Genomic DNA, 72,089 nt, shown 5'->3' on the forward strand with positions numbered 1-72,089 from the left:
ACATTCACCTCCAAACAAGAATGAGGTGACTCTGGTACTTTATTTCAGTGGCTACCCATCACACTCGGGATGACATTTAACCTACTTGTAAGGTCTGATGTGTGCCTCTTGGTTACTTTTAGTTGATGGCAAAAATTATTAGTCATTGTGTTCTTAATTTACAAACCTTATACATGAGTACAAGATCTGTAGAAAAATTTATCAATGTGAAATATGTAAAATAAGGGGCTGGAGTGATAGCACAGCGGGTAGGGTGTTTGCCTTGCACTAGGCCAATTCGGGTTTGATTCGCAGCATCCCATATGATCCCCTGAGCACCCTAGGAGTAATTCCTGAGTGCAGAACCAGGAGAAACACCTGTGCATTGCCCAGTGTGACCCAAAAAGCAAAATATATATATATATATGTAAAATAAAATAGAAAACCTTTTTCTCTCTCTCTCCCAGTCTTTTTGCTTTGTTTTGTGTGTGTGTGTGTGTGTGTGTGTTGGGGTTACACCAGCAGTGCTCAGATTTCATTCCTGTCTCTGTACTCAAGAATTAGTGCTGGAGGGGCTCAAGGGACCATAAGGGATGCTAGGAATCAAACCCAGATTGGCAGTATGCAAATTACCTATCCTCTATACTATTGCTCAGTCTTACACCCTTCTTAAAAAGGATGTAAAAATTTTTTAATTTCATTATACATATTATATATGTATAATAAATATAATTTATTATACACATGGCTGAGAGTCTCTTGCCCGCGTGATGTCTTTAGCCTACTTCTCCCTCTGGGAGAAACTGGCAATCCTCTGAGAGTTTCCTGCCCAAATGGGACAGCCTTGCAAGCTTCCCATGGTGTATTCATATGCAAAATCCAGTAACAAGCTGGATCTCATTCCCCTGACCCTGAAGAGCCCCCAGTGCAACATCATTAGGAGGGCCGAGTCGAGATAGACTTCTAAGATCTCAGGGAAAGAACGAAATGAGTTGTTACTGAGCCCACCTGAGAAACTGGTGATTAACGAGATATCGTGATCGTGATCATGATTATACACATCTGGGGCTGGAGAGATAATACAGTGGGTAGGGTACTTGCCTTGTACGCAGTCAACCCAGGTTTGATCCCTGGCACCCCATTATGTCCCCCATGCATCATAAGGAGTAATTTCTGAGTGCAGAATCAAAAGTAACTCTGAGCACTGCTGGGTGTGGCACTCTTCCCCATCCCACCCCTGCAAAAAAAAAAAAGGGAAAGATTCATACTATAGCTAGAGATAATAATTTTTTAAACAGATTCATACTATAGCTAAGGATAATAAATGTTTAGAACAATAAACTTAAAAAGAATAGTCTATTATCTTGAACAAGTGAGACTTTCAGCTAAGTCTATAGCACAAAGAAAAAAATAAGGTCATCATATTGGCATTTAGCTTCTCAGTGTTTGTCACTGTCACTATCATCCCATTGCTCATTGATTTGCTCGAGCGGGAACCAGTAACATCTCCATTGTGAGACTTGTTGTTACTGTTTTTGGCATATCGAATACGCCATGGACAGCTTGCCAGGCTCTGTCAAGTGGGCGAGATACTCTCGGTAGCTTTTGGGGTTGTCTAAGAGGGGCGGAGGAATCAAACCCAGGTTGCCAAGTGCAAAGCGAATGCCCTACCCACTGTGCACTCAGAAATTACTTCTTATGTTGCATGGGGGACATAATGAGGTGCCAGTGATCAAACCTGATGCAAAAGAAAATTATAACCATGATTTCAAGAAAAATGCATCTTATCTTAGAATTCTGTATATCATCAGCCAAACAATCAAACAAGTAGTAATATAAAGGTACTGCTCAGGGAAATGCAAATCAAAATAGCAGTGAATGTGATGATGTGATGATGTGAAATGTGATGATGACAAATGGAAAAGACCAACAGGAACTGTAAAGGAGGGGAAAGAAACCTTCACAGCTTGCTGGTGAGAATGCAAACTGGTCCAGCCTTTATGAGAAAAAAAATTGGAGATACCTCAAAATGTTAAAAGCAGCATACAGGGGCCGGAGAGACAGTACAGTGGGTTGGGCATTTGCCTTGCATGAGGCCGACCGGGTTTGATCCCCAGCGTCCCATATGGTGCCCCGAGCACCGCTAGTAGTAATTCCTGAGTGCAGAAGCAGGAGTAAACCCCTGAGAATAGCCAGGTGTGACCCAAAAAGCAAAAAATAAACATAAAATAAAATGATTAAAGTAGTATATAACCACCAGATAGCCTAAATATGGCTCAGTGACAAAAGTCCCTGCCTTGCAAACCTGAGGCTAGGGAGTTGGGCCAGTTCTCAGCACTGTCTCACATGCCCAAATGGAATCCCAACAGCATAGCTCTTTGGTTTCCCCTGAGATCACAGCAGAATGTGTGCAAATGCTGCAACTAAATTATCATCCCCAGAATGCTCCAAAACTAAAGTATGAATCAAAAATGCCAGCAACAAAGAAAGGGAAGAAAAGTTATTTAAAAATTAGAAACATATGTGTAATAATAAATTTAAATAAAGATCTATCTTATGATCCAGCAATTTTTCCTCCTATCTTCCAAAGACCACAAAAAAAATACTAATTTCACAAGATACACATAAGCTTCTGTTCATTTAAAACATAGTTTGCAGGGTCAGAGTGATGGCACAGCGGGAAGGTGCTTGTCTTACAAGTGGGGGACCTGGGTTCAATCCTCGAAATCCCATCCTGTCCTGGAAGTACCACAAGGAGAAATTCCTGAGTGCAGAGCCAAGAAAATCCCTGAGCATAGCCAGGTGTGACCCAAAAACAAACAATTAAAAAAAAACCATAATCTGCAATAGTCAAGATTTAGAAATAATTCATGTAATGAAGAGTTGATGAGAAGATAAAGAAGTGTTTCAGGAATGCTGGGTGTGGTCTTTGAAGAATAAATGTTTTTAAATAAGATAAATACAATAGAATGCTACTACTTTTATTAAAAAAGAAAATCTTGCTCTTTATGACAACATGGGTAGGATCATGCTAAGTAAAATAAGCTAGAAAAAGACGAATACTAGGTGATCTTCACATGAGGGATAAAAAAGAAACAAAGAAAGAGAAGAGAAAAAGTCTAATGAAAACAAACCTTTAGACTCCCAGCTCAGGTTACTGAAGCAGCAGAATGGGTGGTTGAGGGAGGAGGGAGTGGGTTGAAAGGGTCCAAAAGAGTCTAGTTGAGGGGCTGGAGAGATAGCACAGCGGGTAGGGCATTTGCCTTGCACGCGGCCTACCTGGGTTCAAATCCCAGCAACCTATATGGTCCCCTGAGCACTGCCAGGGGTGATTCCTGAGTGCAGAGCCAGGAATAACCCCCATGCATCGCCAGGTGTGATCCAAAAAAAGCAAAAAATAAAAAAAAAGAGTCTAGTTGAGGATATTGATTCCATGATTTTGTGATAAATAAAATATAGAAATATTTAAAGCACTTCATCTTAAAACATAAACATTAGTCTTATAAACCATTGTGTCAATAAAATATTAAATAAATTGTATAGAAGGAATGCACAAGTGGGTCCAAATAAAGCTAGTGTAATCTTTAAAAAAATCAGTGGATTATATCAATACCAATATATTGGTTGTGATATATTCTAATATTGCAAAATGTAACCATTAGGATAAAGTGAGTAAAGTATAAATGTAACATCTCGGTACTATATATTACAGCACATATGAACCTACAATAATTTCAATTAAAAGATTGAATTAGTGGGGCCAGAGAGATAATGCAGTGGTTGGGCACTTGCCTTTCATACAGGAGACCTGGGTTCAATCCCTAGCACCCCACCCGAGAGCCCTTCCAGGGGTAATCCCTAAGCACAGAGCCAGGACTAAGTTCTGTGCATCATGGTGTGGCCCCCTAAAAATTATATATTAAAACAAGATGGAGGTGGGAGAGAGGGTCGGTCTTGAAGTTTCTACATTAACTGGTATAATTCACAGATTAGAAATGTGGTGTGGGGTATTTAGAGTTTCTAACAATTGCTCTCTATTTGAAATGTTTCAAAATGTTTCTCAGATATCCTAAACTATCTAATTGCACTGCACACACAAACACACCCAAGGAGAGCTTTGTCCTTACCCTCTATGCCCTCTACTCTAGTCCAAACTGAACACTACTTACTGGTGCCCAGCTCTCAGCTGGTGCCACATTTCCTGCTTCCTTAATCTAATGCTTTTTTCTGCCTTGATATTACTCTTTCCTGTTGTGAGATACACTTCCAGGACGTTGTCAGATACAGTGCATAGAAGGTAAATTTTTCATAACTTTAAAAGTTTAATAGTGTTATTTTATCCTCCAAATTATCTGACACTTTGGCTCGTTATATATTTCTTTTTTTTTTTAATTTATTTATTTTTAATTAGAGAATCACCGTGAGGGTACAGTTACAGATTTATACACTTTTGTGCTTATACTTCCCTCATACAAAGTTTGGAACCCATCCCTTCACCAGTGCCCATTCTCCACCACCCGTAAACCCAGTGTCCCTCCCACCCTCCCCAATCCCATCTCCCCCCCACCCCACCCTGCCACTGTGGCAAGGCATTCCCTTCTGTTTTCTCTCTCTAATTAGCTGTTGTGGTTTGCAATAAAGGTGTTGAGTGGCCGCTGTGCTCAGTCTCTAGCCCTCATTCAGCCCGCAACTCCCTTCCCCCACATGGCCTTCGACTACAATGTAGTTGGTGATCGCTTCTCTGAGTTGACCTTTCCCCGGAACGTGAGGCCAGCCTCGAAGCCATGGAGTCAACCTCCTGGTACTTATTTCTACAGTTCTTGGGTGTTAGTCTCCCACTCTGTTATTCTATATACCATAGATGAGTGCAATCTTTCTATGTCTGTCTCTCTCTTTCTGACTCATTTCACTCAGCATGAAACTTTTCATGCCCATCCACTTGACTACAAAATTCTTGACCTCCTTTTTTCTAACAGCTGCATAGTATTCCATTGTATAGATGTACCAAAGTTTCCTCAACCAGTCATCCGTTCTGGGGCATTCGGGTTTTTTCCAGATTCTGGCTATTGTAAACAGTGCTGCGATGAACATACATGTGCAGATGTTGTTTCGATTGTACTTTTTTGCCTCTCTGGGATATATTCCCAGCAGTGGTATTGCTGGGTCAAATGGGAATTCAATATCTAATTTTTTGAGAGTCGTCCATATTGTTTTCCAGAAGGGCTGAACCAGTCGGCATTCCCACCAGCAGTGAAGAAGGGTCCCTTTCTCCCCACATCCTCTCCAACAGCGGTTGCTTTTGTTCTTTTGGATGTGTGCTAGTCTCTGTGGTGTGAGGTGGTATCTCAAAGTTGTTTTGATCTGCATCTCTCTGATGATTAGTGATGCAGAGCACTTTTTCATGTGCCTTTTGGCCATTCGTATTTCTTCCTTGGTAAAGTTTCTGTTCATTTCTTCGCCCCATTTTTTGATGGGGTTGGATGTTTTCTTCTTGTAGAGTTCAACCAGTGCTTTATATACCATTGATATCAACCCCTTATCTGATGGGTATTGTGTAAATATCCTTTCCCATTCTGTGGATAGTCTTTGGATTCTGGTCACTGTATCTCTTGCGGTGCAGAAGCTTTTTAGTCTAATGTAGTCCCATTTGTTGATCTCTGTTTTTACTAGATTGCTTAGTTCCGTGTCACGTTTGAAGATACCTTTATCTTCAATATCGTGGAGGGTTTCGCCGACCTTGTCTTCAATGTACCTTATGGTTTGTGGTCTAATGTTGAGGTCTTTAATCCATTTTGATCTGACTTTTGTGCATGGTGTCAGGTCAAGGTCTAAACCCATTTTTTTGCATGTGGTTGTCCAGTTGTGCCAGCACCATTTGTTAAAGAGGCTTTCCTTGCTCCACTTCACATCTCTTGCTCCCTTATCAAAGATTAGATGGTCATACATTTGGGGTTGTGTGTAGGGATATTCCACCCTGTTCCATTGGTCTACGGCTCTGCCTTTGTTCCAGTACCATGCTGTTTTAATTGTTACTGCTTTGTAGTAAAGTTTGAGGTTGGGGATGGTGATGCCTCCCATCATCTTTTTCCCAAGGATTGTTTTAGCTATCCTTGGACGTTTGTTATTCCATATGAATTTTAGGATTGCTTGATCCATTTCTTTGAAGAATGTCATGGGTATACTTATAGGGATCGCATTGAATCTGTATAATGCTTTAGGGAGTATTGCCATTTTGACAACATTGATTCTCCCTATCCACGTTGGCTCGTTATATATTTCTAAACCAAAAATATTCTTCCTTCTGCAGTAGTACCTACTGCCACTACCCAAATGCTCAAACCTAAAACCTAAGAATCAAATTATATCAATCTGATTCTCTTTATACTTCACCAATGGTCAATTTTTTAATTTTTCCATGAAGTCTCTAAAAATATCTCTTTGATGCATTTTCCTGGCCTGTATGTTCACAATCAGAGTTTTAATTTAGACATCTAAATTTTATCTGGAATATACATATTCCTAGGCAATTACCCTATTCCTAAATAGGATTTCTATTATGATTCCTATTCATAAATCAACTTCTCACCATCAATCCATCATCAATATATAACCTGAGCAATAGTCACAAAAATTTAACCAGGAAACAGACAGTATACAGCAAGAAGGCACCTGACTCCCACAGACAATCTGAGTTTGATCCCGAGCACCGAATACAGTTCCTCAAGTAACACAAGGACTAATCCCTGAGCACAGACCCAAGAGCAAGCCCTGAGTACAATCAGTTATAGCCCCGTCTCCTCCCCTCCCCGCCAAATTTCAATCAGATGATTTTACTTCCCAGTTGAAGATTCATGAATCTTCTGTTTACTGATGAAAATATAAAGTATAAGTTTCTTTATAGGACTTTAAAAAATAAAGTTTTATCACGAGTTTTGTCACTGCCAATACCCTCTCACTTGAATTTTATATGCCAACATTTCCCAGAAACTCCAGATCTTTCCATAATTGTATATCTTCAAACTCCTTTCTTCCTTAGAAGCAAATCCTTCCCCCTCTACTTCCCAGGCATTCTCTAACACTGCACCCCAACACATGACTTGCCATCCCCTTTTAGAGTTAATAGAATGTGCTTTAATTATTTGTTTTCATGCATGTCTTTCTTATTAAATTATGAAAGGCTTGGGGGTAGTGATTATGAATTTTCTTCTTTGTGATATCTGCATTCCTGGAATAACACATAGAAATTTTACTGCCAAGATTGGTTAAATAAATGAATCCAGCATCAGCCTTTCACACTGAATAGCACAACAAAATATTAAGTACAACTATAAAATTAATAGATGGTAGAATTAAAATGAAAGTATCTATAGTCTTCAAGGCTAATGAATTAGTGTTTTAAAATAGTGTAATAATAAGCAATTCATTACTGGGGAATCAGTCATGTGCCAAGTTATTGTCATCTACAGAGAAGAAAACTGAAACATAGATAAAACAAAAACAAGTAAATTTACCTGTTAGAGGTTGGCAATGTTCAATAAACAAAGGTGTTTGGATTTTTACCAATATATTACTTTTATTTCAATGTTGACATAAAGTTCAGGATTTTTTCTACCATGTTTGTGACACAATGCACTTGATTCTTAAACATGTAATAATTGTTATCATAAATTGAGTTAACTTCCACATTATTATCCACATCTTTAGAATTATTCCCCAGAATACTGGTAAAACAATCTAAAGTCAGGTAAGCTAGATTAACAAAAACATAGCACAGAAGTCTCAACTAGCAACAACAGTAAATTCTCAGACAAGGATTAAGTGTCCCCCCCCCGTAGTGATATATAACAATTTTCATAAATTTTCTTTTACTAACGTATTTTTTAATAATTCCATTGACCATTTAGTGGTGACAAGCAATATAAAATACATTATTTGGGGCCTGCTACCAGGACGGGCTTGAGGAGTGATTGGGAAAATGGGACAATGGTGGAGGGAAAAATTAGTGTTTATGGGATTTGTGTTGGAATATTGAATGATTATAACAAATCATCATGAACAACTTTGTACTGTAAACCATGGTTTTTAAATAAATTGAAAAAAATATATTCTAAAGTTAAGATCAGAGCAATAGTACAGTGGATAGGGTATTTCCCTTGCATGCATCTGATCCAGGTTCAATCCCAGACATCCCATAGAGTCCCCTAAGAACCTCCAGGGGTAATTCCTGAGTGCAGAGCCAGGAATAACCCCTGAGCACAACTGGGTGCAGCCCCAAAACAAAACAAAACAATTTTTTTAAGATTCTAAAGCTACCATTGCATTGGTGCCTGCTCCTTCCCTTTGTTTTTCTGAAATACACAGCTTGAAATGATGCAACTAACTTAATTCTTCAAGAGCCCTGACATCAGCACTAAATAGATCAATGCTTCTCTAACAAACTTCAAAAAGAAAATAACAAGGGAAGCAACTGTTTATATGAACTCTGGTATAGATCTATAGAAAATAAAAAAATTGTACAACAATTGTACAAAATCGATGTGTCCCATTCACTCTATGGAACATGTCAATACATGTTTAGTCTATTTCTACATGCCTCCAGAACCTAAATTCTCAATATGAATTTAACATACTCAGAATGATGCAAAACTGGGCACTGGGAATTGGTTCTATTTGTTTTTGTTTTATCTGTATGGCCTAGCCTGTTTTAAACACACTTTGAACCTGCAAAGTTTTATTTTAATTACTAAACAAATGTTTTTCTTTCTTTTGATTAGGTATGCAATTACTTATGCCCTAATTAATGTCAGAAAAATTTAGTATTGTATATGCAATAATATATGTCTACTGCCTCAAGCACTTCCTCTACATTGTTCACATCTTTAGAACATAAGTCATTATTTATAAATCTACAAAGAAAGTGCTAAGCAACAAAGCTCACCATTGTCAAAAACTCATATTCATACCAATGCAAAGATATTCGTTGGGGAAAAAATCAATGGAAGTAATTCACATATGTTAAAGAATCTCTCATAAAATTACTTTTTCTATAAATAAGTACATTTTGTATAAGTAAGCCAAATGTACATAATGTAATTTAGATACACTTGGCATCCTGAAAACACTTGGGAGAATATTCACTAAATCATTCACTAAATGCTATAATATTCTGTCACTGTATCATAATATTTTATATGCAAAATATGCCCTCCCTAAAGTGGGCCTAAAAACAGTCATTTCTGAGATGTTTATCCAGAATATAAATATGTTAATCTACTAGGGTAAAACACTTGAGTGCATAAAAATTTTCATTAGGATCCAGAAATTTATCAAGGGATAAATCTTTCAATCCTTTTAATGACATATTCAAAAAAGTTAGCATCTAAATATTAAGTGCCTAATCTTTCACAAGTCTCCGTTCTATGATATGTCATCCTTTGTGCAGTTGGTGATAAACTAGGGCACTGTCTTTCACATCAAGAGAAGCAAAATGAGCCAAGAGAAAAAAAGATGGTTTTAGTAAACTTTGTGAAGTTTTGTAAAATATTAAGCTTTATTATTTTACAACACAATAAACATACAAGTGCTTATCTTTCTAAATTAGCTGTCCCAAAAAAATCAATCTAATTCTCAAGGCCAAATAGATTGTACAGCTGGTAGGACACTCGCCCTGCATGTGGCCAATCCAGGTTCAATACCAAGCATCCCATATTGTCCCCCAAGCTCTAGCAGGAGTAATTCCTTAGTGCAGAGCCAAGAGTAACCCCTGAGCATCACCAGATGTGGCCCAACACTACCCTGCAACACACACACACATATGTATACACACATATGTATGTGCCTGTATACATATGTATGTATATACCAATATGAATAAGTGATGAGGGTGGGTTTTCAGTTTTGTGATTCTTTTATGTCAAACATTCCTAATTCTTAATATATATGCAATTCTTTTTTTTTCTTTGTTGCTTTTTGGGTCACACCCAGCAACGATGCACAGGGGTTACTCCTGGTTCTGCACTCAAGAATTACCCCTGGCAGTGCTCAGGGGACCATATGGGATGCTGGGAATTGAACCTGGGTCGGTCGCATGCAAGGCAAATGCCCTACCCACTGTGCTATCACTCCAGCCCTATATATGCAATTCTTAAAGAAGTAGACATTATGAAAACTGCACCAGTTATATGATAGTTAAAAACAGTGTTATTCTACCCCAAGGACATTTACAAGTTGTGCAGCAACAAGAAGCTCTTAGTTTCCCCATAATGAGCCTTCCACTCTAGTTGGAATTGTGAAAGGAGCCACAGAAAGGAATCACAAAAAGTCACAGAAAGAAAAAAGGCTCAAGGGTATGGTGCTGCCAACAGATCAACCTGTACCTGTGGGATAAGTGCATCAGTATCCTGATGGTGCCTTCAGGCCTTCTGATACCCAAAATTGCTGCTGTGCCTTTGGCCAGACTGCAACAACTTGAGACCAAGTTTATCAAGAAATTAAACAGTCAAAAGCTAGGTATGTGGGAGCCAAACCCACAAACCACCTCTGGCTCAGCTATACTAGCTCATTTATTTCAGAAACCCATAGATAAATTTCAAAAGAGACCAAAAGCCACAGTTAAGCTCAGACCCGTGCATAACTGAATAGACTAGGGTAAATTGGAGGGATGCAGGTTGGCCTGTGCCTACCCTAGCAGAGCCCCCGGCAGCCACTTGTTTCCACAATCTAAAATCACTGCCATATCCCCAGTCTGACTCCACCATCTCAGGATGGACCTCACCAATATATAATTTGCTGAAATTTTTGTAATGTGGATCTTAGCGCACCAACAGCCCTGACCCAGAGACATGGCAGCAAGTCTGGGAAGACACCATAGCACTGGAGATCTCTCCAGACCCTATGCCAAGCCAATTTCACTGGGGCACCCCTGATGGAGCAGGTGCAGTGTCCCTGCCAACTCCAGATGAAATCCCGGTGACCAAAAGCTTCCATAAGCAAGGTCTCCTCCCGCCCCTGCCCCAGCATGCAGGTTCCAGGACTAAATCTCCAGGGCACATGGCAGCAGAGGACCCAGGCTGTCCCTCCCCAGGTCCCCACCCACCCGGCAGACTGTCCATAATCTACCTCCAGGTGCCATCTTAGCGCACCAATAGCCCTGGCTCAGAGACTCCCACATGAATACCAAAATGGATTAGTACCATACAGAGATGTCTCTGGAACCCAACCATTTATAATCTAAAAATTTGCTTTTATAATTGTGGCTGTGCAAGCTCTCATAATATTCAAAATGAGCAATGGAAAATAAATTATCTAGCATCTGCCCCTGGCAAGTAGGCTTTAATGGTGGTGGGAAAATTTGAGCAAACATAATGCCCAAAATGAGAGACAGAGTAGTGGGGAAATTGTCTGCCATAGAGTCAGGGTGAGGACTGGGATTTGAGGTGGTGGGAGGGAGGATACTGGGGGCACTGGTGGTGGAAAATGTGCACTGGTGGAGGGATGGGTGTTCCATCATTATATGGCTGAATCTCAAACACAAAAGCTTTGTAACTCTATCTTGCAGTGATACAATAAAAGAAAAAAAAGAAATGTGGAATTCATGCCCAATTCAATCAGCTTAATCAATGACTGAACAAATAGAAGTACTCTTACATTATTAAGAAAAAGAAAAGAAAAAAGGCTGCATAATCATATCAGAAAATGTGGTCAAAAACCTAGTTCAAAATAATGCAAGTATTAAGGTGAGTAAGACACTTAACACACAAATTAAAAGTTAAGATTCCACAGTGATGCCACAATAAGACTTAAGAGAAATTGTTATTTTTGACCGAAAGTACTGAATATTATATTCAAAAAGAACTGAATATAATTTATAGCAAATTCCTTTTTGAAAAAATATTGGGATAACAAAAAGACTTTGCCATTAAATGTTAGAACTTGGGTATAAGTACTGAATAAAATCACCAAAACTCAGCTTTTATTTAATTTATTAAATCAATTAAGAATGTTTGACATAAAAGAACCACAAAAACTGAAAACCCACCCACTTCCCTTATCCACATTGGTATTTTTAAATGCCCAAATAGTTACAGCAGAAATGCTTCTTGTTAGAAAATTTTATCATTAGTTTTACAAGAAAAAGTCAATGATTGCAGTTTTGTTTACTTTAATTAATTTCTTGTTCAAAAATAAGATCATTTTTCCACTAAATAATTAGCACAGTAACAAAAGTAAAGCAGTTTAGCAATTATAAATGTTTGCTTACAGCAAAGTCTACCTGAGTAATCACTTCTGTATCATCTTTTAAGGCCAAAATGATTAAATTGAATCTCTGGGCTGAAGAATTTGCTAAAATAAAAAGAGAAATTATAGCCATTTACAAAATGGAAAGATCCAGGGGCTGGAGAGATAGCACAGCAGGTAGGGCGTTTGCCTTGCACGTGGCCGACCCGGGTTCAAATCCCAGCATCCCATATGGTCCCCTGAGCACGGCCAGGGGTAATTCCTGAGTGCAGAGCCAGGAGTAACCCCTGTGCATCGCCAGGTGTGACCCAAAAAGCAAAAAAAAAAAAAAGAAAAAAAGGAAAGGTCCACTGAAGGCCTGAAGAGATAGTATTAGCAGGTAGGGCTTGATCCCTGGCATCCCAGATGGTCCCCCAGCACTGCCAGGAGGGAATCTTGATTGCAGGAACCAGGAGTGACCCCTGAGCATAGTGAGGTATGGCAGTCCCCCCCAACAAAAAAAGAAAAGAAAAGAAAAATCTACTGAAATCTTACATCATCTTTATTTAATAAAACTGTCCGGTAAACATAGTTCAATTACTTTTATTACAACCATGTTCTATTTTAAATGTAACATTATTTTGAACAAATAGAAATAGTAAGAGAGAAAAATACTTCAGATTTCCTGCAGTAGACTAAGAGGGTATGATATACTTTATATGAAAAATAAAACCAAAATTGTGTGAGAAGTTTTTATATTAAAACTCCTATTAGAAAGTTAAAAATATTCCAAAGAGAACCAATTGGCTATAAATGACAAAAGCTCCTATGGACTGCCTATAAACAGCATTCCCCACCCCCCAAACAAGTGAAAGTAAATGCTGTTTATGCTTTTTTTTCCCTTTCTTCTAATCAGCATAGTAAATTTGTCAGTCAGATATCAACACTTAAGAAAAATACTGTTTTCCCCCAAATAATATCTTACTACTAAATGCTTAAATTATACATATAGAAAACATTCATTCAAATAAAGATAGACCGTCGGTATTATTGTGAAATCTTATATAGGATCCTATCCAGAAATAATTACACGCAGCCTTCTGCAGCATGCACGCCATGGAAGCCTGCATATGTTGGCTTCTCAGCGGCCTGACAGCAGGCAGTTTCAAAGTGCATGGGGAGTGGAGTGCTCATGTTAATGAGATTCTCCTTCTGCATCTCTCAACCTCACATGCTGCATCTTCGAGTTCAGGAAAATCATTTTCTACTAGAACTGAGAAAGCAGGAGATCTCCTGAGCCTTCCAATCACTTAATTTCTCTTCTGTCGTTAATGTTTTTAGATATATTTATATTTCTCATTAACACTGGAAAGAAGTTTTTCTCCTGCTTGGCATAAAGCTTTATAATAGCTCTTTCCTCTTTTCTAGGCTTATAATGATTTAAAGGCTTACTTTATTCTATTTGTACTTTCCCTTACAATTTGAGCCAAGTTTCACAGGAACGTGCCTGAAAAAATCATTAATAAAAGACAAATTAAAACACTCCTTCCTACCTTTATCAATTCGATACCAGATTGAGTTCCATCTATATCACTTCCATTATGAAGAGAACAAATCCATGAGAGGAATATTGTATTGAAAGAAAGCACTACTGGGAGAGGGCAGTTGGGAAAGAGAAGGGACCATTATGACAATGATGGTTGGAGAGATCGCTCTGGATGTGAGATGCATGCTGAAAATAGGTAAAGGACCAAACATGATGGCCTCTCCGTATCTGTATTGCAAACCATAATGCCCAAAAGTAGAGAGAGAGTAAGAAGGTGCCTGCCATAGAGACAGGCAAGGGGATGGAGTAAAGTGGGGTAGTGGGAGGGGTACTGGATACATTGGTGGTGGGAAATGTACTCTGGTGGAGGGATGGGTGATGGAATATTGTATGACTGAAACCCATCATGAAAGGTTTGTAACTGTAACTGTGTATCTCATGGTGATAGGTAGGAAGGAAGGAAGGAAGGAAGGAAGGAAGGAAGGAAGGAAGGAAGGAAGGAAGGAAGGAAGGAAGGAAGGAAGGAAGGAAGGAAGGAAGGAAGGAAGGAAGGAAGGAAGGGAGGGAGGGAGGAAGGGAGGAAAGGAAGGAAGGAAGGAAGGAAGGAAGGAAGGAAGGAAGGAAGGAAGGAAGGAAGGAAGGAAGGAAGGAAGGGAGGGAGGGAGGGAGGGAGGGAGGGAGGGAGGGAGGGAGGGAGGGAGGGAGGGAGGGAGGGAGGAGGGAGGGAGGAGGGAGGGAGGAGGGAGGGAGGAGGAAATACTGCATGGGCCAAGGAAATGGCTCAAATGGACTGGGGTGCATGCTTTGCATGCTGGAATTCCAGATTGGAACCCCTATACTACATGTTCCCCTGAGCTCCACCAGGATTGACCCTGGCACCAAACCCTGAACAACACTGGATATAGTTCCAAAAACAAAAACAAGACAAAAAAAAGTTAATTGTGTCTTCTTATGTCATTGATTAAAGTAATATTACCTTACAATAACAGTCAAGAGAGTATGCAACTCAAGACAATGTAAGTATAATTGTTCCTATCTTCTAAGAAAGATTCATTTAAGGTTCACTCTGATCTTTATGTAAATGTTTCATATTTTTTAATTACTTACAAAAGCTATTCACACTTGGAATTGAAGTAAGCTATTGATTTTTCTCATCTTAAAGTTACCCTGGTAACAAAGTCTATCTGTATTTAAAAAAAATAAAGCAATAGTTTACAACTTCTTCAGAATTTCTTCCATTATTTTACATGATATTATTAATAACCTCACTGCAAATTATTTTTCTAATAGTTTACCAAATCCCCCTTATTTTTCTTCCTCTTACTTCTAAGTGAATGCCAACTTGAACCAATCTAAACAATTCATCTCTTGTGTTGGTATTTACACTCTTCAAATAATCATACATGGTTTTCTTGTCTCTCCTCCCCACTCTACTGCTTGTCTTGTTTCGGTAAGCAATACATAATTGGTTCTTTTAATCTTTTCTCATAAGTCAATTGCTTCAGCCCCTTAATCATTTTTGTTGTGGTTCTCTGAAATCTGTCCAATTTGTCAACATCTCTCTGCTGCTAAGAACTTCAGGACTGCACACAGGAATCTGGAACTGTTTCATCCATGTTTTCTATGGCAAGGGATTGTCATCACCTCTCTTGTTTTGGTAGTGAGAAGTCCCTGAGCATGCAGCATTTAAAAGTCATATAAGTGGTTTTTACTACTATTTTCTACAGAATGTTTCTAATTTCTCCACTTTTATTGAGAAAAAAACTTTACAACTTTACACATATCACTATATAAGGCATATGATATGATGGTTTGGTATTTTGTGAGATGATTACCACAGTAGGTTTAACTAACATCTATCTTCACATATGGATACAATAGAAAGTAAAGGACAATAAGCAAAATGTTATCTGTTAAGAATTGCTCTTTTAACAATGTTACTCTATTTTATGCAGCAATTTTTTCTATATACAACCTGGTACTTACTTATCGGACTGGAGCACAGCGGGTAGGGTGTTTGCCTTGCATGTGGCCGACCCGGGTTCCATTCCTCCATCCCTCTCAGGGAGCCCAGCAAGCTACCGAGAGTATCCCAGCTGCATGGCAGAACCTGGCAAGCTACCCATGGCATATTTGATATGCCAAAAACAGTAACAATAAGTCTCACAATGGAGACGTTGCTGGTGTCTGCTCGAGCAAATCAATGAACAATGGGATGACAGTAACAGTGATAGTAACTTAGTTATCATCTGTATAACAGGCCAGACATATTTATCATCCTGTGGAGCTGGAGAGAGAGTGCATCAGGTAAGGGTACTTGCCTTACATGCAGCCAACCTAGGTTTGATCCTTGGCACTGCATGTAGTTATCTGAGCAACTCAGGGTTTATTCCTAAGCACAGAACCAGGAATAAGCCCTAAGATCTACTTGGTGTGGCCCAAAACACAAAAACAGACAAACAAAAATACATGCAAGTGAGATCATATTGCATTTCTTTAACTCTCCTGTATCTCTTTAGCTAATTCCTACAAGATCAGTACTTACTGTTGCAAATGATAGGATACTTCTTTGACTGACTAGTATTCCAGTTCAAGTGTTATATACATATATGTGTGAATACAGATACATATCACAACTTTATTGCCCATTTATCCATCAATGGACATTTAGGTTGCTTTTATGTTTCTGTTTTGGCTATTATAACAATCCTTCTATTAACATGAGAATGAAGATATATTTTTGAGGTAGTATTTTTGTTTTTTTTTTTACCATGTTCCCAGGAAGAGGAATTGTTAGATTCCTCTTGGAATCTAACATGGAATGAAATATAGAAATTTAATTTTTATTTGTTTTTTTTATTTTACTTTGTTTTGTTTGAGGGTCACACTTGGCAGTGCCCAGGGTTTATTCTTGGCTTTGCATTCAGGAATCATTCCTGGAGGTGCTCAGGAAACTATACGGGGTGCCAAGGGTTGAACCCGGGTCAGTTACAAATAACACAAAATGCAGCATTCTCTGTACTATCTCTCTAGCCCCTATTTTGTTTTTTAGATCCTCCATACTATTACCAACGCAACTGTACCATCTACCTAATTTTTTTAAATCTATACCTTACTACAAATATTAGAATTTTACAAATATTTCCTTCTACACATATCTATTTCAAATTTGCTATGGTTAAACATGTGTTTGGCTTTTTTTTCATCATTTTCAGGTGAGAAGTACTTTGTTTTCTCTGTGTCTACATGACCTCTCTTTGTGTCACTACTATTTTTTCAATTTCACCAAATTCTCAATTCACTACCATTTATGAGGATAACTGATAGGAGTTTTGCCCATTGCAAGTACTATTAATAATAAAGTCTAAAAAACATTAATAGCACACCCCACACACACACTGAATGACTTCACATATATCATCTAATAGCCAGATAACAGTTCATTTTATTTAAGGTATTTCCACTAATTTTTCAGCATATGTGATACTGCTCAAGTCAAATTGAATAAGATTTCAAATAAGATTTGGTGAAACTTTATCACCAATTCCATTTTGTAATTTAACCAAAGAGTTGTTAAGTTTGCTGTGTTTCAGTCTTCTATTTTGGAAGTGACTATTATTAGCTGGGAAAAAATACATTAGGCTACTCATGGTACAGGGGCTGATTTTTTGCTAAATAAAACCTATAGTAACATAGAATTTTTAAAATATTAAGCATTCTTTGTAAAATCACATACATTTATAATATGACCAGTTTCTATATTTATGTTACTGTTCCACTAAAATATCATCAAAATTTATGAATATGTCTATAGAATGCAAGTATTTCTATTCTAGTTACAGAAAAGAATAAAGTGCTTACTTACAGATTTTTGTTTATAGTATCTTGCCTTTCTATGTCATATATAGCTTGTTGCAATCTAATGAATGATGCATTTTTCACCCACACAAACTTTCCTACAATCATCGAGTTTCATAACTATTTTATATTATGTTACCTAGGAATGCTTATTTTGAATACATGTTAAGGGAAATTAACTCAAAGAAAGACAAGCACTTGATTTTCTTTTTCCTGCTTTTCAGTTAAGTACATACAAGAAATGTAATGAATGAATCAACAGTACATATTTTGATGAAAGCAATGTTAAGCATACAAAATACTGCACATTCAAGAAAACCCTTGTCTTTTTTCCTAACTCATAACACTGAAAATGAGATTCGAGTCTTGTTAGTGTCAGACTATAATCATTCACATTGCACTACAAATCAAAGCAGCCTTTTCGAAACAATAGCACTGCCCCTCCAAAGTTAAATCTTTTTCTGTTGTTCTGTGCTTTATGAATGAAATTTTGCTCGAGTATCTCAAAAGGATATGAATACCTAAGTAAGACTCTATCAGTCAAAAGAGAAACTGAAGAGGATACTTATAGATGGTGCCTGCAAGTTGGTCTCTTGATATCATTTAAATTGCAAAAGGCAATGTTAAACTGAAAGCAACTGAAAACTTTCCACTAACTGAAAGTAAACTTAGGTTATTCTCATCAAACCTAGGGCCCAATTTCTGTATGTGTCATGGAGGTGATGTATTAGTCTCCAGGGAGAAAACGCAAAGGAAAGTTCACGTAAAACGTCCAGTCCAGAGGAAAAGCAGCCCTGACACCCTAGACAGAGAAAGTTGCCCCTTTGTCCTCCCACCTGAAGGAAGGGACAGTGCTGTCTTAGCATGTGACAACAAGTGGAGATTAAAAACAGGAGAAAGATCTAGGACGGAAAAAATGCCAAAGCCTTGGAGTCAGAGACAGTTTAAAGAGTATAATATTTAAAGGAAAAGTCACAGTATTAGTAATATGGGCTTGAAAGAGGGAAAGGTAATTAGCAACTTATTAGTTCTGAATTACAAACCTGTCAGCCAGATCTAGAGCCAGACAAGTCTTAATAGACACTAGAATTGACTTTGCATAGCCCTTGTATTTATCTCCCAGGATAAAAACAATAGCATAAGCTTTTCAGTTAAAGTTGTTGTCTTTTCCAAGACTCAAAAGGCAAATGTTTATTTTATCAAATAAGTGTTCATAAATTTCAAAAATTCCTCACCAAAGATGAGCTAAATCTTTTATGCTCATTTACTAAGCTCTATCTGGAGAACTAATGTAAAAACAGAACGTAGAAAAAATGACCACAATATTAAGGCTGTATTTTATTGAGAGAATGCTAATGAATGCTCCATGTCTATCCATCCATAGGTAGACATAGGTATCTGTCTACCTATGGATGGATAGATAGATAGATAGATAGATAGATAGATAGATAGATAGATAGATAGATAGACATGCTTACTTCAAGGTCACCTAAATTTCTCAATCCAGTTGACAATTCTCTTCACCCCTTCCAAAAATAAATAAGTCAAAGACAATTTTAAATGTTACTCAGACTTATTTTAAAATCTCTTTTCATACAGATTCTGGCAACATAAATTCCTCAACTTCTGAGAGCACAGTCATTCATATAACTAATTTCCTCATCTGCTACTCAAGGACAGTAGCAAATTGAAGATATTTGACATGTACAAATATTTTGTCACATATTTTTGTCTTTAAAAATTTCAAAACCAGACTCTCATCTTTATATGGACCTCACTTTATGGCCATAGCATGAAAAGCAGTCCTAGTATAGTCTATTAAAACAGTACTTGCATAAATAACCGCAAAACATTTATCTTATATGCAGACATATAGGCCCCAAATATAAACACCAAAAGCTGCATTTCATAAGAAAACATGTACTATTGGGGGAAGGGGTGGAAATGCAAGACAGACAGAGCAGTACACCATACATAAAATGTCAAACATGTCAAAATACTCATGAATACCAACATCTCCCACCACACCACGACCAATTTTAAAGGTTATTTAAGGCTAACACATCTGCAAGTGAAGATTTTACAGGCACAGACTTTAGTTTTCACAGATATATTAAAAATAAGTCACTGCATGTCAAATGTTTTTGATGTTTCTACACATGAGGCTCAAGCACATTCTTCCCAGCATTCCTGGAAGCAGGACAATTGCACAGAACCCAGATTTTTAGTATCAGATGGACCCACTATGGATTTTCAGAAGTTTGTTTCTGGAAGCTTGGATTCAGCCACTGTGCAGGGAGGATAATTAAGCAAAAGACCAAGAAAGCAAATGCAGCCGTGTTCATTCCTCAAAAATGAAAACCCCTGTAGGGTCTCCATAATTCAACTTTTCAGAACTTCATTTCAGAAAGGCACTTTCAGAATATGTCACAAGGCTTCCTTGTCCCTAAGCCACTGACTGTGAATTATGTCCAGAGAGCTACAGACTAGTCCATTTTATAAAATAGGAAGCATAACACATGCAGAACATCCTTATCCTATTCCTGGCCCACAGATAAGTGAAGCTTAAATTAAATGTCAGAGACGAACAAAATCTATTGTATAAGCAAACAACTGACCTAAATCCACCATATTTTGTTTGTCAAGTGTGTATATTCTAATAAATTTTGTAATATAAGAGTATTTTTGCAACCCTTTGACCATGCCAAGTTAGATGCAGATAGTCTTCTAAAGAAATATTACTCTGCTTGACATGCCAAGCAAAATCTATTCATATCATTTAGTACGCTGTGAGGGTGGCTTTTAAGAAAATGTTAATAACAGTTAAACATTATAGACCAAAAAACAAGAAAAGCAGAAGAAAGAGTAAATGACTTGTGCGTGCACAGCTCGTTTTTACAAAGTGTTCTGCTCCGGGCTGTGACTAAAGTGAACTTATTAATGCGAAATTTGGTTTTCCTGATAGGAAACTAGAAGCCGGCTAAAAATCAAATGATTAATATATGGAAATTCAAACAGCTTGAGGAGGAAAAACATTTTTCCTCTTTACTACCTTTAATATGACTTTTTCAGTGACATAAACACATTAAGCAATCGTTCCCACTCTTTTCTGGGGCAGGAATGCAAGCAACTCAAAACTCCACCACACATTAACTACAGAAAGCAATTAAAAGAATCCCTTCTCAAAGAATCATCTTCTCAAATAAGAGAGGAGAGTAACACACTATTATCTCCATGCCACTATGATGTCATGCCAGTGCTCTCCTCTTGAAGTCTGAAGACACCTGGAGTATCTGAGACTCTTAGCAGAAATTTTAAGAGTCAGTTTCTGCAGAGATTGTGAGTAAGTATGCTCCTTTTGGGTTAAAAGCACAAAAGCTAAACTGTTGGAATTGCATGCCCTGGTTCTGAGCTCAAAGTCCAAATCTCTGGAGTAACTAGTCACTAGTCAGGATATGTAACAATACAGTGAGTGTGTGTGTAGGGGGTGGACCTGGGGGGATAGGGGATCTCATTTATAAAATGGAATCAATAATCCTCTATTCATACTCCATAATCCATAATCCAAGTTCCACCATTTACAGATAAAAGTTTAGGTTACATGAGATAAAACCTAGCCTCAAAACATAGTAATTACTGTAATGAAGGAATCTCAGAAACAATGGAAGATGCTTTTACTTTTCACACTGGCTAGAATCGTCCTAGCAGTCCAAAAACCCTGGCCTGGAGAGTAGCACCCTTAGAAAATGAAGGTGAAATGCTTTCTGCTAGAATGGAATGACAAGGAATGCATCTTTTCATACCAATCACTTTATTCCTTTGCATTCCTTTATGACTTCATCTGAAACTTCTATATGTTCCCATCATACCAAGACTTCCTGCAGTTAAAAGCACCTTCTCCTTACACAACCCTTCTAACAGGACCTCCACACCCAATATTCATCTTATACCTCCCCTGTATCATCCACTGTGCCCTGATCATTTGTCCTATTCTTCCTGTAATCCCATTTATTTAATCCCATTACCTGGTGCTCTGGAATCCTTTATTTGTGGGCATTTTAGTCTTCTTCCTGTTTCTATTTGTCTTCTACTCTAGCACCAATTCAGTAAATCCTAGAGTCTCCTTCTCCTCCTCCTCTTCATTCCCTCTCAACATGATTCATTATGGTATCCCATCCCTGTTTCTTTTACCTTTTTCTTTGTATTGGGCACAGCATATAAATTATAAAGTCTTAGAGATGAGTGAAAAACGCTAAATGAATCCTTTGCCTAATTCCTAGCCATTTTTTACCAGCATATGTGCTGACGTTTCAGGTGCTAGATTGCTAAAAAGAAAGTGGATTGGCTTCATTTGGGTATTTTTATTCCTTAAAACCCAAATCCCAAGATGTCCAGCAGAGCACCAAACACACAACAAACCAGAAAAAAAAATCTGGAACCCAGTGGGAGTCTTGGATGAGGAGGGAGGAAATTAAGGACCCCCTCCACAGGTAGCCAAAAACCTCAGGGGACTAAGCATCTCTAACCCTCATCAGAGTCTCTCAGTGCAAGCATGCACTCACCTTCATTTCTGGCACTTTGCTATATCCACCAGTAATAGTTCTCAAACTATGTAACTCTGATCTCCACTTCTGTCTCTGTCTTTGTCTCTCTTTCCATCTCTCTGTGTGTCTGTATATATCTCTCAAGGTATGAAGAGCTACACATATTACACATACATCTATACATATTATTATATTTGGAATAAGAAATGCAATAACAATCCTTAGATCCTTTTTCATACGTTCACTACTCTTGCAAAATATGCATGGCTTCTCTTCAGTTATTTTTAAAAAGAATTCCCGTTGCAATCCATCCTAGAGCTTTTTATAAACGTTCTTGGGTCAGGACCCTCACTTTGAAAAACATTGATGTTTTGGCCTCTTGTTAACAGTGTCCTCTTCCTCACTATCCCCTACCTTTTTCAAAAGCCCGGCTTATATTAAGAAATTCACGCTATCCCAGCCTGCAGAATTCCGGAAACCGAAACTCTTTGGCAGTTCACTTTCTCTGGAAGACCCTCTAGGACGCTTAGACCAGCGGGCTGTCCCGAGACGTCTCTAACAGAAACTCGGGCGCTGTATCTGTTAGGAACAGGTGGCACGCGTCCTGAAAACTCTAGTTTCTCCAAACATAAGTTTATATAGGAACATAAACAAATAGAAGAAAGGGAGATGGGGAGGGAGGAAGGGGAAGGAGAACACAGCGGAAAGCAGAGAAACTGGGCTCTCCGAGGACAAATGGCACAGCTCAGTCCAGTCCAACCGGCACGACCAGCCCAGCCCTGCTAAAGCGAGAAAGGGGCATCGGACAAGAGAATGACAGCACGTGGGGGAAAAGGCCAAACGCCACGGGAGCATCAAGGCATCTGGCTACCCAGTGAGCTGCTACCTTTGCGCAACCGGCCGAGGTCTAGGGTTCCTAATTCGCGCCGCAAGGAGACCTGAAAGCTTGAGATGCGAGCGATCTCAACTCAAATCTGCACAGTCGAGAGCTCTGGGTACAGTGCTCTGAGTGTAGACCCTCTCCCGGTCTTTCCGGGAGTGCGGATGCAACTCCCACGCAAGCCCTTGAGCCTCTGCCGAGCCCTTCCGTGCGCCCCGCTAGAAAAGGAAAAAAAAAAAAAGTTCGCCCTGGTGTGATGCCGAAGAGCGAGGCAGCCCAGCAGATAAGTGGATGAAACTCAAGACTGACCCCGAGCTGGGCGCGGCTAGTGAAGCCGAGGGCGCGCTCGGCCGCATGGGCTCGAACCCCGCAGCACCGATCGCGGCCGCCGGGCGACAAAACCTGTTGCGGGTTCTGGCCCTCGGGGGACTTGGAACAGCTGGGAAAGAGGCTGGGAGCAGCTGGGGAAGGGCAAGGACAGAACGCCAGGAACCGGAGTTAAACCCGGGCACGTTCGTCCTAATTGCTCCAGGGGTCCCTCGGCTAAGTCTCTCGGCGCAACCTGCAAAGTCAAACTAACTCCAAATCTCCCAAACGCAGTGCACGAGAGTCTCCCTATCCACTCCCCATCCGCGCCCCAGCAGATTCACGCCCTCTCCAGGCCAGTGGGCTCTCCAAACGCGGTCACCCTGGGGCGGAGGAAGAGAGGGACCTCGAGAGAAGGGGTGGGGCGCGGATCCGCCGGGCACTCTAGTTCTCCCGCCGGGCGGATCCCGAGCTCACGCCTCTTGCCAGAGCCGGGAGGGGTGAGGGGGCGCGCAGAGGGGCCTGGGCGGAGAGGGAGTAAGGAGGGAACTGTAAGGATCCCCTCTTTGCTCCCCCCACCCTCCGGCGTAGGGTGGGGCCGTGGCTCGGGTGCTCCCCTGACCAAACCGGAGGTGCGCTCCGACGAAAGCTGCACTTCCTTAAGGAAAGGCGAAGTCCAAGTCGGTGGAAAGACTTCGCGGCCCCAGCGGGCGTTTCCAGGGGCGCTCGAGGAACGCTCGGACGGAGGAATGGCTTTAAGTGACAGCCTCGCCATTCCCGATGTGTACTATTCAGTGTGCCGGTCTTGGTGAAATTAAAAAAAAAAAAAAAAAAAAAAAAGGAAGAACGAGAAGCGAGCTCTCGTGTTTAGGACTGACAACGAATTACTTTAAAATGATGACCCGCAGTAGAACGTCTCTTTTTTTGCTTGACTAGTAAAGTCAGCCAATATCGACCGAACTCAAAAAGAAAAAGGGAAAATTAAAAAGCAACTCTGCGAAACGTGATCACTCCAGTTTGAGTTCAGATGTACGAATGTCAGAAGAACCTTTTCCGAAACCTGCTGCTAGCGGAAGCCTTCGGAGAGGTGGCTGAGACCTAGTGGTGGGGAGCAGGGTTGCCAAGAGCCAGCTGAGAACCCCCACGCCCACCCAAGCCCCCCTGCACAGGACTCTACAATTGAGTCACGTCAGGGTTCGCGGAGTGCCTGGGAAATTCCCGATCACGCCCCCAGAGCCGCTTATCCCCACCGAGCAGGTGAGGAGGGGAGCCTGCAAGCCCCTTTGGATGGAAGCTGTCTCCGAGACACTCCCAAACCTCTCTGTGCAGCCGTCAAAATAAAACAGGCGAAGTTTTGAAATGCAAAGGACTGGGTGTCCTCGTTTCCCCTCCCGCCTTGCTGGAAGCTAGCGCCGGGTTTGAGGTGGCTGTGGACCAGCCCCGTCCGCAAACCGACGCCTTTCTTACCGGGAGAGGCGACCCCGGGCCCTGACTCTCCGCAGCCGCCTCGGCCCCGCCGCGCGGCGGACAGAAATTAAACGGACCGAGCGCCGGACTGGGCCGAGGGCGCCGGGTGTCCAGGGCGCGCCGCGCGACGCCCAGCAGGGCTCGGGGGTCGCTGCCGGGTCTAGGGCCTGGCGGCAGGGAAGCGCACCCTGTCCCGGAGACGCGGTGGTCCAAATACGAAAAATAGATAAAAGTTTTCCCTCGCAAACCTCTTTGCTTTCTTGAAAGGTCTCTCTCCCCTGCCGACGCCTAGGCTTAAAGGATAATTGAGATAATTGGACAGTCGCCTTGAACTCAATGACACGAACAAAGCCAAGAGATTCCAAAGGCAAAGTGCAATTGAACCTTCAAGTGACGTTCTTCACTTGGCGAGAATATCTTTTCTTCCTATCTGTCTTGCTCCCTGCACGCTGAAAACCAGTGTCCCGTACACTGGCGCAGTATTTTTTTTTTTTTTAGGGAGCGCACACACTCTCTAGGGATGGAATCCAACTCCAAGAAGAAATACACAAGATAACGTCGTCGGGTGCGGCAGTTCCTGGAGGAGACTATCAACTGCCAGGGTCACGAGTGTCTCTCTCATTAGAGTGGGGACCCGAGACGCTCCCTGCTCTCATACTTCTCTGCTCCGGCCCCACCTCCACACCCCCCAAACCGAAAATGCAGTAGAAAATAATCTAAGCACCTTGAGAGACATCAGCCGGTCACCCTGAGAAACTAGACCCAGCTTGTGTCAGGCGGTAGCGATGCCCACCCGTTCTGAATTAAGAGAATGTCTGGGTAAATCAGGGCGTTCTAACAAGCAAAGGGAATCTAGGCGCTGTGAAGATTTAAAATCAGACTTCGTCTTTGACCTGAGACGTGTAGGGACGAGTCTGGGAAACAATCATTATGTTTCGTTCCACTGCTAAAATGATACATAATAAATGAAATTCTTGAGGGGTCAAGGAGAGAGGAGAGCAATGTGAATTCATTACAAAGTTTTCATGTCTGTAAAAAGTTCTTTGCAGTATCTGGTTCTTGCCATGCATCATGTTTGTGGCTTTTCTTGGATTTTACTCAAAGACAAACTTCATAGGAAAAGTCCTCAACTGCGCGTATCTCGGAAAACTCTAGAGCTACATGCATGCCTTTGAGTTTCTTTCAGCGAACACACCTCTGGGCACAGTTGGGAGTTGGAAAGATACTTGTTCTAAAAGTCACTTTGCAACTTAGAAATTACAAATGAATGCAGGCAGAGTCGGTTCAGTTAGCGAGAGGGTAAGGGAGCTTCCAGTCTTCCTTTGCACCAAAGTCTCTGGAGGCACAGCGCTGGCACCCCATTGGCCTCGAAAGCAATGGTCCTTGAGAGGACTGAAAGAACCCACAGCAGAGTTTATTTCTGGGTTCATCTTTTGGGGATTCTGAGTGGGAATGTAATTGTCTCCGGGCTGCTGACTCCTGAGGAACGGGAAGTGAGGCTTTGCAGACTCCCCGTATCTCTAAAGGGCATTCTCTTTCCGCTTATTACCATGCAGGTTTGGTTGGGTGCAAATCATGAAAAACAAGCTAAGAAACTGAACATTTTGCTTATTATTTAATCTCTTACCTGCCCACCCATTTTTACTCCTGCAGAGAAATGCATATTTTTTAAATAATCATAAATTATTAGGGAACCCTACCTTCTCCTTAAAAAAGAAATACAAAACTCCTCTACCTTTATATTTGAAAGGGGGTACTCACTAAGTAAAGACAACTTGAGAATTCTCTGGACAATTTACTATTTTCACTCTGCATTTTAAAGACAGTAACACTCCAGTGACCCGGAAGCCCTCTGTAATTCATCAAGTTCAGGGAACTTAGCTATCCCCGAACTAGTACTTTACAGCAGTTCACAGCTGGCCTGAGGCAAAATCAGGGAGACTTTCACAACCCAAAATCCAGGTGATTGAGAGGACCCTAAACTACTTTGCTTTTCTTTGCTAAAAGTTGGTGCTCGTTGCAATGCTAGAGGTCGAAGTACTAAGAATTTACTTTTTTCCAAACCAGACCCAGGAGCCTGCAAATGGCTATATTATTACTTATTATTATTTATCTGAAACATTTAAGACAAAAAATTGCACTAGAAGAGCACTTTAAATCTCAGCACTTTCCACTAAAGGAGAAAAAGCAAAGACTTGCCAAAGACCAGAAATGAATGGCCCTTGCACCAAAACACTTCACAACACATAAGTAGAGGAATTGGAAATTGCAGAGATTTCATACAACATGATCAAAACCCATGCTGGTTTCCTAAACATTGTGCAAGAAAAAAAGAACTGATAAGTTTTCAGACCCTATGAAAGTTCAAAAATTCTGTGGTCTTCTAAACTTCTCTTCTGAAAGCTGCTCTTAGAAAAGTTACTAGGAGCGATGAAAGTTTCCCAACAGAATCTTCAAAATGTAGGTTGCTGCATTTTAAAAGTCTGGTTAAGGAAACATAGTGTACTGAATTCCCTTCACTAAGTTCCCTAACTTCTAGGCATTAGAGGATTCATTTGAAACTCAGATGTTGAAGGAAAGACCAAATCAGTCTCCATCTCAATTACATATTGATTGTTCTTTAGTCATCATTTTTCCTGATCCAGAAAGAAGACAAAGTTCTGTTCATTTACATAGTTTATTGTTGTAAACATTAAAATTGTCTTTCTCAAAGAAAGAATTTATCAGGAAAAAAATCAGCGTCTCTAACTGTCATACACCATAGAAAAAAAGGCAGTGACTCATCATGTGCCATACTGGAAATATACAAAGAAAAATACTACAGAATATGGCAATATTAAAATTCTTACTCAAACATAAAATAATATATTAACTGACAATTTTAGACATAAAAAAACAAAAAAATTCAAAGTGCTCAGTAATTTCCAGGGAGTTATGTATATTATAAGCACTCTGGAAACAGTCAAAAGCTGCTGCATGCAAGTTCAGTTTAGCTTTAGACAACAAAATAATCAAGATATAAACTTTCTTTTATCAACATCAACGGTACATACAACACTTACAAACAAGGAATGTTGAACGGTGTTACAAACACTATGTGTCCCTTTTGTCAGGATTTTCTGATGTGTAATACTTGTGCCCACCTATTTTACAATTGAGAAAATGTTTAAGCTCAGATAACTACCAATCTTTATAAAATCTAACAGACTACATAGTGTCTGAAATACTATTTATAGAATATAGACATTACTGAAGTAGCAAGTGCCTATAACATTTTCAACCTAGAATCAACATGCTTGTCCCTTTTTTGTGTAGTTATTTATAGTTTTTTTTTGCAAACACACTTATCTTTTAGAATTTGTAATATTTATTCATAAATAGGCACAAAATAATTTAAAAAGCCAAACTGCATTGGGTAAATTTACAAGCCTTTGCCTTCTTCAACTCATGCCACCCACGCAACATTTAGTTTTACTATATAATACAGCTTTCTTTACAGCAGAAAACTTTGAGATCTTTTAAAGGGTAGTACTTGGATGACCCCTTAAGATACGTATGTTTGTGTGTGTATGTGTATGTGTGTGTTTATTATATTTGTCTTAACTGCAAAACCAAACCAAATATGGCCAAACATTTCCCATCACACATTAAGAACTTTTCTTCAGAACAATAAACTGATTTGAAAACCATAAGAAAAAGTTTATACCAGTGTATTGTATGTAGTCCATGTTCTAAATCCAGGATGCCCCGGAGCCAAATGCCCTTTCAGGTTCTGCCTGCAGGTTAGGAAATAGCAACAGTTTTTGTTGTTGGGTGTTTTTCGTGTTTGTTTGTTTGTTTGTTTAGGGTCAAGGGGCTGGGGGGGTCAATGGAAAGGGTGGGGGCCAGATAGAGCTGAAACAGCTCAGGGATGGATATCTGCCCTTGTGATTTGCCCCCCTCTGGATAGTTTTAGGTTTCTTTCCAGTTCCTGTCAAGCGCATTGGGAGGAAGTCTTAGAAAGGTAAAGTGTCCAGGAAAAGTTTGTCAATTATTGCTGGTGGTGGTACCAAATCTTCGAGTTTCAGGTAGAAAATGCGCTGCAGCCCCTGTGTGCAAAGGGTACGGAGTTCTGGGAGCTTTCCCAAGAGTTTGGACAAATAGTTGGGGCGGTTCAATCCCCCATTATTGAAAGTCACGTGGTCTTTGAGACAATTTACAATCTTGTTCTGCAGCTCTTCCACTCTTTTGGGTTCCTTGAGCCCATGTCTCTCTGCAGAAAACAATCAGAAACAAAAGAGGATAGCACAAAACAAGTTAGCTAGCTCACAGGACTAGGGAGGAGAAAGGGAAACGGGATGCTCCCCATTGGAGAAGTGTTCTGCGCCTGAGGTACTAACCTGTGATCATAGCCAGGGCAGCAATGCAGGAGAAGGCAGAAATGTCGATGTTCATATTCTGCAAGTTGGAGGAGAATTCAACAATGGAATCAATCCATTCCCCAAAGCCACGAACGCATTGCAACCTGTGCAAGACCACCCCATTGCAAAAGATGAGTTTACCCTCCACTGGGTTGGACCTGCAATTAATACCAAAGAGAGAGAGGGGAGAAAAAGAGAGAGAGAAAAGCTAAACAACTAATTACTTGAAGAGCAATAAATGAGGGATTTAAGAGGTACCTAATTACCGAAGAGTTAATAAAATGTAGACCAGTGGACCCTGAAAGGGTTTAATTTCATAACAATCAAGAATTCCCCACCCCACCCCAAATCCCACTTCCACTCCACTTATCAGAGATTCCTGGGCTCATTCCTTCCCTCTTCTTCCTTTTGTCTACTATTCTTTCTCCCTTCTTTTTCCCCTCTTTCACTTTTTTTCCTGTCATTTTTTTCTTTCTCACTTTATTTCTCATCTTTCTCTTTCTTGTGTCCTCTCTTCCTCCTTTATCAGCCTCCCTGGAGTGCCCCCTCCCTCCCTCCCTTATTACCTGTAAGCTAATCGCAGCACAAAAAGTTCTAAGAATGCAGATTCAAAAAGCAGGTCTTGATCAGCTTTAGGCAAGTCAGCAAACCCCGGAATCTTCTCAGCCCAGCCCCTGATGATCTCCATGGAACCAGTCAGGAGATCATAGAATTGCTGGATATGCTGGGTGTCATCTCCACTCATCTGATAGTCAGGGTTCGCCTGGAACTGGAATTTCATTTTAAAAAGCACTTAATGAGGTTCTTTAAAATATATAACCCGTGAAATTGCTAACCCCATTTCTAGTAGGGGAGCCAGGTTTTTATAACAATTAAACCTCTCTCTGACCAGTAAGGAAATTAGATGTTCCGGGGCAATTAATTCAATTAGGGATGGTGCTATGAGGTCGCTGCTTTAAATATGTAAATTACCATTTCCATACAGACTAAATACAGTGCCATCCAGCCCAGGGAAACATTCACTCTTATCTCCACAAAACAATTGACACGTTAGTATTCATGCCCGTCCCGGAGTGGGTCTGGAGCAGAGACACCCTTTGCAAATCTTAATAAAATTGCAGAGACCTCTCGGTTTGCCTGACATACTTCCTCCAATTAAAGCCCATACATCTCTTGCAGCTTGGGTGAAAAAGGGAATCTGATCACTTGATCCCCAACCCACTACCATTCCTCATCCCGATATTTCCTTCCCCAGTCCCCCAGCAGTCATCCCTCTGGAGGACATCTCCCCTCCGAAAGGAAGAGAATTAAAGTATCTCTCTGGAGGATTGAGGGTAGAATACTAGTGGGGACATTTTCCTACAGACTCTGGTTCCAGTGTTGTTACAGGCATTAATATGTGAGTATGTGTGTGAATGGTGACAGTGGGATGGGGGCTCACAGAGAATGACCTGTGTGGCCTATTCTCTCCTCCTCTCCCGCCTTGTCCTCATGAACAACCCCCAAACCCCATATTTGTCTGCCCATCTGTCTGTCTTCTGGGACCCTGCCCAGAGCTGTGAAGATACAGCCTGGCTGGAATCCTTTATCCTATTGGGTTAGGGGGTTGCTGATGGCTGTGGGGAGGGGGGCCCCATCTGTCAGTTTGTCCACATGATAAACCCCGCCACGTCCTTACCCTGGAATAGTCCAGGCTGGTCATAGCCGGGTTGGAGTCGACATGGGCCCTGACCAGGGCGCTGATCAGACTCACCGGGGGCGAGGGGGGGGAGGGCTCCTGTGGGCTCTTCGGTTTGGAGGGCAAACGACCTCGCCGACCTTTTAAACTGTCCGTGCGAACGACTGTAGAGGAATAGCTGGGTTAGCACTATTCCCCAAGGCGGGCCCCAGCTGCTGGCTCCATCCCTCCTCTGGGGAGACCACTGTAGTCCACACCCGCCTGGGTGCTGAGCAAGGCCCCATGCCTTGGAAAGCCTTTACACAGAGAAATCATCCAAAACCCAGTGCTTGGGGTGCCTCATTTCCAAATGGGGTCACATCAATAAAGGCAAAAACACCCGAGGAGGAGTTTGGACGAAGGAGCTCCCATGGTGGTAGGATTCCAGACAGGGGTGAGGAATCTGGAGTGCACCAAGTTTGGGGATGGAGAAAGTGGGCATGGGGGTGGCAGCAGTGATCTACCAAGAATGCAGCTTGCTTGCGGAGTCCTCTCTTTGCCCCGACCTACCTTCTTTGACCATCCCCACAGCCAGGCACTTCTGAAATCGGCAGTACTGACAGCGATTCCGGCGCCGCTTGTCCACTGGGCAGTTTTTGTTTGCTAAACACACATATTTCGCATTTTTTTGCACAGTGCGCTGCAAGAGGAAACAATATAGGCCAAAATTTACATTATTTTTCTCTTAACTGTCCAGCTACCCAAGGAATCTCGAGATAAATTCTAAAGGTCTGGGATCTACACTGTCTCCCCACAAACAAACAGGGACACGGAACCCCTTTTAATTTTGTTCCTTTCCTTTGCTTTTCTCTTTTTTTTCTCTCCCCGGGGGGCATTGGGACAGAAGAAAATGGATAGCGTTAACATTTGAGCTAACCTTGCCGCTCCTTGCTGTGTTTTATATGCCAAGAGAAGGAGAAGGAGACGCTCAGTAAATACAAATCCGTGGGCATTCATATTATTTACATTCCTTGGAGACCTTCTCTATTTAAAATGATAAGATTATTCAATCAGGATGGCGAAATAAAGAGATCACTTAATTTGACCATAGGGAATTCTGTTCCACTTGGTTAGCTCAGACACGGTTCTCTGTCCTAACCAATTTCAATCTGAACAGAGAAGACAGCTCCTAGCACATGCAAATGACCTCTTCCAACGCGGCTCCGGCAAGGCAACTTCGGGCGGGGGGCCGCCAAGCGGACAGTCTGTTGGAGGCTTGGGGAGGAAACTGGACACTGGCTCTCCAAGTCCTCCTACTTTTCCTAACTCAGGAACCCAGAGAGCCCTGATGCCGCCTTGGTGGCCCCTGGGAGCTGGACAGTCCGGGATTGGGGCGCTGGCTTCCCTGGTCGGGCAAGCTCCCCTCTGGGAGGCGAGACGCGGGGCACTAGGTGTTCCTACCTGCCTCCCCGAACCCCGCCCCTGCTCACCTTAAAGAAGCCTTTGCAGCCCTCACAGGTGCGCACGCCATAGTGCTGGCAGGCCGCGTTGTCGCCGCATACGGCGCACAGCCCCTCGTTCGAGGGGGAGCCCCGCGACGGCGGCGAAGGCACCTGCGTGTCCAGCAGCTGCGACGCGTGGCCTATCTGCAGGCCCGGGAAGCCCATGGACGCGGGCTTTCTGATGGGGTTGGGCACCGCGAAGGTCTGCCCGTCCACCACGTGGTGGCTGCCCGCCGGCTCCGGGTTCATGGGGACGTGCAGGGGCCCGTCGAAGCGCATCTGGCAGCTAGACACGGGAGTGCCCGGGGGCGACTGCTTAAAGGAGAAGAGGGAGAGGCGGGAGACGGGCGTTTTCCTCTGCTCGATCATATGCGTGGTGGCCACGTAGTTCTGGTGGAAGTTGTGGAGGGAGCCTGGGTCGTCCCACATGGGGCTGTGCTGCACCTGGAAGCCCGGGGTGGTGGGCGTCGGGGGCGAGGAGGGCTTGTAGTAAACCGACCCGGAGTGCGGCATCATCTCCTCGGACTGAGGGGGCAGGTGGCTGTGCTGCTGGTAGTTGTGCATCTGAATGTCTTCTACCTTAATGGAGGACTGCTGTCCGGACAGGGGCATTTGGTACAAGCAAGGTGGCTTGACGTCGTAGCCTGTGCTGTAGTTGTCCATAAAGGTACTGAAGCTGGGGAGAGAAGTGGTGGCAGTGATTTCAGTGTTGGTGAGGTCCATGCTAAACTTGACAAACTCTGGAGTTAAGAAATCGGAGCTGTATTCTCCCGAAGAGTGGTAACTGTAGCTCTGAGAAGCGGGGCTGGCTCCTTGAGGCGAGGACCCATACTGCGCCTGAACACAAGGCATGGCTGCTGGAAATGAAACAGGGTAATATACACTCAGCCTGGTCAACTGAACACTTTCACCCGGGGCTCGGCTACACCTAGAGCTACACCGGCAGCCCGCGGCGGTCAGAGAGCATGGAGGGGCGCGAGAGGAAGGATGGGGGAGCGCTAATGCTGTGAAGCAAAATCAGTGCTGGGCTTGCAGAGGACAGATACCAGGGAAGAACTAGTTCTTGGCGGGTTCCATTCCCAGACAGTGCCAAACACTTCCCCATTAAACATCCCCCCCTCCACGGACAATCTCACTCAAGCGAGTCTTTTCTGGAGCTCAGTGAGCTCAGTCTAGAAAACGAAGTTAAATTGCACAATGAGAAAGTTTTCCTGAAGGTGACGGGCTGGGAAACCTTAGGGGGATGCTGAAGAAGCTGGAATGTTTCTTGATGCTTAGGGAACTCCAGGGAGAAAAGAAAGAAAGAAATGAAGTTGCACTAACCTTCAGCCTTACAGGAGTTTTCGAGGAAATTAAAAGTGGACAGTGTCGTAATTCAATGGTGGACAAAGTTCCCAAGATTTTTAGAAAAGCAATGGGGAGTCCAGCCTGTCAGATCTCCTCCCTGAAATACAGATACAGAAGCTTCAGCATGGCTTTCTGGACAGATTTTGTTGGGCATCTGCAGACTCACCAGGCAGGCCCTTCTATGCCCTCCTTGATGGTTTCATTGGAAATTAGTGTGTTGCCTTCCAAACTAAACAGCTCAAATGAATGTCAAAAGAATGACTGGAAATAAGAGAAAATGCCACCCATTGCACTGTGCACATCGTTGCAGAGAAGGTTCTGAGGAGAAAAAGTACCTCAAATACTTATGAAAGATTTAAATTGTCCCCATTGCTCAGCTCTGTGTGTGTGATTTGCATTTTAGTTTAATTCAGATCCAAACAAGAAGACTTGAGCTTGATAAAATATAACATTGGAACCTTTTCTTAAAATTTTTCCTATGATAAACTGGCCTTGGGGGGGAGGGTCGTGGACTAGAGTCAAGAACATAAAATGAGAAAATCTCTATTCCCAGGGCTGACCAAAAAAACTGTTTGCAAGACCTGGACCGACTCCAAGGCCATCTGAATGGAAGCATCTGGATCTCTTAAGTGCTCCTGCGGAGTTGAATTCGAGGTACAGGTGAACCTTGATTCACTTTTCCTGGAAACTTGTCTTTCAATATCTTTAATGGCTATGGCATAAGAATAGGGGACCCCTCTTTTCCAGGAGCATTTTAGAGAGAGGAAAATACTGCTTTTATGGTATTGACAACAGTGGGAGAAGCAATGGCCAACATAGCAAGCTGAACACCTTTCTATACAGTCTCCACAATCTGCCTACTTGCTGAAAGAAGGCGTTCTTGAGTCTTACTAATTTTCAGATGTTCCCACTTGGAAGGCATTCCTAGAGCACAGACAAGCTTATTACTAATGAAAAAGAAAGGCAAACAGCCACTCCTGCTCTCATCCCACTCCATAATCTTTCTTCAGAAGAAGAGAAAATTGCCCAGAAAAAAAAAGGAAGAGAGGAGACTTTTGAACATTCCCCGCCTAGACCCCCCAGCCGTCCACCACCCCCCCTCCAATCTTTGATACACATGCCTGACGTCGAAATGCACCCTCTGGTAATGTTGCAGCTTCATAACTGTAGTCAACATAGTCTCTTTGACACACTGTCTCACACACACAAGCGCGGCATATGTCAAAAACAGAAATTTCAGGCAACTTAGCTAACAGGACACTCAACCAACACCCTTACTCAACAATACCCGGGAAACACAGACGCACTGGCCAGTAGCGCTGACAGAGTTCCCAAGCAACACGTAAACTGAAGAACTTTCTCTCTGCTTGTCACTTTGAGGACAGCGTTTACGCCACTCCGATACACAGGGCTCGGAGTCTCCGTGTCCAAAAATCACAATCAATTCCACACTAAGAGCAAACTTTGCGCACATTTCCCGGGACAAGACCGCAGCTCCCCCAAACTACGCGAGTCTCCCTTCCAGCTCTACCGGTGGGGAGCCTGGAAGCCTTTGCTGGCAGTCAAGCGTCATCCCCTCCTCACCCCCCTCCCCGAGTGCCCCGCGGGGCTTCGGACCCAAGCCCTCCGGGACAGCGCGCAACCGCTCCCCATCCTCCGGCTCCCACTCGAGCTCCACGCTCGCGGCGCCCACTTGCAGAGAACCTGGACCGCACACGTGGAAAGAAGGGACGCACATAAGGAGAAAGAAGCAGCAAAGAAGGCGACCTGCACGGCTGCACCTACTCACTTAGGAGTTGCCGGCGTCTCTCTTCATTCATTCAACTCGATCGAAGAGTAGTTCCCCCCAGGAGTCCGGGCGCAGGGTCGGGGAGGGGTGGGAGAGAGGGGCGCAGAGAGCCCGGACGCCGGGAGCCGGCGGGGATCTGGGCCAGGCGGCCGGCAGAGCAGGCGAGCGGGACCGCGGAGCCAAGCGCGAGCCTCCGGGCGGACTGGCCTGGCCGCCAATGTGCCTTTGTTTATGTGGCTCGCGCTGCCGCTGCCAACCTGCACCTAAAGTCTCCGCGCGTCAGCGCGCGTCAGCGGCCCGCCGCCCAATCGCCGCGCCGCCGCGCTCCTTGGACTCCTGGCCGCCGCTCGCTTTGGTATATTTCCGACCTGACGTCACGAGCCAGGCCGATTTTAAGGTGGGAACCATTCTGGGTTCACCTTGGTAGCCAGCTGGGGTTTGGGGTGGGTTGTTTTGGGGTTGATTTTTTTTCCGAAAGAGGTGTGACCTCTCCACTCCGGGTCTGCGCCGCCCGCAGCGCCGCGACCTCTCACCTCGCCTCCCCCGTTCCAAGTCCCCGCGCCCCCGCCGCTGCTCTCGAGTGGGGAGAGTGCAACAAAAGCACAGGCGGAAGGCGACGCTAGCGGGGGCCAGGTAGCCGGCACCTGGAATCTCTCGGTTGGCGTGCGCCCTAACCTCAACCCAACACTATTGTCACCCCCACTAGCGGAAGCGCAGACGAATGTCCCATGACAAGATGTTCAGAGAGCTTTGGGGTGGGGTTTCCCTAGCCTGGTGCACGGTGCATCACTCACTCATTCTCTCTCTCTCTCTCTCTCTCTCTCTCTCTCTCTCTCTCTCTCTCTCTCTCTCTCTCTCTCTCTCTCTCTGAGGTAGTGGCTCTTCTCTGCGTTCCCTTCTTTCCTAGTGAGCCCACGTGCGAGGGCGAGGAAGAACTGGGGAGGGGAGTGCAGGAGAGTGATAGTAACCCGCCCCTGGGGAGCCCCAAAAGTCAGAATGAGGCATCGCCCACTTTCCTCTCTCGCAGACTGTGCAGTTGAGCAGCAGGCAACAGGTGAGCCTTTTGCAAAAGGTGCCCTGATTTCGCCTGCCAACTCCAATACTTTGAACACAAGGGGAGCACTTGTCGGTGCTCACCAAATCGTGCCCTTCCATGAGTTTTAGGAAAGTCCACCGACTCTCCTCGGAAACAAGGACTGTTTAACAGCCTCTGTCCGAAAGTCACGAAGGAAAGAGAAGACTTGGCAATAGGGAAAAAGCGGGGTGGGGGTGTCTCCTCGAAGCGCGGGGTGGTGGGTCCAGCCTCCCCAGGAGATGGGGCCCGGAGCGTAGCGCTCCCGTGCCACTGTCCGCTCGCCGCCAACTAAGCTTCCCCTGTCTGGGTTCCCGCCTAGCTGAAGGCTCTAGGCACTTCGGAGCAAAGGAAACGCTGCTTCTCACCGGAGCGAGCCTCCTCCCCACTTCCCAGGCCCATTTGGGGCGGACCTCTCGGGGCTTAGCAAGTTTGGGAGGCGGCTCCCCAGCCGCCCGAGAATTGTTGCAGCCACCCCTCCTCCTCCCGCAGCCTGGCTGGCTTCCAGGCTGCAGGGGGGCCCCCTTGGCACCCCCTCCCCCCATGCTGGTGCTCCTGATTGGGGCTGAAAGCGCTCTGTGGAACTCTCCGCTTGCGCACGGAAGCCACCGGCGTGTAATCTGCACCCCGCCTTCTCCCGATCGCCCGCGCCCCCAGATCCCCGACCGCAGGACTGGCGTGGCCGCCAGGTGCCCTGCGGCTGTCCGGGGAAGCCGCGGGCTCTTCCGTGCCGCAGCCTCGGGGAAGACCTTCGTGACCACCTTAAGTTTCCCAGATGTTGCGACTACCGCTGCGGTTGCAGCTCCGCGGTGCCCTAGCGGGCACGAAGGGGAAAAAAAAAAAGAAAGAAAGAAAAAAAAAAAACACTGGAAAAGACGCGGGGGGGGGGGTCGGGGGTCTGGATGTGTAATGGGGGTGGGGCTGGGGGCGGATGAGGGGGTGTGTGTAGGAGGGTAAGGGCAGGAAGGCGCAAAACAGTTTATTAGCGTGAGCTCGGTAGCGTCAGTGAGCTGTGGGCAGAAGCGATTCCACGCGAACGAAAGGGAAAAAGTGAGAGTTTAGAGCGCCGGGGAGAAGGAAAGGGGTGGGGGTGGCGGTGACGCAGGGGCGCAGGCATTGACGCACCCGCCCGGCTGGTCCCAAAAATAGCAGCTCTTGCTCGGTGGCGCCCTCCCGGGTTCCCTTCCCCTTCCGCGAGGGAGCAGGGCGCGGCCAAGGGGAACTTTCCTTGATCCCAGCGGTGAGCCCGGCTCCCAGTAGCTATTTTCAGGCAGTCGGAAACTCGAGCGCGGCCACGCTGGGTGGCAGCTATTATTTTTTAATATATTCCTAAGAAAGCGGGGGCTGGGAGAGCGTTAAGGTTGGAACCAGAGCTCTCCCTCCGCACGCTTCTCTGCCCTTGCTGCCGCTCAGAAACAGCAGGCGCATTTGGTTGAGCCCGGGAACAACTGAGAGTTCTCGCAGAACGGGGGGAAAGTGTCCTGGAGTTCTTAAAGTCAGCGCCACTTTCTAAGGTGCTGCGTTGTTCTACAACAGCAACCTGTCGAGCCTGACTTCTCGAAGAGAACTGAGCCTTTTGCCCGAGTCTTGATGGAACCGAGTGGCAATTCTTACGGTAGCCAATGATAATTACTAACAATTAGGGTCGGGGCGATTAAATAGTGCATATAAAACGAAAGAAAAAGTGGTCTTCTCCCCCCTCCTCCCCGCAGTCTTTGCGTTCTCTTCCCTCTTCAAACTCCTAGGAATCTTGCATCACACCATATGCAAGACTCATACGCACTTACACTAATTATCGAATAAACTACTCCTTGATCTTGTGTTTTTGTCAGAATTCAGATGTGCACAACATGGAAAGGATCCAGCGGAGACGTCAGAAAGTGTCAAGAAGGACAATGGTCAAAACCCCAACAGGTTCTGAAGGAAGTCTCAGAATTGCCAAGGTCTGTAATTGACTAGTCCTGTCAGTAGGGGGCCTGACTCCACAAGGTTCAATAGGCAAACACCACACAACATGCACACACACCACAGCACACATAACACACACCTCTAGCTATTTATCCAAACCTCAGGAGAGCGGGATACAGACCCAAATATTCATATTGTACATGTACTGATAATCACAAATCTTTGGTTCTTTTTCACGTCTCCAGAAAAGGGAAACAGTATGTTTCCCTTTTGAAAGCACATATATATGGTGAACTAAATTCCATGTGTTTCCAAAAGGGAAACATATATATACACACATATATATTTTATTTTCCCTCCCACCCATTCTTATTTATTAGGTCACAAGGGGACAAATCAAAATGGCATTAAAATCTTTCATTTTATCACCAAGCAGTTCAATTGGCATATAGTTTGGAAAAATGGAAGCATGTTTTAAAATCCTATGATTACATGTTTAAATAAATTATAGTTTAGAAGAGGATTCCTGTGGGTGTATTTGCTAGTACATAAAAGAATGCTTGTGTGCACAGAGGTTTAATTACACATATAATGGAATCAAAATGTAGAACTGTACAACCTTTTAGAAAATGTTAAAATGATGCTTTAGGCTAAAAGAAACTGAAATTTTGCATTTATATGACTGAAACCCTTCCTTTAAGATTCTTGAACATAAATAGATCAAATAAACTATTTTATAACTCAATTAAAATGATAATAATGGTTTTTTGTGGGCCCAGAATCTAATATCTTTAAATTATGTATAAATGTATTAAAGTTGTTCCAAAATGAAGGTCCATTTTCTTAACAACTTAAAATAGATGGGAATAAATATTGGTCCTATCCACGAGTAGCTCCTTTTGAAATCAACAACAAAATTACTATCACTATATACTACTAGAAAAACATTTTGGAAATAATGTTACTAGATCATCTTTAATATTAACTAACATTACATAGAATATATTGGCACATAGAGAAAAAATATTATAAAATCAATATAAATAATACACTCACATCTAAAATATTTTATTTTATGCATGGCTAAGCAGATTATACTTAATAAAATTGAGCTTTTGGTATAATTTAGAAGGCAAACATGGATGTAATCCCATAGGATTTTCTACCTTAATGCATGGGAAAAGGGCCTTTAGGGATTTATTTCACTGTTCTACCAAAATGAACTCAGAGAAGACCTTACAATACAGATAGTGAAGAGACATCTGATATTCTGTAAGGGCCAAGGTAACTAAGGTATTTAAAAATAAAATTATGTATTGGAAAACTACTTTAAGCATAAGATTATATACATTTAAGTTATATTCAGACAAATTTATGTTTGTGGCATTTATTCCATTCAGCAAGAAGTTTTACAAAAGTGATAGAAGAAAAATACTTATTTTGGGAAAAATGTTTCTGAAAATACAAATTGTTTTTAATATTGAGGAATTTGTTGTTTCAATTTTCCAATTCACTTACATTACTAGTGTATTAATCACACAATCATTTTTATAGGATATTAAGAGAGCAAATTGCTTAGCTGACAATACACATTGTGGGAAGATGTGGTTTTTACTCAGTCATTTTTCACTAAAACTACCTCACACAAAGACTAAAAATTAGTTCAATTCAAAACTCAGTTCTAGAAATGTGTAAGATGTGCAGAAGAAACCAGCACTCTATCTTTCTAGATGAATCTACTTGTAAATTAAAATTATAAAACTGAACATATGGTAAAACCTCATGCCACTCAAAAAGTATTTTGCATAATAAAAATCCCTCATCTTTTCTTTAATCCTGGACGCTTAGTAACTAGACTCCAAAATATTTGCTTTCAAATCAACCAATAATTTTGTGTGTGTGGTAAAATAGGCATAACATCAATTTCCCATCTAAAACATTTGTAAGTATACAGTTCAATAGTGTTTAAAGGTTGACAGCAAGTTGTGCTCATCACTACTACCCACCCTCTGAACTCTCTAACTAGAAAACTGAGAGTTCTCTGGCCATCAAACAATCACTCTCCATAAGCCCCACCTCCCAGGCCCTATGACAGCCACTAATATATTCCTATGTATGAATTCCTTTCGATTAAGCAATGAAGGGTAAGTTTGGTTTTAGATTTCATGGCTAATATCAGTTGAGGACAATCATATAAAATGTACAAAGTCCTAAAAAGCATTTTAAAGATTCTGAAAGTAAGTTGTATTTAGAAAATACCAGACACGTAAAAATCTAAAAGTAATTTTTAAAGTAGAAAATGCTTTATCTGGTGTGTGTAACAGTACATAAGCTGGATAGATAGATAGATAGTTATACAGCTAACTAGTTTTTTCAGTGATCAAAAAATACAACCACTTTTGTTTTAATCCTCAGAAAAGCTAATATAGAAACCACACAATTTCATTTTTAAAGTGAAGATGTGGTATTAATTCATTAAAACAAAGACACATATGTCCTTTTCCTCATAATTCTGCAATTATCAAACCTATAATTTTAATGTGACAAAAGTAACTTATAGCAAGGACCCTTATCGTGATAAGTAATAAATCTAATTACCATATCCTTTGAATAGATGTAATATAAATTTCATTGCTCACTTAAAAGTTCTAAAGTTAACAGCATAAACTTGAAGTTGAGTAATTAAGTAATCCTTATATAGACACTTATTAAAGTATTTATACATATTATCTTAAATCTACATCTATCATTTTGCCAATTAAAATTAGGACTTTAATTGCAATTAAGTAATTTAATTGCCAATTGAACAGCAAAATTGCTAAGTGACTAATTTTAATGCCTATTTTAATTACCAATCATGACTGGGGAGGGAGCTAATCAAGTTACATCAAGCAGTACCAGAGTAATGATGTGAGAAAAAAAGTAGAACAAACATTCAAGGCTACAAGCTTTAAAAAAAGAAACATAAATTAAATAAATGCAAACACAATCTTATAAATGTATAAAAATACTGTGTTTCAATATCTGAATACAGAACATGAAAGAGAACAAGATTAATTAAAGAAACCCCTGTCAATCTTCAGTCAAAGTAAGGAAAAACCAAGTCAAATTTTTATTTTTTATGTGGTATTTACATGGCACTCATACTAACCCAGATAAAAACAAAGCTGCATATAGCTGAGAATAAAAGACTGTTTCCTACTTGGCTGGTTAAATATTTACAGATTGACAGTTTTTAAAAAATTCTTTAAAAAAGGAAATGCTATAAAAGAGAAAACTGAGTTTCCAATGCAGCAATGTAGATTTGTGAGTTTGAAAAGCAAACAGGGCAATGCAGTGGGAACTTCTTTTTTCTGTTGGCTCCCTTCCCTACCCCCACTAACTAGAATGAAAAGTTCTATTGGAGGCCTGGTGTCCACTCAAATCTCGCCCCACATTACCTTGAGAAACACAGAAATCTGCCCCTATCTCAAATACTTCAGAATACGTCCATGAGTTAAAAAAAAGAAAGCAAATAGGATTACATCAGAATTAAAATAACATGGGAAATGGGGAAAAACTTTTTCCTAGCAGTATTTCTTCATGTTCACTTAAAATAATACATGTCAGCTCAAAATAAAGCCTATAATCCAGCAGGAAATCTGAAACACTGTTTAAAATCATCTTGGCCAATACAAATACACTTTCAAAAGTTTTCATAAGCAAACTAAATTCTCAGAGTAGCAATATGGAAGGGCATTATTAAAAGAGGGAAGTGAAATTGAGAACTAGAAAAATAGAAAGTGATTCCCTGGTAGACAATAACAATGCTAGTATTTTTCAACCCTAGGGATCTCCTTGGCAGCCAGCCACCTCATTTAGAGTAACAATGGACATCCATCAAATCTTCACTTAAAATAAGTCATGATACAGAATACATATCTTGTTTCTGTTATTATGTATATATACATATATATACTCAAAACATAGTATCTAACAAAAGCGCTGTAAATTAGTCATGAAATATATTATACTATAATTTGAGGGGGGGAAAAGCAGAGTATGCTGCTTAGGATTTTATTTACTAATGGGCTTGAATTCTGAATTGAAGCACAGCAGGCCTTTAGGCCTAGCTTTTGAAGGAGGCACACGTTAATAATCATGGGGCGTAACAAAAGGCTGCAATATCTGTCTGTGACAATAACAGCTTTATAAGGCGAGTTCTGTGTGACTGATTAAAGAACACACTCACTGCCTATTCACAAGTCAAGGAGATGCAGCGATTATTGACAAGTTCACTAGTGATCAAGGTTAAAACTCATTGAGTGCTTTTTCTAAAGAGAGAAATAAAATCTAAGCCATTAAGAGATGACCAAATACAGCCCTCCCCAAAAGGATGCCATATCAAGTAACTTCAATTTTTTGCTCTGCAAAAGATTTTTTGCTGTATACAAGACAAAGGATCTTACATAATTTAATTCTCAAATTATCACACCCGCCAACCTATGCACTAGATAACAAAATCTTGGCCATTATAAAAGGCAAAAGAGGAACGTCTTGTAATTTCAAAATGATTTTGAAAGGACATGATATATGGGCAATCAAATGTTAACTTTTGGAAACTTGACAATAAATACTTTTTAAAACTGTTTTCTCTGTTCTGCTGGACTGTAAGTTCACATGTATTAATGCAATTTACATATTGTTGGAAGCTATTTCCTTAGTATACAGCTTTAAATTATCACTGAATAGATAAAAATATATATTGTATAATGCTGTTTCATCCTTTACCCCTTTTTTTTTGTTTGTTTGTTTCACAGTATTGCCTCTCTAAATTAGTGAAGGAAAAAGGAGGGTAACAGTAAAAGACAACCATGTTTATAAACTCAAATTAGAGGTAATTAAACATTTTATTACTCACCAGGATATTTAAAAATAGGACTTGAGAAATATTACAAAATCATTCCACTAGGGCCTAAACAGTGACTTCAGTATGCGGTCACTGACACTTGGGGGTGAAAACCAACCACCAATACTACCACATACATGATTCAAGTTAAAGAGTGTACAGAAGTTGATTCGCTTAGATAGTCCTTTGATTATTATATTATTATATGATTTTCTATAAACTACTAAAGTTTAAGAATGACAAGTTTGTCCAAACAAAACTGACTTTCATGATAATGAATTTAGGAGTTTTACTGAAACTGCTTGTAGAAAACATTTTTTCCTTGAATCCTTTAGATTTCCGGGTTTCAAAAGTATGGTGCTCTTGAAGACTGCTCTTAAGTAAATCTGCAAATCATTTTTTCCATTTCTCCAAACCTTCAAAGATTTGCATTTGGTCTGATGATGTCAATACCCAAGAGAACAGTTCTGCCAAACTTTTCGAAGTTTATATCATCCAACAGGGAAGGGGCTGGGGGGGGGAGGGCGGGAGTAAAGCAGAAATGTCTTATACTCAGAATGATCTGACAGAGTCCCTCAATCTAAAAATTGCTACTATGGAATCTAAAATGTAATTCCATTTATACCGCAGAAACTGGGAGATATTATCTTCCTGTTGTTATAACGTATCAGGTCAAGGGATATAAATTGTACCAGGTAATTCATTTTGCCGTTCAGAGAGTCATTAAGTTCCTCCCAGAATATATGTGATTGATATCCCTGGAGGTGAAAGGCTAAAGGAACCATATGGCAACATGTTGCATTCCGTATGCTATCTGCCCATCCGTGCTTAAGCTGCCATTAGCAACATCTGTACCTTACGGAAATCCAGCTGCGCCGACGACGGCGGACGGAATTGTACTTGGGGGGGAAATCTAGCTTAGCGCCATTAACTTGAGACTTAGAGCCTATCTACCAGGACGGATGGAAGCTTTCACAATTAGACGAGACGACACAAATGCTTTATTAAAGTTTAATTTTGAACTCCCAATTAGCGAAACTGCATTACAAATCGATCGCAATTTCCTAGAAGGCGCAGCAAGTTCTGGGCTTGCCTGCCACGTGCGAGCGGCCCCGGAGCCAGCTGCCCCGGCTCGGGGGGCCGCTGAAGGGGGCTGGCTCAGAGCTCGTCTCGGCATCCCAGGAAGGGTCCCCCAACCCCGCCAGCCCCTCCTTCCCGTGAGCGCGGGGCGCACGAGGACAAAAACGGGGGTGGGGATGGCGGGGAGGGAGGTGAGCGGAGAAATTTAAAGTCCTAGACCCCAGGCGGGGAGACCCGGGGATGGAGTGTTGGGGTTGGGGGGAGGGACGGCCGGGGAAATGGGGGGGGCGTATTATCTCGGCCTAAGGGAGGAGCCTCGGCTAGTCAGTCACGCAGAAGTTTCTCTTTCGCTCTTGGCGCTCCACACTCAGATTGGCTTCCAGCGCTCAGCAACCGGGGACAAGGGGTAAGGGGCGGGGGGGATGGAGTTCCGGATGGGCTGTCCGGCCTGCACGCCCACCCCTGCCCCCCACCCCGTCCCAGACAAAGCCCCCCCAAACACCCCCCACCCCCAGGTCTGGATCCTGGGTACATTACCTGCCCGGCGCTCCCGGCCCCTCCGTCACCTGGTCCCCGCTGGGCGCGCCTGGTGCGGGTCCCGCTCCCCCGGGCGCGTCAAAAAGTGGCCTGCTACATCCCCCCCTCTTCTCAAGTTGGGGCGAGGGTGGTGGGGTGGGAGGCCGGGGGGGGGGGAGTGGGGCCAGAGGAACTTACTGATAACATCTTTTTAAAAATAATAAAAATAAGGCAAAGCTGGAGGGCGGCGGGGGCGCGGGGAGGGCCGGATCCCAGGCGGGGTCAGAAAGCCAGGCCGACGACGTTTCGGGGGGTCGCGGGCGGGAGGGAGGGGGGCGGTGGGCGAGCCGCCCGGCCCCCTCCCCCGGCCCCCAGCGGCGGCGGCAGCTGCACACACAGAAGCCCATTGTCGCCGGCGCGCAGCCCCGCGGACTCGGCCCCGCGGCCAAGCGCGTCAGCGGCCCCCGTCAGCCGGGCCGGGCTCCGTGACGCGCGCGCAGCCCGCTCTATAAATAACCCGCCGCCCGGCCGCGCGGGCCGCGCTCCAGCCACGCCAGGGCCAGGCGCCCGGGGAGGAGGGCGGAAGGGAACAATGAGCGCGCCCGGGCCTCGCGGCGCCCCGCCGAGGATGCCCCTGAGCCGAGCCCCCCGGGTCGCGCCCGAACGCGGGGCCCCCGGGCGGAAGAGGGCGGGGCCTGGCGGGAAGTTCCGCGGTGGGGTCGCCCCGCTCGTCCCTGCCCCTTCCGCGGGGCGCAGGGCGGGGAGGGGGGGTTCCCCCCTACCCTACCCCCCCAGCTCGCTACTGCCCTTGTCAGTTCGATGCCTGCAGTCTGGCTCGGCGCGCTGGACTTGGGGTGATCGTGCGTCCTCAAGTTTGAACAAAGCCCCAAACAGCCACCTGCGGGGTTTCCCTCCCGCATCTGGCTGCTGTTCCAGTGCCAGCGTGGTTTTGCAGCTCAGGAAAACTGAGCTTTCTTCTCTCCCTGGACCCTGGCCTTTCTTTATTCAGTTCCACGTGGCACGGTTCTTTAGATTTTGGTGGGATCGCCGAAACTTAAAACTTATTTAGGGATGTCCAATAGAAATAGCGTGGGCTGGGGCAGGGCACCCCTGTTCTGAGCGCCAGAGTATTGTGCATCTCTGGTGTTGACCAAGGTAGCATTTTAATTTTCTGGAAGTCTATCATTCAATGTTCTGGACTTTACTTCGGGACGGTCGCTTAAAAAGACACCTTTTCTCGAGGTATAAATGTGTGTTGGGGGGACTTTCTGCTCTGACTTCCGTACTTGGCAACTCTCCCCCACACCCAGACGGTCTGTTTCATACTGTTCGTGGACAGCTAAGAGGATTTGAACAGTCTCCAATACATGAGCTCCCAAGTTTTCTGGGAGCTGATATGTAATTTTTGCAAATTGTAAGGAAAGCATTGAATTGACAAAATGTGTAAGAAAAAAAAAGACTGAGGAGATGTTTCTTGGATCATAATCAAGACACAATGGTGTAACGAAGCGTCCACTGGACTGGGAAATCTGGGTTCTAAGGACGTTCACTATATCTGCCACCGCGCTGGAATGACAGTTTGTGTCAAAGACAGAGTGTCTCTCTTTGTCTTCAAACATAAGGTTTGTAGGTTTGATATTTTGATGGTTTCTGAGGTTCTATTGGCATTAACATTCTAGAATGCTAGTGGACATACAGTGTTCTGGTAGAAAGTCACAGAATATCTGGGGTGAAATGTAGAATAGCTGTCTTCTGATAATGTGTTATTTTTAATATCTTTCAAAAAGGAAATATATTACAACCACTTTAGAAAAAGAATGAAAAACAATTTTAAGAGCAAAAAAGTATTGTCACCGTTTGCTTAATTTACCCAATAGGCCACATAATTAGTGTGAAGATTTAGGTCCTTTCCAACACCATCTTTCATATGACTGAATTGATTATGGGTGGCAAAATGTACTAGAATCATTTTCCAGTCACCCCCACTCCCACTCCTGTACCACGGCCAATTTTCCCCCAACTTTGGTTTGTGTGGTGGTCTTAGTAGGATGTTTTCTGTTGAAAGACAGTAAATTGTTTCTGGGTGAGTAAGGTTTGTGAGACTGGCAAAAGTCTAAATGACCTCCACCTTAAAGTTGAATCTCTGTATTCTCTTCTCTCCAGGTTGATGAAGGCAGAAAACATAAAAGAAGCAGAAACAAATTTAGAGCCAAAGCATTTGCTTCACATAGACACCACCGAAGTGTGATCACAACTAAAAGTTAACCAGTGTTTTCCTGGTTCCCAAAGCACATCTGTCTCCCTTTCCATTAAAATGTTTGATATCTCTGATTTAATATCCTCTTCAACTTCTTTCTTCTGCAGCTTACAAAGAGGCATTTTGCTTTTATTTCAAATTTCTTGAAATTTCCAGTTTCTTATATAGTTTAAAATAAAAACTGTTTTGCCTGTATCATATTCCATTTAAAGGTGATCAATTCCATCCTTCATTATCCCTACCCTAGTACATATAACAAAATAAGCCTGTATAATTATTCTACAGCTAATTTCATAATAGGATTATGCTTAACTCTAAGACCTATGACATATAAACTGTTACCTCAAATAACAGAAATTGTTTTAAAGTGAAACAACCGATTCCCTAGGGAAAAAGCAAAGCAATTTACTGAAAGTTCTGAAAATCTGAAAAATCTCTTATTTATATCTCCCTAATAGCATAAAGCTTATTACAATTTTTCAAACATAGTTTTGTTTTAGAATGTGGATATTTCTCAATATTTCCAAAGTTTCTGTCTACCTGAGGTTAAATCCTGTGAAGACTCTTCTACAGTCAGAGTATTGAAGAATTTATTAAAGGAACTACTGTGCACTCTTGCCTTATTACTCATTTAATCCTGATCTGTATTTAAAGAGTGGTGCCAGCCAGGTTGAGGCTTCTAAGGAATGAGCACAAATATTTGCTTTGTCCTGCGTCGTATAGTTTTGGTGATAAAAATTCATTTTGGAAAATATTATTGAAGTTATATATAAGCAAATTTCACTCACTTTCAGGTGGATAAATAGAAGGTTAACAAGAATAAAAACGATAAGGAATTCTCGGTATTATACCAAATTTAAGTAAAAGAATAACCCAAGTTATAGAGCTAGGAGCCTTCTGCACTTGAAAGAATAAGAAATAAAGGTAAGCAATGTTCTTAAAAGCAAAGTTGACTAAACTCAGGAAAATGAACAAGATTTCCAAATTAAATTCAAAATATTAATAACCCATGGCTGATGAGATAGTATAACAGGTAGGGCATTGCCTTGCAGGAGGCCTATGCATCCAGAGGGTCCCCCAAGCCATACCAGGGATGATCCACCAGCACAGAGCCAGGTGTGCCCCTCCCCCACCATAAAACAAGACAAGCTATATGTGTAAAATATGTGTAACTATATATCCATAAAGATGTAAACATACGTACATATATGTTTACGTACATATAAACTTAACCAGTTCTTCTTTACTCCTGATTCTGAATTCAGGAATCACTTCTAGCAGGGTTTAGGGAAGAATCTGTGGTGTCAGGGATCAGACTTGAGTAAGAATGAATTTATTTTTATTCTTTGAGAGATTCTACACCTACTTGCTCTTTAATTCAATATTTTTTTTATCCTTTTTAGGACTGTGGATAACCTTCAGATCTTGTTTCCTTCGTATGGCCCCCTTGTCCTACTGATTGTCCACCTCCCTAGTCTCATGCTATGACCTCTCATTTACAGAATCTTTTATCTATAACCCCTTTGGAATATTTGGGGGCTCATCGGGGGTCATACGGCTCCTGGCTGAAAAATATTGCTTTAATCCATTCCTAGCTCTTCTTTCAATTTCTCTAGTCTGGACCAGTGGGGAGCTGATTCTGTAAACTTCCCTGCCTTCCTTAGGGATTGGTTGGTCAAAACTGTGGGAAGTAAGAGCAGGAAAGTGAAAGCCTGGTATATGAGAAAAGCCAAGATTTCCTCCAGAGTGTCTTGTTTTCCTCCTTCCTTACAAATGACCCCCTGTCCCCTGACCTTGACCCCCAGGCCCCAGTAGCATCATCATTTCCCTTTATGCCTCCAACTTAAAGGGAAACGATTGTGGTGGTTCTTCCTGGTTTCTCAGACCTTCTTGTAATCATTATAAGGAACTATTCCTTATGTGAATATAATTCATTATGTATATAATTCCTCCCGGAGAGCCCTGCAAGCTACGGAGAGTATCCCGCCCACCCGGCAGAGCCTGGCAAGCTACCCGTGGCGTATTCGATATGCCAAAAACAGTAACAACAAGTCTCACAGTGGAGATGTTACTGGTGCTTGCTCGAGCAAATTGATGAACAATGGGATGACAGTGATACATTATAGAATTATATAATAATATATTTTACAAAAATATGTTATATAAAATATATAGGAGTTATATTTGCATAATGAATGTCATTATGTGAATTCTTGGAATAATATTTTTAAAGTCTAAATTATATCTTCACTCTTTTTCTCCCTATATTTTCTGTTATTGCTTCTCTTCTCCCTTTCCATGTCTGCACGAAGATTTCCTGCTGAGTGTTTATTGTTTCAGGGAGAGGGGAAAAAATGGGAAGCAAAAATAGTCTATGAAGTATTTCTGGCTTTGTTTTATGAAATTCTGTTTCCAGGAAGGAAAAAATCTTTGGACACAGCCTGAAAGAATCTTAAAGGGAAGTTTCTCTGAAACTAGAAAGAGGATCTTCATAAGTTCATATAGGGGGAAAGAGAAACAAAATGCGTGGTGCCTCTGAGGAACAAGGAGTTGGAACCAACCTTGGAGGAGTTGCACAACAGAGACCCAGAGGAGTAGATTTGGCAATGAAGTCTCATGAGATCATGGTTTGAGCTTTTAGATATAGGTGTGTCACGAGAAATGAGTCATCACACAGATACTACCTAGAGTCACTTATCTGGTCTAGAGATGACAAGGGCTCTTCCTTTTATTGACAAATCAGAACCCCAGAAAACTATTGTAACTGCTCCAGACTTCTGTAGGAATCATTAAGAAGGAAAATAGCTTTGTTATTTTGTTCTTTATACTTGAACATGGAAATATGTAAACTGGAACTACAGGGCAAGAATCTGTTAGAGAACAAAACCAATACGAAGGGTATAGGTATTCTGGGACCATCAATTATGGAAACATCATATGCATGTAACCCTATAGTAAGCAAATTTGTGATTAAGAGTACATATTTAAAAAATGTAGTCTGGGTTAAACCTAGGTGCCCAACAATAGATGAGTGGAAAATGAAAGTATGTTATATATACCAAATGGAATACTATGCAGCTGCAAGGAGGTATGAAACGATGCAGTTCACAGCAACTTGGATGGAACTGGAGGATATCATGTTAAGTCAAGTAAGTCAGAAAAAGGATAAACACAGGATGGTCTCACATATCTGTGGCATATAGAAGAATAACAGGAAGAGGGAATGCATGGTATTAAAGGGGAATTGATACCCTTTACCTCGGATCTCAGAAATGAAAAGAGTAGGAAAGGAAAAAAAATGAGAAGGTTGCTAAAGAAGATGGATAGGAAATAACAGAAGCAGATATCTATGAGAATTCATTGCTGAAGACACTCTGAATCAAACTATTCTAGGAGTTTGATTATCACTGGACTCCCAAATGATAAAAGTGAACCATTTCGATAATGTTCATTCCTAATACTTAAGGTCTTTGGGCCAGGGCTTGGTAAATTCAGCATTTAATTAATGACAGCATGTAATATAAATTTATTATGCTACTGCCACTGGACAGGAGAAGATTCAATATTATCATATAAGAATCAGTGGGTCACAAAAGTAGAGATAGAGTAAAAAGAAAAGTGTCTGCCACAAGAGGGGAGGGGTGGAGTTGGGTGGGGATGGCAGAGGAATATTGGGGACATCTGTGGTGGGAAATGTACACTGGTGGAGGGATGGGTGTTCAATCATTGTAATCATGAATGCTTTGTAACTATATAATTCAATGTTTAAAAAGCAGTGGGTCAGAATTAAAATGGAAGTACCATTTTTGCTCAAACCCAAAGGGAGGATGAGATTTCTTGCAATTGAGATAACAAATCCTCTATCACTTCAACAGAGAATTTAGTGATTACAGAGATATGAAATATATCAGCCTTTGGTCCCTGAATATCATCCATATCTTGTTTTATTTGTTAGAGGTGGAGAGGTATCACACCTAGTGGTGATGGTAGGCTAATCTTGGTTCTATGTTTAGGGGTAACTCTACATGGTGATTGGGGTTTGGAGGAGTTATGTGGTGCCAGGGATCAAACTCAAGTCTTCTGCATGAGAAGCATGAGTTTAGCCCATTGAATTATCTCTCTAGTCTTCCATCTCTTAGTTGTTGCACACTCTCTCCAACTTCCAGACACCTAGGTTCCCAAGTTGCTTGTGATTCTTCTTGTATTAGTATTTTTCCACTTTATCTTCCTGAGACAGAAATGAAATTCAGCTCAGGTTCAAAATAATAGTGCAGTGACATAGAATGGGTGCCATGCAAGGTAGAGTGCTGCTACATTTGCAAGAGAGGTACCACCCAAAATATCTGGCTATATCAAAGCCATTGTGTGTAAGTATCACAAAGGAGTGAAAGCCTTCTTGACCACTGCAAACAATAAGAATAAATGATATGCAAGTACCATAGCCAGGAAAAAGGACCCCTGGGAAACCTGAATGAGTACTGTAGTGACCCCACATAAAGTAAGCACTACAAAACAAAGCATATGTGCCTCAGATAAAGACTGTTACCTCCCAGCGAATGCAATCCTAGGAAATGAAAAAGAAAAAAACATGTAAAATATCATAACTAAAGTAGTGCATTTTGATCAAATGAATGAGAATCCCAACTAATCATGTGTGCAACCCTGATCAGGACAGCAACAGAAACAAGGGAACAGGGACAATTAAAAATCTCCCAGGCACTAGCCTCTGTCAGTGTTTGCCTGACAATAGCAATGTTCAGTTCCTCATACCTCCCACCCACAACTTCTAAAAATGATCACTTATGTCACATTCTGTACATTCTTCTCTTGTTTATTTCACTTACTCCCTTTCTATAGTAAATTCCACAGAGACAGGAAGTTTTAGGAAGCAGGAAACTGAACTATCTATAACCATTTATGAAAAGTGGAAATAGTAGAATCTGTGAAAAAAATAACTGTGGAAGCAGAAAGTGATCCATTTTTATAGCTGGGACTTTATAGTTCTTCTAATCCTTGTGAAGAAAATATTTAAGCAATAGCCATAACATTGTGAACAAATTCTAAGAATAGTATGTTAAACTTATCAGCACATACACACTAGCATCCTTAATTTTTTTCTTGGAAAGTTATTACAATATATTACACAGTTTCAGAATTTTCATTCTGTGGCTGTAGCGATAGTACAGCAGGTAGGGTGTTTGCCTTGCACTCAGCCATCCCAGGTTTGATCCCCAGCATTCAATATGGTCCCCCAAGCACTGCCAGGAGTAATTCCTGAGTGCAGAGCCAGGAGCAACCCCTGAGCATTGCTGGGTGTGACCCAAAAAGTAAAAGAAAAAAAAAAGAATTTCCATTCTGTGGGGCCAGAAAGGTAATACAATGAGTTAGGTGCTTGCCTTGCATATGACCTACCAAGGTTCAATTCCCAGCATCTCATTATAGTCACCCAAACACCACCAGCAGTAATTCCTGAGTGTAAAGCCAGGAGTAATTTCCGAGCATCACCAGTTGTGGCCCAAAAAGAATTAAAAAAAAATTCTCTACTGGTGAAGGGATGGGTATTTGAGCATTGTATAACTGAGATTTAAACCTGAAAACTTTGTAAATTTGTAACTTTCCACAATAAAAATTTTTTTAAAAAAACCAAAAAAAAATTCTCATATTCTCATAGCTGTCTTTATTTTCTCTTTTAAATTTAAAACTTTCTATTCCCTTTAAATATTCTATTCCTTTTATACAATTTTTGCTCCTCAGATCTATATGATATGTGTAATCACACAGTATTTTACAATAGTCAAGAATCAAAATGGTTCAAACGGCAAATTAATTCAAATACTTAAAAGAACCAATCTAAATTATACTTGGAGAAACTACCCTCCGCCCACTTTATATAAACACACACATAGATATTCATCTCCATACTCTTTAATAATTCTATGATTTTAACATCTTTGTGTAGGAAGGGAGTTGCTGTCACTTGAAAAGGTTACTGTAATGCATCCTGTTTCTTATATTGCTATAGGAAAAGGGGCATGATTAAAGCAGTAGGAGGAACAAAGTAGGATCCACATAGCTGCATAAAATTGTAGTCAGATATCTCCATTTAGGGTAGACTTGGTTTAGATGATGTCATAGCCACAAAAATGTTTCTTTTCCTTAACGCTAATTGTGCTTGTTAATTTGATTTGCCCTTGAAAGATATGGATTACAGAATCCCATGGTTGTTAAGGAGAACGAGGTAGCAAATCTTCACTGCTACCTATACGAAAAAATTGAAATGCAAGCTCTACAGGGCCTGTGCTATCAGTAACTTTCTGCACTATTCTTTCAGACAGCCTTATTCAGGTTTTGGGAAAGGTATTGCTACAAATAGTATCCTGTGAGTTGTGTTGAAGGGGAAAAAGGAACTCAAAAGAAGAAGGCAAGATCCGTGAGATTAAGCTACCAGCGGTAGGAAGTAAGTTTGTTAAAGTCTGCATGGCTGACATGAGCAAAACTGCTTGCTGGGAGAAAAATAAACAATGGTACAATTTCAGACAGGAAACTTGAGTCAGGAGCGAGTCTAGGAATCAGAGTCTCCTCTTAAGGAGATACTTGTAAAAAAAAATGCTAAGTTTTTGTGTTCTTGAACTACTGAGAAAGATTGATTAAATTAACAATCTAAGTTTGTCCTCTGTGTTCTAATTTCCTTCATCTGTTTCTAACCTGCACTTGTTATGAACAGACGTGGGGCGGGAGGAGGAGGCTACTGGATAATCAAGAAAAACAACCACGTGGGGGAGGTTTCAGGTTTTGATCTTTATACCAAGGTCTGTGGGCTGGAGCGATAGCACAGGGTAGGGCGTTTGCCTTACAGGCAACCTACCGGGGTTCGATTCCTTCGCCCCTCTCGGAGAGTCTGGCAAGCTACCGAGAGTATCTCCCCTGCACAGCAGAGCCTAGCAAGCTACCTGTAGCATATTCAATATGCCAGAAACAGTAACAGCGAGTCTCATAATGGAGACGTTACTGGCGCCCTCTCGAGAAAATCAATGAGCAAGGGGATGACAGTGACAGTGACAGTGACCAATGTCTATAAGGTGGTTTCTACTTGTGACAAGTAGCAAGGAAACATAGTAGCAGGTGAAGGAAAAGAAAAGCATTGCTCCTGAAGTGTTTGGAATCAGCAGATGACTCCTGAGAAGTCCTGAAGGTAGAGGAAATCTTGGTTTAACGTATCAAAGCTTCCAGTCCCTTCTACCTTTAAACATTGCATCCCTATGCCACCTGTCCTCCCTCAAAATACTGTTTATTTCTTTCCTCTTCCTTCAACTTTTCATGATTTTTTTTTTTACCTGATTTGTGCAATTGCCTCCAATTGTATTGTATACACTCCTCCATTGTTTCCTTGCTCTGGTCAGATTCTCCTCTCCACTATAGCCTTGCTTTGTCATCCTAAAGAACACAGACCCATGACCTTCTCCAGAGATCTACTAGTATTTTGTTTATGGTCCTTGGGATTTCTATCAAAAGTTGCACTTTTCATTGGAGACTTAGGTACTCAAAGCCAGTAAATGTTTGGTTAAAAGGTGCCATGAAAGTTATTTTGCCAAGCTACAAGGATTTCTCTTAAACATTTTCCCATTTAAAGATTACCCAAGTTTTCAGTTCTGAGACAGATGGTACTTCAGTAGAAGCAGAGTTGTCCTAGGAAATCTGTCAAACTGGGGAAGTAAATGTTCACGTAATGATTGGAAGGCTTGTAGAAAAAGCTTCTTTAATGTCTCTTTAATTCCATCAAATATTTCTGGTCCTAGATACATCTGGGTGGGAAAAGATGTTAATATGGAATATGATAGAAAGATAGAGTGTGTGAACACAAACGAACCAATTCTTGGGGGAAGGTTCTTTATATCATTTTCTTCATTGGTGCATTACAGCAGGGGCCTAACTATTTACAGAGCCCACGTAATTTACTAAATTAAGGTTACTGGTTTTGTTTGTGTATTTTGTGTGTGAGGAATCTGCCAAGTGATGCTTAAGAAGTCCAGGGATCCTATGGCTTTGTCTCTGCCAATTCGGACCATGTTCAGCACAAGAGCCTGAGAATACGACACTGATCAGGCCCTGCAGTGCCAAGGATATCCAAACACCCCCAGTGGCTGTCAGCCTCTGAGATCAAAGCTTGTGGTGCTGGGGTGGGGCAGTGGCTGCACCCAGTAATGTTTGGGTGATCATGTGGTGCCAGGAATTAAACCTGGGTTAGTTGCATGCCAGGCGTAGCCTTTGTGCCATGTCCTGCCTCTGAGGGCATTAGTTATTTTTTTGTTTAGTTTTGGATTTTGGCCACAATTGCGGTGCTCAGGGATTACTGGCAGTTTTTGGGGGACTGTACGTGGTGCTCGGAATCAAACTAGAGTCAGCGGAAAGCAAGGCAAGCATATATCTATTCTAGCTCTCCTACCAACCGTTTGCTTTTATAGAATTTTAAAAAAGTGGGACTTTTCAAATAGCCTAGATTATTTTCTAGGCTATTTGAAAAAGTTTGAGAAAGTTAAGTTCAGACTGAAATATATAATATGTATAATGATCTTTAAACATATAACAGAGAAGAAAAAGAATAAGAAAATTTTCCTCTCTGTCCATCCCAGTATATCTTGATATCGATAGGTCACCCAAATATAGTTTCGAAATCCAGTCTGGAGTTTATATTATCTTTCCCTTTTTCTGTCTCTGGCCTATCTTAATAGAGGTATATGGCATAAATCTGACCTCATAAAAATCATAAAACTGAGTCATATCCTCATTTGGATCAAAGAGAAGTACCTTACTGGTATCTTCAGACATATCCTCCTTGATATAGTACTTCTATATCAGCAATAACGTTAAAATACATTCAATATTGGTATTTAGTTTCTATGTCTTGAACTCAAAATCTCTTCATCCACTGCTGCCCACATATGCTGACAACTGTTCTGATCCCAGCAGGAGTAACAGATTTTATTTCTTAAGCATTGAAGAACTACAACCAGAGTGTTATTATTAGAAGAAAGAGCTCATACTAGATTTGTGATATAGAAAAAAGGAAATATTTGAGATGAAAATAATCTAGGCTATTTGAAAAGTCCCACTTTTTAAAAATTGTGATTTAATTTAATTTTTGAAGGTATAATACTCAGATATCTCAAAATTCAAAAGGTATAAAAGCATATTCAGAAAATAATTTCTATCCATCTTTATTCTCTAGTTGGTGTCCAAGCTAAACTAATGTGAAAACATGCTTGTATTTTCCTCTCAGAGCTGGTATACATATACACAAAGAAATATGAACACACGTCTTTAAATATATATAATATATCATTTTCCCTTAACAACTAATTTCAAAAATAATTTTATATTCATACACAATTGGTTTTAATTAATTTTTCTGGTTGCATACTGTTCCACTGCCAGAATATGTATAGTTTATTCCATTAGTACTAAGTGAATGGACATTTAAGTTGTCTCTAACATTTTATTAACACAAAGGTATTCTTCATACCTATATCATTTTGCTTATGAGCAGTTATACCTTCACAAAAAAATTCTTAAGAATTGAGTTTCTCAAGCCTGGACCATGTGTAAGATGCTTGCTTGCACATGGCAGATTCAGGTTCAATACTCAGCATCTTATATGGTCCCCTATGCACTGCCAGGAATTATTCCTGAGCATAGAGCCAGGAGTAACCTCTGAGCATCACTGAGTGTGGCCCCCAAACAAAACAAAAGTTAAATTTCTTGGTTCAAAAGGTATTGTTTAAGTTTTTATTGTTATTACTTTAGGGCCACACTGGATAGTTTTCAGGAATCACTCCTGGCACAGTGCTCAGAGAGTCACTCCTGGAGGGCTAGGAGGACCATATGGGGTGACAATGATCAAACCTGGGTCAGTCTGTGCAAGGAAAATGCCCTACCTGCTGTACTGTTGCTCCAACTGGTATGTTTTAATTTAAAAAAAAAACATAATTTGTGCATTTTGAATGAAGATTTAAAAATTTTCAAAACAGCGGGGCTGGTTAGATAGTGCAGTGGTTAATGTGCTTGCCTTTCACGTGTTGGACTGAGGTTCAATCCCTGGCATCCCATATGGTCCCACGAGCACCACCAGGAATAATTCCTGAGTGCAAACCAGGAGTAACACCTGAGCATAACCAGATGTGACCCAAAAACTTTTTAAAAGTTTAAAAGGAATAAAATGGCTTCTAAAATGTAATTCTTTCCCGTACCTCCTTTGTATAAGCACATACCTCCTTTCACAAAAAGAAAATATCTTGCTAACTTTTTAAAAATCATTTCAGAGATTTAACATACACATACATATTTGCAAGAATATAGGAGAGGAGCTGGAGCGATAGTACAGCAAGTAGGGTGTTTACCTTGCACGCAGCAAACTCGGGTTCGATCCCCAGCATCCCATATTGTTCCCCAGCACCGCCAGGTGTAGTTCCTGAGTGCAGAGCCAGGACTAACCCCTGTGCATTGCCGGGTGTGACCCCAAACAAATAAACAAACAAAAAAATAGAATAGAGGAGAATTAAATTTATTTAGGCAGATTTCTGTTTCCATTTGTATAGTTAGCTAGAGGGATCAGAAGGCTCTTGATAAAATAGCTAAAAGGAGTCAATGTAACAATAATAGTTAGACATATTCTTATTCCTCACACACTATCATCATTTAAAGTGATAATCCAGGAGCTGGAGTGATAGCATAGCGGGTGGGGCGTTTGCCTTGCACGCAGCCGACCCGGGTTCAAATCCCAGCATCCCATATGGTCCCCTGAGCACCGCCAGGAGTAATTCCTGAGTGCAGAGCCAGGAGTAACCCCTGTGCATCGCCAGGTGTGACCCAAAAACCAAAAAAATAAGTGATAATCCACCAAATTCCCCTCATAGGTCTGTACAAATGGGAGAAAGGCTATGGATAAAAAGCCCTGCACTGTCTTGGGTCAATACTGTCTACGAAGATCAAACCTGGAGTTGACCTGTGATCCTATCTAAGATTCATTTGTACAGGGTTATCTGCCCCTTTCTCTTTTACTGGTGACCCCCACCCCACCCCTCTTTTCCTGTGGCCAATGTAATTCTCTTATACTTAGTGAAAATCCCACTCCCATGTCTCCCCCTGTTCCCACATTCTCTGTCTCTCTCTGTCCCTGTCTTCCTCAAAACTATTTGATAATTGCCTCTCACAGAATAATAGTGGTTTGGACATGATTTCTTTTTAGTTTTCATATTTCTGGCCCAATTTTTCCTCTCTGGAAATTGTTATTATATTCTTTTATTCCAAGTATTCTAAAATTGCCCACTAATATATTGTGATCTTATGTCTGGGTAGGTCTTTCCTTTTCAAAAACATTTCACCCCTCCCTCCCTCCCTTCTTTCCTTCCTTCCTACTGGTGCTGGGAAAACTGGCTATTTACAGGCAAAGAAAGATAGAAAGAAATAGAAAAAGAAACAGAAGAAAGTAATAAATTGGTCTCCTCTTTTAAAAGCTTAATCTAAGTGAACTAAAGATCTTGATTTTAGACACAGATCCACAAAATGCATCAGAAAAAAACATTGGCAGAGGTCTTTTAAATGATTCTACCCCACTAGCCAAGGGAAAATAAGGGTGTGTGGCGGGGGGAAACTACATCAAACTAAAACATTTTGCCCTTTGAAAGAAAATGTGACTGAAATAATAAGAAATCCTACTAAATGGGAGACAATATTTGCATTGCACACATCTGGCAAAGGGCTAATATCCAATATACATAAAATACTCAAAGTTCAATAACAACAAAACAACCACCCCATTAAGAATTGGAGAAGACAGTGGACAAACATTTTCTAGAAAAAAGACATATTGATGGCCAATAGTCATATAAAAGATTGCTAATCACTCAGTATCAAAGAAATGCAAATCAAATTATTTAAAATGTTTTCACCATTTTACACTGGTGAAAATGGCCTTCCTCCAAAAGAACATAAACAATAAGCTTTGACTGGATATGATGAAAAAGGACCCTAATTCACTGTCATCTGGTTCAACCTCTTCTCAAAAATTTAAAAATACGGACTAGAGAGATAGTATAGCAGGTAGGGCACTTGTCTGACATGTGGTCAACCCAGGTTCCATCCCTGGCACCACATATGGTTCTCCCTCATCAGGAGAGATCCCTGAGCGCACAGCCAGAAGTAATCCCTGAGCACAGCTGGGTGTGGCCCAGAAATGAATACAATACAATAGAATTCCCACATGATCCTGTAATTCCCTTCCTCATCTTATATACCAAGAACTCTTAAGTCATTAATTACAAAAAGACATATGAACACCTATACCTAAGAGCAACTACAAATGTTCAGTGACATATGAGTGGATTAAAACAAATGTGGTGTATAGGCACAATGGAATATTACTCTATTATAAGAAAAGATTATTTTTTACAACAACTTATCTGGAACTAGACTGTGTAATTTATATTAAATAAGTCAGTAGGAGAAGGACAAACAGAATATGATCTCTCTCACACATGATATCTAAAGAAACTAAGGGAGTGATAACAAATCCTATAATAACAACATCCAATGATACCAAACACTTGAACTTTGAGTATAGGAGTTAGATTATCAAGCAGGGGTGTGAAAGGAGGGTGTGGGAGGGAAAGAAGTGAAGAACAAAAAGTAACATAGGGGCAGTGATGGAATATCTTTGGCATTTTGGTGGTGGCAGTGGTATAATTTAGTAAACCATAAACATTAGCACTATTGTCACTATGTTGCTTTAAATGCAACAAAATTATTTCATAGTAACAAAATGTAATTCCCATTTTAATCCATTTTAGGTGAACATTTTAGTGACATTCAGTTCATTCCTACTCCTGTGCAATCACTACCAGCCATCCTTAGACTTTTTCAGCCTCCCATACTGAATCTCTGGATCCATTTAACAATAATTCCCATTTCTCCTTCCCCAAGTGTCCAGCAAACAAAACTCTATGCTCAATTCCGTTGACTCTGGTAATTATAACTACCAGATATAATTGGAATTATGCTCTATTTGTCCTTTTGAATCTGGGTTCTTTCATTTGATACAATATCTTCAAAATTCATTCTTGTCATATTATGTCAGAATTTCATTCCTTTTAAAGGCTGAATAATAGTTCACCATATGTACATACATATTTGTTTATCTAGGTTTTCTTCAGTTAATCTTTGTGTTGCTTTCATATTTTTGTTATTATAAATATTGCTGAAATAAACATAGACTTTATGTATGCGTATCATGTTTTATTTGTACCATTATATTCATTTATCAAAAGTGCCTAAAGGTTCCATTTGTGTAGTATTTTGGGTTTTTTCAAGATTATATTAATTTTTGAGACTGTCAAAGTAGTATTTTATGTACATATATAATATACGAACATATGTATATATATTATACATGCACGTATGTTGTATGTTAAGACCTGGTCACCAGTGTCCTGATCTTCAACTGTGCCTGATCTTCTTTAGTTCTACACAAAACCCACACTCATTTTCCAAAGTGGAACAGAGCTCATTGGCATGGAGCTGGTTTGTCTTGCACCGTGGCAGACCCAAGTTGGATCCCTGGCACACCATATGGTTCACTGAGACCCTACGAGGAGTGATCCCTGAGCACTGCCGGGTATAGCCCCCAAACAAAAATGAAAACAAATGACTTATTTCACACAAAGACAATGGAAACAAAGCACATGGGAACTGGTATTCAGTGGGTGATGGGAATAGGATGGGTGCCGGGTGGGGGCTGGGGTGATGGGTTGGGGGCTGCTTACAAAGCCTACAGTGGAGGAAGCGTTCAACACCCCCCTGGCAAAGGTTGTGACGAAATGTAGTAATATGTACAAAACCCTGTCAAGCAGACTGGTGGGTAAAACGGGGGTGGGGTGAGAGATTGGTGGAGGGAAGTGGACACACACTGGTGAAGATATCTGTGTTGAAACATTATATGCCTGAAACCCAATCATGAATAACATTGTAACTTCAAGTTGACAACATAAAAAAAAAAAGACTGATTTCTTAGTATTTCCTGAAGTGGTTACAGTTACTAGGTCTGTGTTCAATCCTGATGTTAAACCCAGACTGATGCAATATGATTAGTGCTTGTTTGAAAAAGAATAGGACCTCCTGGATTCACTAAACTTCAAATAGATTTATAAACTTAGTTTTATGTCATTAATATTGACTTATCAAATTATTTTTATTTCTTGTATTAAGGTTATAACTCAAGGTTAGCTTAATTCTCACGATTAAAATTTATATCTAAATCCTATAATGTGCTCATCTTCTTTTTTTTTTTTTACTTTTTTTGTTTGTTCATTTGTTTGGGGTTCACACGCAACGATGCTCAGGGGTTACTCCTGACTCTGCACTCAGAAATTATTTCTGGCGGTGCTCGGGGGACATATGGGATGTCAGGGATCCAACTCAGGTCAGTCCCATGCAAGGCAGACGTCCTACCCACTATACTGTCATCCCAGCCCCTAAAGTGCTCTTGTTGAAAAAGCAGTGACATGTTGGCAAATAAGTCTATTTGGGGAGGGAGCATCTTAGGTCACACCTGACTGAGGAGCTCTGGCCCATTCCTGGCTCTGTGTTCTGGGCTGACTTCTGGCAGACCATATGCAGTGCAGGGCCAGTTGCACTTCAAAACAAGCATCTGATCCTCTGTACTCTTTCTTAGGCCCCAATAATTTTATTTTTAAAGATGCAGTTTGACTATACTCTATTGAAGAAATAATCACTAAGAAAATTATATTTACTTTTGAAGAATTTTTAATGTAAGTGATTTAAGTGACTTGATTCCCACTTATTAAAAAAAATACCCTCCAGATCTTTTGAATATGATGTGTATTTCTATTGAGGTCATTGAGATGGATCAATTTAAAGTAATGTTTCAGTAAAGGAAGTGAATTTGCAAGAAAAAGAGCTTAAAAATAAAGATGGCACCTGTTTATTACACAGATATATCTGTTCCCTCTGCTTCATTTTAGTCATAGCTATTTAATTTCCTGAAACAAAAAACAAACAGATTTTTCACTAATGTCAGTACTGCAGAGTTAGCATAGGACAGAAGAGCCAGCTGTACTCGATTTCATCTTATGCATCATCAACAAAATTGGCAGCTAAGTTCTGATTTCAGAGCCTTTATGGTTAATGATGATGTACAAGCTGTGCTTGATTTTCAGATACAAGGCTGATCTTTGCTGACAGAAAAATCTATTTTTGATTTGTAACTTAAGCAAATTTGATGTAAAATTATTGATGTAGGACAAACGCAGATCATGAAGATACAATTTTTAGAATCACATTTCTAACCCTAAACCCACTCCAGCATGTTATTATTATAATTATCGTCATCTTTATAATTATTAGCCTTATGATGGTGGTAACTAAGCATTTCACTCAAATTTCAGTTAAGATTTGTGAATGAGTCATATATTGACAAGTCTTATACTAACCTATAAATGTGCCTGTAATTAAAAGGAGCAATAGAACTAATTAACAGTCAATTCTATTAACATCTCTGTTCTGGAAATAAAACTAGTTCAGAATCATATGTTACAAGTAATCATGGAAAACAATTTCTGACGTTATGTAAAGAACGGTGGTGCAAACAGATGTGAAAAAGAGAAAATAATTATTTCCTTGATCATAAGCTTTTGACAACAGAAATTATAGCTGTCATGGCTAGGAGAAAATACTATGCTTTCTTGAATTAATAAAATAAATGTTATCAGTTATGGTGTACCGTTGAATGCTTTTTAGAAGCACAAATATTGGCCTCATTCAAATTTATGTAGCTCTAAACTATTTTGCCTTAGCTGCTCTTTTATTTCATCCTCATTAGGACCTTCGACCACCATACCCAATTATTTCAGACTGCCACTTTCCAAGATAGTGCTTGCTACCATCCTCTGTTCTGGCTTCTGGTGCTCCCTTGTTAATCTTCAACCTTAATCAAATCATGCCTGTCTTTTGTCCTATTCCTTGAAGATCTTACACGGACAGAAAAGTTAAGACTTGGAAGTTTTTTTGTTTTTGTTTTTGTTTGGAGGCCACACCTGTCTGTACTCAGGGATCATTCCTGGTGGTACTCATGACCATAGGTCGTGCCAGAGATCGAACCCAGGTCATCTGCATGCAAGGTAAGTGCCCTGTCTGCTGTACTATTTCTTTGGCCCTGTTTACTTTTTAAAATATGTTACCCTTCTAAGAGCATGGATTTGCATTTTTAAGATGAGCTTTTGAAGACCTGTTGCCAACAGTCGAAATGTCATATCTTTCTGTCTGTTGGGAGTGGCAAAAATCCATATCCTACAATAACTGACTTTTACTTACCGATTCTCCCCGGCTCAGTATGTGTGTTTCTGAACCATAATGAAAAAGAGATTAAAATCAAGGGATTCTAAACTAAATGTATCTATCTATGAAACTGAACTCATCCAGGTACTATTAGATTTATTTATCCTTAAGATGGTATACCAGTACCCACTTCACTGGTTGTCGTGAGAAGTAAATGAATTAATGTAGGGAATGAACACAGAGTTGGGTCATAGTAAGATTCAAAAATTGTAGCCTGCTATTGTAATTTATATTATTCATGTTACAATAATTTAAGTATTTTAAATGCTTAGTTCCTTAATCTCAAATATTACATATATATATATATATATACACACATACATAACAAGTAAGCCAAGGATATGTAGGGCTTTGTTTCCTCAAGTTTCTGCATATAGTAATTATTTGATGGATGTAAGTTTCAATTTAATTCACTATGGAATGTCTTTGGCTATAATAATATTTTTCATAAAGAATAAATGACTTTAATAAAGAAAAAATAGGTTTTAACACTTATGTGTGTTTTAATCGAACTAAACCTTTCTATTTAATAGTTATTTTTCTTCAGCAAGATTGAATAAAGCCTTGTCTTAAAGATAGGCCCATCTTTTTGTCATCAGTGTAATAGAAACTTCACCAGTTATAAGCAATAAACCAGTATCCCAGGGCCTAATTTTCTGATAAGAATTGCAATAGCTAACTTCAAATTATACTCTAGAGGTCTTAAAGAGTTAAAATGTCCCCCTAAAGTACCACCTGGCTTATTATTGGGGACTAATTTTAACTTTTGGAGAATTTATTTTAATAATGTCAACAAAACAACAACAGTTTCAATGATGTTTGGTCAAGTCAGTTCATTGGGATATAATTAGTGCGCTGGGAGTTTAAATCTGCTACAAATGGTGCAAAACCATGTTCTTCAAAAATTCTTTTTTTTAAAAGAAGCAGTCAAGGGTCAGAGAGAGATAGCACAGCTGTTAGGGAGCTTGCTTTACAAGCATCCAAACCTGGTTTGATCCCTGGTACTACATATGGTGCCCTGAGCAATGCATCTGGGTGTGGCCCAGATCACCACCCTGCCCAGAGAGAGAGAGAGAGACAGACAGACAGACAGACAGACAGACAGACAGAGAAGAGAGAGAAAGAACATCCAGGATACCAACATCTAATCTAGGTCTCTCCCTCCCTCCCTCCCTCCCTCCCTCCCTCCCTCCCTTCCTTCCTTTCTTCCTTCCTTCCTTCCTTCCTTCCTTCCTTCCTTCCTTCCTTCCTTCCTTCCTTCCTTCCTTCCTTCCTTCCTTCCTTCCTTCCTTCCTTCCTTCCTTCCTTCCTTCCTTCCTTCCTTGTCACTGTGACTTACAGAACTGTTAGTGACAGGGTTCCATGCATAAATGTTCCACACCAGACTCTCCACCAGAGTACTTCCTTCATACATTGTTTATTGTGTTGGATTTCCCCGTCAAAAACCTTTGCCCTTTTGTGTCTCCCTGTCATGATTAACTCCATTCTGTATACTAGATCTCAGGCTCTGTTGCCTTTGACCTTTTGTTATTCCCTTCCTGCGCTTTTTTATATCTCACATACAAGAGAGAGCATTTGCTATATGCCCCTTTCCTTCTGGCTGACTTCACTCAGTCTGATCCCCTCCAGTTTCAATCACATAGCAGTAAATTGCTTGATTTTGATTTTTCCCATATCCAAGTAGTATCCCATTGTGCATAAATGTGTATAAACATTCTTTGTCCTGTTGTCTGCTCTTGGACTCTGGAGTTGTTTCCAGATTTTGATTATTGCACAGAGCACTATGGCAAATATTGGAATACATTTTTTTTTTCTGGACAGAGTTTTGGGATCCTTGGTATAGATACCCAAAGTGGAATTTTGGGGTAGTATGTAAGCTCAAATCTTAATTTTTTGAGAACTGTCCATTTTGTTTTCAAAAAGGGCTGGACTAGTCGATGTTCCCATGAGCAGTGAGTGGGGTTTCCTTTCCCCCCATATTTCCATCAACATTTGTTGATTTTGTTTTTGGTGTGTGCCAGTCTCACTGGCATGAGGTAATATCTTATTTTCATTTGCAATTTCCTTATAATAAATGAACCACAGCATTTAAAAAATATACTTATTTAGCTACTTATTAGAGCTGGAGCGACAGCAGAGAGGATAGGGCGTTTGCCTTACACACTGCTGACCCGGGTTTGATTCTTCCACCCCTCTCGGAGAGCCCAGCAAGCTACAGAGAATATCTCACCAGCATAGCAGAGCCTGGCAAGCTACACGTGACGTATTTGACATGCCCAAAACAGTAACAACAAGTCTTACAATGGAGATGTTACTGGTGCCCGCTCGAGCAAATCGATGAGCAATGGGATGACAGTGATACAGTGATACTTATTAGCCACATATGTATGTGTTCTTTGAGGAAATTTTTGTTTACCTCTTCTCCCATTTTTTAAGATTTTTTTTTCTTAATAAGCTTTATACATGCTTAATATATCTTGAATATTAAGATACGTTAGATGAATGGTAGATCCAGGGTTCTTTTTATTTGTTTGTTTTTGGAGGCTCCACACTCAGTGGTACCCAAGGATTACTCCTGGCTCTGTGCTCAGGGATTACTCCTGGAAGAGTTTGGGAAGATTTTATATGGGATGGGGATCAAACCCAGATTGGTCGTGTGAAAGGCAAGGGTTTTATCCATTATAGTATCATCCTGGCTTTCAGCATTCTTTTTTAATTATTTTTATATGTTGAGTGACTGGTGAGTGACTCTAAGTGAGTCTGATGTAAAACCCTCAGACCTCAACTAGAAAATTTGATGTATAGAAAAATTGAAAGCCTTGTTTGATTTGGATTTGTTGAAAAATCCAAATTTTTCTGTTGAAAAAAATATGTTGAAGAAACTTAAGCTATTCTTTGATGGGATATTTGATTACAGTGGTAAGAAAATCTTTTCCACCCCAATATTTACCAGTTCTTTAGAAGCTCAGCCAATGTGTTCTCACTTTATGAAACCTTACCTTATCTTTCTCTTATTTTTTTTGGGTCCCACCTGGAGATGCACAGGGGTTATTCCTGGTGGTACTCAGGGAACCATATGGGATGCTGGGAATTGAACCCTGGTCAGTGGCATACAAGGCAAACACCCTACCCGCCGTGCTATCGCTCCAGCCCCTTATCCTTCTCTTTAACTTGGAATCAACCCACCAGAGTAATACTGAGATCCTGTGAAAGAGGTAATCCCAAACTCTACCTCTAGGTGATAGCAATCTACCACCCTGCATTGCATTGGGGTCACTCAAAACAGATATTCTCCCCCAACTTCTTACTCCTCACTTCTTACCTCTATCACAATGGTTCCATATAAGTTCTACTCTTATTATTGGTTGCTGCCCCCAGTAGCTCCAAGAATGAAAGGAACTTAGTAGCTTTACACCTTCCATCTTAATTCAGTTCTCCTCATTCTCTAGAAAAGTATCAAAAACCCACCTTGACCCATGTTTCTGTATCTTTCCTTGCTTTATCTTTAGAAGCTTTAGTCACTTTGTCACCTGACTTTTTTAGGACCCAAATCTAGCTTACTACCCAGTTTTGTAAATAAAGTTTTCTTTTGGAACCCAGCCATAACCATTTCTTTATCTCTAGGCTCTATTTTAATAGTAACAAGGAAAAATTGAGTAGCTCTGGTGAGGTCATCTGTCCTTACAACTAAAATTTTTGCTACATGGACTTATGCTTGTTGACCCTAACCTAGACATTCATTCTTATACTATTCTGTACATCACTCATCCAATCTGCTCTTTCACCCCTACTGTCATCCCAGCCTCTCTCACTATGCCCTCTGGAGCTAGCAGTTCATCAGCAGAATTGTCTGCTGCCTTAACTTCATCTCTGAATGTTCTCTTGGCTTTCTTACTCTAAGTAAAACCTGAACACACCCTGCTAAGATCCCTTTAATGCAATCATCGTCAGTACAAGCTATTTTTCTTTTATATCCTGTCTCACTAGAGGCCTGCTTCTGGGGTGGATAATCTTCTTATGCCATTTCCAGATCTTTTCCTTTCATCATACTTCCAAACCTCCCACTAGATGAAATTTGTGCCATAAAACTGTTTTTTTTTCCTTTTTGGGTCACACCCAGCAATACACAGGGGTTACTCCTGGCTCTACACTCAGGAATTACTCCTGGCGGTGCTGGGAGACCATATGGGATGCTGGGAATGGAACTTTGGTTGACCACGTGCAAGGCAAATGCCCTACCCACTGTGCTATCACTCCAGCCCCTGTGCCATCAAACTTTATCCCTTCTTTATTACTTAGTTGAACACTGTTGAATCTGGATGACATTTTATTTGTTTCTTTAAAAAACAAATCTGAAGTTGAAGAGATGGTACAGCCCATTTGCCTTGCATGAGGCCTGCCCTAGTTTCATCCCCAGCACCATATACAATCCCTATGCCCATCCAGAAGCGATCTCTGAGAGCAGAGCAGGAATAATACCTGAGCACAATTGGTTCAGGTCCAAACACTCTCCCCACCCCCCACTCCCCAGATAGGGGGAGATAGCTGAAAGATTAAAGTATAGGTTTTGTTTGCTTTTTTTGCTTTTTTTCTTTTTGGGTCATACCTGGCAATGCTCAGGGGTGACTCCTGGCTCTGCACTCAGGAATTACCCCTGGCGGTGCTCAGGGGACTATATGGGGTGCTGGGAATCGAACCTGGCTTGGCCGTGTGCAAGACAAATGCCCTACTCACTGTGCTGTTGGATCATGACAGCATTTGTCTATGATCAAGCTCTTAACTTATAGTTAAGAATTAGGCACTTTGGCCAGGCCCATCTTAATGCCAGGGTAGCACATAACTCACCGCTTGCCCTGGATCCTTCCTGTCCCACGTCGGGGACCCTACTTTGGGGTGCTAGGAACTGAGGGCAACTGAGGCTTAAGTGGAGAAAGCAGATGCCTGGGAGGGAATAATATTCAAGGCCAATTAATTCCCAAGTTATAAAAACATAATATTGTCTTTTTGTGTCTATACAAAACAGACATAGCTTTAAAGTAAATTATTCAAAAGGCACAAGAAGAGGAGAAAGGCAATATTAACTTATATAATATAAATTCAGTATCCTAGGAAGGTCTGACCTTTCAAATTAGCAGAGTCAGATTAAGGGAAAGCCGAGGATTAACTCTTTTGGGGAAGAGAGCATGGAGAAGTGATTATAGTTAAACAAAGGGATGGGAGAGATTCGGGAACACCTTGATGGGTGTGACTGGGGTAAGCCTAAACTCTGGGTAAAACTGGGACAAGCTACTTGTGACAAGGAGGGAAAGGACAAAGTAATGTCATCCTACAGGGTACTCCTAACAATAATGGTGAGGTTTGTGTTGAAATATTGAATGTAACCAAAGTAAATGGAAAGTAAAGTGAAATTTATCAGTTACAAGGCGGGGGGGATGCGGGGGTGGGCAAGATGGGAGGTGTACTGTGGGTTGTTTTTTTTTTGGTGGTGGGATATGGGCACTGGTGAAGGGATGGTTGTTTCAGCATTGTATGACTAAGACTTAAGCCTGAAAGCATTGTAATTTTCCACATGGTGATTCAATAAAATAAATAAATAAATAAATAAATAAATAAATAAAACACAATGAAACATGAAAAAAAATAAAGTAATGGTTTTGTTATTCTCTCCCTTCCTCTCATTTTGCTATTGTTACAATGATGACTGAGGGTGCCACACATATTTGAAAATGGTAAAAAAATGTTAGCCATGGGGCTGGAGAGATAGCACAGCGGGTAGGGCGTTTGCCTTGCATGCAGCCGACCCGGGTTCAAATCCCAGCATCCTATATGGTCCCCTGAGCACGGCCAGGGGTAATTCCTGAGTGCAGAGCCAGGACTAACCCCTGTGCATCGCCAGGTGTGACCCAAAAAGAAAAAAAAAAATGTTAGCCATGCTGCTTGCTTAGGGTTGCACATCAGGTTGGGGAGATACTTCAGCATGGAGTTCTTGTCATGCATGTGTGAGACTCTGGATTCAATCCCAACACTGCAAAAAGTTTCCTTCCTTCCTTCCTTCCTCCCTCCCTCCCTCCTTCATTCCTCCCTCCCTCCCTCCCTCCCTCCCTCCCTCCCTCCCTCCTTCCCTCCCTTCTTCCTTCCTTCCTTCCTTCCTTCCTTCCTTCCTTCCTTCCTTCCTTCCTTCCTTCCTTCCTTCCTTCCTTCCTTCCTTCCTTCCTTCCTTCCTTCCTTCCTTCCAACTTCCAAAGGTTCAAGATGGATATAAAGGAAAGGGGAACCTGAGGAAGACAGATTGATAGTGATACAGTCAAAAACTCAACAGATTGGAAAGTTTTAACGAAGTAAAAATGTTACTTATATAGATTGTTTGATTTAATGAGCTGTTAGGTGAGAAGACAGTAGGCACAGAGCGACATGCTTTGATTTGAGGCATCGGAGATGATGTACTGGTGGGGAGGAGGAGGTTGGGCCATATCTAGAGGAGCTCAGGTCTTACTCCTGGTGACTCTGTGCTCTGGGATTATTCCTAATGGGGCTTAGGGGACCATACGTGGTGTAGGAGATGGAATCCAGGTCAGCAATGTGCAAGGCAAGTGTCCTGTGTACTATTGTTCCACCTTGATCATGGATTTTTTTTTAAATGAAAATCACAAGGTTAAATATCTGGCCAACGTTACTCAAGAATCTTGGTCAGAAAGTAACAGAGTGTCACCTCCAGGAGCACCATGGCCGAGTATGTAAGTTTTTCAGTGGCCTGAGAAGTTCCAAGATCTGCAGATTAGTCAGTTAAACCCAGCAGAGTTGCCCTTCTCAGGAAGCCTGAGAACCAGGAAAATTGATGACATAATTTCCAGTCTGAGTCCAAAGGCAGCAAGCAAATAGATGAGCCTACTCAAAGACAATTAGGAAAAAAGAGCAAATTCTGTTCCAGCTGTTTTATTCTACTTGGGACTTCGGTAGATTAGATAAAAGCCATTCTTTCACACTGGGAGGACAATATGCTTTACTCAGTCTATAGATTCAAATGCTAATCCAGAAGCACCCTTACAAACATATTCAAAAGGTCGTTTAACCAAGTACTGGGCTGATGGCCAGTCATGTTAGTACACAAAATCTGTCACTATACTTGTTGAGAATGATCTTATAACTTCTGTAGGACTTTTGGATTCTCACTTTGCAAAAGGACATTTCATCTCTTGTCTTTACTCCTTAAATCTCTTAACCTCCTACTCTGCTTACAGTAGAGCCTCATACGTCATTGAGAGAATGGAAGTAATTAGATTTGAATTTCTACATTTTTTTTCAAGTTAAAACTGCACACCCACCTCATCACTTGCTCTCCTCTGTCTACCATGTATTTTTCTGTAAAGGGGAAAGTAGTATAATTTTGGATATCATTGTCCCTCCTCTTCTCAATAACTTCGTTTCTCAATGATCTCTTCATCCTTTCCAGTATCATCACTTCTTTGCTCAATTACTCATCATAAACCACCTCTAGTAACAACTACTGTCTTAAGCACATTCAGATGTAATGACAAGTAAAATAATAACAGTGCAACAGCAGTCCCCCTCTCTAAATCTTCACTTCACCTTGCAATCTCTTCTAAAGGTATCTTAGATCTCTGCTAAAATGTATTCTCAAAGGAGTCTTCCCTATCCGCGAATTAAAAATAATCACATGGTTACTCTTTTGGGGGAGAGAGGGATACCCAGCTGTGCTCAAGGGTTACTCCTGGCTCTGTACTGAGGAATCGCTCCTAGTGGTCTCAGGGAACCATGTGGGATGCCAGGTATCAAACCCTGGTCCGCCATGTGCAAGATAAATGCTCTACCCACAGTACTACTTCTCTAGCTCCTCATATGATTTCTTTTATAGGGCTCATTTTGGGGTTTTTACACTGCATAGATCACTTCCTTATATGAATATGTACTACAATGTCCTATTTACTGTTTATCCACCTAATATTACATAAGCTTCATAAAAGCTGGTCTCCTCATCCTCATTATCATTTTATTTACATCTAGCACATATATGTCAGTGTTCTCATGTATTAATTTTTTAAATTTTTGAATGAGTAACTATTTTCCTTTTTTTTTTCTAATTAACACTGACCACAAAAATCTCAAGAGCACAGACCTTATCTTTGTGTCTTTTATGTCTCTGTAGTTGGTTCCATAAGCACTTGTTGAATAGGTAAATAAATTGATATAAATGAGCAATACCATAAACATGAAAATTACTAACATTATGTTCTGCTTTTAAAATTTGCACTGGCATTTTTACTTTAAAAATCAGAACAATTTCTTTCAGGGTTATACTAATTCTTTTAAACTAGTGTGAATTTGTATGACTTATCCATATGCATCTAAATTAATTTTTCTAACTTTAACTAAGGCTTATAAATAAATAAGTGTACATATATGTATGTAGATAGATGGCTATATATACACCTACCCACACATATATAAAACATAT

General features: G+C 41.2%; 1 protein-coding gene across 6 annotated transcripts; it reads right to left on the bottom strand.

Moving 5' to 3' along the window:
• Positions 1-27,454: 27,454 nt before the first annotated feature.
• NR4A2 (nuclear receptor subfamily 4 group A member 2) lies at positions 27,455-45,109 on the bottom strand. Of its 6 annotated transcripts, XM_055122767.1 has the most exons (9): positions 35,492-35,715; positions 33,679-33,799; positions 32,344-33,212; positions 31,424-31,553; positions 30,875-31,038; positions 29,763-29,965; positions 29,338-29,354; positions 29,176-29,233; positions 28,828-29,048 (listed from the first exon to the last, which is right to left on the bottom strand). In XM_055122767.1, exons 3-9 carry the CDS (start codon positions 33,205-33,207, stop codon positions 28,961-28,963), a joined length of 1,524 nt encoding a protein of 507 aa, XP_054978742.1. In that variant the 5' UTR covers positions 33,208-33,212; positions 33,679-33,799; positions 35,492-35,715; the 3' UTR covers positions 28,828-28,960. The 6 variants fall into 6 exon arrangements, 5 of the variants coding, with proteins under 5 accessions (XP_054978741.1, XP_054978740.1, XP_004608177.1 ...); XM_055122766.1 differs by lacking the exon at positions 35,492-35,715 and adding an exon at positions 44,977-45,109 and having other exon boundaries at positions 27,455-29,048; positions 29,176-29,354; positions 32,344-33,209; XM_055122765.1 differs by lacking the exon at positions 35,492-35,715 and adding an exon at positions 44,977-45,109 and having other exon boundaries at positions 27,455-29,048; positions 29,176-29,354.
• Between the last annotated feature and the right edge of the window lie 26,980 nt (positions 45,110-72,089).

Source organism: Sorex araneus, chromosome X (assembly GCF_027595985.1).
Source record: "Sorex araneus isolate mSorAra2 chromosome X, mSorAra2.pri, whole genome shotgun sequence".
NCBI lineage: Eukaryota > Metazoa > Chordata > Mammalia > Eulipotyphla > Soricidae > Sorex > Sorex araneus.

Excerpts from the sequence above, each read along its gene's own strand:
- NR4A2 (XM_055122766.1), bottom strand. The coding sequence starts at position 33,207 with ATGCCTTGTGTTCAGGCGCAGTATGGGTCCTCGCCTCAAGGAGCCAGC. Across the intron at positions 29,966-30,874 it reads CCAGCCTGGACTATTCCAGG|TTCCAGGCGAACCCTGACTA; the intron begins GTAAGGACGTGG and ends ATGAAATTCCAG. Across the intron at positions 29,355-29,762 it reads GTGCTGCGATTAGCTTACAG|GTCCAACCCAGTGGAGGGTA; the intron begins GTAATAAGGGAG and ends TATTAATTGCAG.